General features: G+C 41.2%; 2 protein-coding genes across 2 annotated transcripts; both read right to left on the bottom strand.

The window, feature by feature from the left end:
* Positions 1-31,198: 31,198 nt before the first annotated feature.
* LOC131659261 (uncharacterized) lies at positions 31,199-32,457 on the bottom strand. Its single transcript, XM_058928471.1, has 2 exons — positions 31,822-32,457; positions 31,199-31,741 (listed from the first exon to the last, which is right to left on the bottom strand). The coding sequence occupies exons 1-2, from the start codon at positions 32,455-32,457 to the stop codon at positions 31,199-31,201; spliced, it is 1,179 nt and encodes a 392-aa protein (XP_058784454.1).
* A 1,523-nt stretch (positions 32,458-33,980) lies between these two features.
* LOC131659260 (uncharacterized) lies at positions 33,981-35,339 on the bottom strand. Its single transcript, XM_058928470.1, has one exon. It carries the CDS (start codon positions 35,337-35,339, stop codon positions 33,981-33,983), a length of 1,359 nt encoding a protein of 452 aa, XP_058784453.1.
* Between the last annotated feature and the right edge of the window lie 36,750 nt (positions 35,340-72,089).

Below are 72,089 nucleotides of genomic sequence, written 5' to 3'. Positions count from 1 at the left end.
GTACTTGGGAGGACTTAGCTGTTGCTTTCTACATGCAATACCAATATAATTATGATCTCGCACCGACTCGTACACAACTGCAGAGCATGTCCATGGGTCCGAGAGAAAGTTTCAAGGAGTATGCTCAAAAATGGAGAGACTTGGCTGGCAGAGTTCAACCTCTTCTTGTTGATAGGGAGTTGATAGATATGTTCATGGGTATGTTGACTGGTCCATTTTACAGTTATTTGCTAGGAAGTTCATCACCTGGCTTTACTGACTTGATATTGACTGGGGAACATGTTGAAAGTGGCATCCGAAGTGGGAAGATTCAGGTGGCTACTTCTTCTGGTGTTACGAAGAAGCCCTATAGTGGGAGGACTGAAGCTAATGTTGTGCACGGCCAAAAGGGTCGCAACAAAAATGATAGTAGCCAATCTGTTGGGGCTGTCCTGATTTCTACACCAACAACTCAACAAAATCAACAACAAGGATACCAGCGCAGACGAGACGCGCCCAGAAGAAACTTCACAAAGATCAATATGTCATTAAATCAGGCATGGCAACACCTGCTGAAGGCAAAATTACTTGCACCAATAGCTCCGCCAAACATCAATACATCTTCTCCTCGCTATAATCCTAACGCAAGGTGTGCGTACCATTCTGACTGTGTGGGGCATGACACCAACAACTGTTGGACACTGAAACACAAGATCCAGGATATGATTGACATAGGAGAAATTGAGTTAGATCCTCCAGAAACTCCCAATGTTATTACTGCTCCTATGCGAAAACATGACAAAGCAGTCAATGCTGTCGACCAGGATTCTTATGTTACTAACGTGATGAGCTTGACTACTCCTCTCCCTGTTATCAAGAAGAAGTTGTTGCAAGCCAGTTTATTTCTGGGTTGTGTTGAAGACTGTTACTACTGCTTGTCTCAGTCAAATGGTTGTGCAATGTTAAAGAATGGCATTCAACGCTTGATGGATAATCGAACGATCTTGTTTGAAAGAATGCCTTCTATGGAAAATTTGTGTGAAGATCTAGCTCATAATTTGAAATTCGAAGACGTGTCCGTGATCTCTAAGACCCCTGTGAGAATTCCTACTAAAGGCCCCGTAAGAATCACTGCTGAGCCTAAGGTAGCTCCCTTGATCATTACCAAGCCTGGTCCAATCCCGTACTCCTCTGACAAGGCTGTCCCCTGGAGCTATGGCAATGATGTGTACATCCATGGTGTGAAACAAGAAGCCCTGGATGATGAGCCCGTTAAAATTCCCAATCCCGACGTTGACAATATCGTGGGGACTAGTAAGGTTACAAGAAGCGGAAGGATTTTCTCCCCGGAAATCTCTCCATATGCCAATACCTAGACCCAAATTCTAGTTTCTGATTCAACTGCTGATGTGCGAGGAAAGGGACCATTGTTGGAACCAGTTCAGACACCAGTTGAAGCTACTACTGAAGAAGTCTCATAAAAAGAAATGGATTAAATCCTGAAGATCATCCAGAAAAGTGATTATGACGTGATTGAATAGTTGGGGCACACTTCCTCCAAGATATCCATGCTATCATTGTTAACTTGTTCTGAGGCTCATGCTAAGGCTCTGATGAAGTTTCTGAAAGTTGCGCACGTGCCACAAGATATTTCTGTTAATCAATTTGAGAATTGTGTTGCAAGCTTGACAACCAACAACTACCTGGGGTTTTCCGATGTTGATCAGACTCCCGCTGGGAAAAGTCACAATAAAGCCTCGCACATCTCCATTGAGTGTAAGGGCACTACTCTGTCTCATGTGCGGGTGGATAACGGTTCCTCGTTGAATGTGTTGCCTAAAATGGTGCTTGATAGACTTGATTCTGAAGGGATAGTGCTAAAACCCAGTGATGTGGTGGTAAAGGCTTTCGATGGGTCGAAGAGTACAGTCTATGGAGAGGTTGAGCTCCCTATCAGAGTAGGTTCTCAGACTTTCAACTCTTTGTTCTATGTGATGGATATTCATCCCGCTTATTCCTGCTTGCTTGGACGCCCGTGGATACATAGGGCATGCGCTATGACATCTACTTTGCATCAGAAGCTGAAGTACCCTGCAAATGGCAAGATCGTCACTGTACATGGGGAAGAAGAATATGTGGTTAGCTGTGTGAATGAGTACAAGTATGTCGAAGTGAACGGCGAATTCATTGAGACTCCTTGCCAGACTTTTGAACTGGTTCCTCAAGTTGTCTCTGCTGCCAAGCACACCTCTACTGTTCCAAAAGTTACCCGAATCCCTCCGACAATGGCTTCTCTGAAGGATGCTAAGGCTATGGTTGAAGAAGGTGGTTGTACTGTTTGGGGCCAACTCATTGACGTCCCCTATAAGTTTGACAAGCTTGGGTTAGGCTGTACTATTGGAACTCAGAAAAGTAATCATCACACCCGTCTTGGAGGATTAATGTCTCACTTCATCAGCAAGGGAGTCAATGCTTTAGAAGTTGGTGAGAGCAACTGCAATCTGGACAAGTGGATCTTTCCTACACCTGACAATGGGCTGAACAACAGGAAGACTGAAGATGTTATCTCTATCTCCTTCAACCAGGAGTAATTGCAATTTTTCCTGTTTTTATTGTTTTTTCTTTTCCAAGTTTTGGTTATGTAATTCAAACAATAAACTTTAAAGCCTTGTGCCTTGCCCGGGGCACAGTGATCCATTTGTTAGGGCTTGTCATTTCATAATCATATTTTCATTCAAATAACTCATTGGACGTTTCACATTCAAATTTTGCGCTCTATGATTTTGTCCTATTATATTAGTAAATAGCTATGTGTTCTTACACACACCCACATAACACATTGCAGATACACATCCACTCTGGATCCCATTGATAACGACTCAGCTATTGCCAAATATCAATTTGATAATCCGATCTACCAAGCTGAGGATGAAGGCGAGGAAGATTGTGAAGTGCCTAGAGAACTTGCCAGACTGTTAGAGCAAGAAGAGAAGACTATACAGTCGCACGAAGAGCCAATTGAAGTTGTGAATCTTGGTACTGACGAAGAAAGGAAAGAAGTCAAGGTAGGCGCTGGATTGGAAGACAATGTCAAACAGAGACTGATCCAGATGCTACGCGACTATGTTGAGATTTTCGCTTGGTCTTACGAAGATATGCCCGGTCTTGATACTGATATTGTGGTGCACCGCCTACCAATCAAGGAAGATAGTTCTCCGATCAAGCAGAAAATACGAAGAAGTAGACCTGATATGGCCAAGAAGATTAAAGACAAAGTTGAGAAACAGTTTAATGCTGGGTTTCTGAAGGTAGTGAGTTATCCACCATGGATCGCCAACATTGTGCCAGTGCCTAAGAAAGACGGGAAAGTCAGGATGTGTGTCGACTATAGAGATATGAATCGAGCAAGCCCAAAAGATGATTTTCCTCTGCCTCATACTTATACACTGGTTGATAATACTGCACAATGCAAAATGTTTTCCTTCGTGGACGGTTTCTCTGGTTACAATCAGATCAAGATGGCACCAGTAGACATGGAGAAGACAACCTTCACAACACCTTGGGGGACCTTTTGTTACAAAGTTATGCCTTTTGGATTGAAGAATGTAGGGGAAACATATCAGCGTGCAATGGTGGCCTTATTCCATGATATGATTCACCAAGAAATAGAAGTCTATGTGGATGATATGATTGCAAAATCTGACACAGAAGAGGAGCATCTCGTCCATTTGCAAAAGCTCTTTGACAGATTAAAGAAGTATAAGTTGAGATTGAATCCGAACAAGTGCACTTTTGGGGCAAGATTCGGTAAACTCCTAGGGTTCGTCGTTAGTAGTAAAGGTATTGAAGTTGACCCGGCCAAGGTTAAAGCTATTCAGGAGATGCCTGTACCACGTACTGAGAAGGAAGTCAGAGGTTTCTTGGGACGTTTGAATTATATTGCAAGTTTTATTTCTCACCTGACAACCACTTGTGTGCCAATCTTTAAACTGATGAGGAAAGATCAAGTGGTAAGATGGAACGACGAGTGTCAGTTAGCTTTTGACAAAATCAAGGAGTACCTCCAAGAGCCTCCAATTGTGATGCCACCAGATGATGGAAGACCTCTGATAATGTACCTAACAGTGTTAGAGAATTCAATGGCGTGTGTACTGGGGCAACATGACGAGTCTGGTCGAAAAGAGCATGCAATATACTACCTTAGCAAAAAGTTTACCGACTGTGAAACAAGATAATCACTGCTCGAGAAAACTTGTTGCGCTTTGGCATGGGCTGCTCGCCGAATGAGACAGTATATGTTGAACCATACTACTTTATTGATTTCTAAAATGGATCCTATCATGTATGTATTTGAGAAGCCTGCTCTCTCGGGACGAATAGAAAGATGGAAAATGATATTGACAGAGTACGACATCCAGTATACCACACAGAAGGTAGTCAAGGGAAGTGTACTAGCTGATCATTTGGCTCATCAAGCGGTAAACAACTATCAGTCCATGAATTTTGAGTTTCCAGATGAAGATATTATGCTTGTTAATGATTATGAAGAGCATGGTCCGGATGAAGGACCTGAACCAGGATCCCGATGGACTATGGTTTTTTACGGAGCTTCGAACGCACTTGGCAATGGTATTGGTGTTGTGATTATCTCTCCCGAAGGTGGTCACACGCCGTTCACTGTTGTTGAACCCCAAAATTTGCCCACCTATTTATTCCTAACTGGCTTAGACTTCACATTTCATCTGCATATTTCCATTAGGACATTAACATGACTTTGCATTCATTCATTGAATAAAGCACCCTAAAGCATGGGATCAGGGATCATGAAGCAGACTGGGGTTTCACTTAGGTTGGGGAAAGGTAAATTATTTCCTCAAGGATAGTATCTGACACTTAATAAGACCGGGATTAGTTCAGATCATCTGGAAGGTACTTAATTGGTTGGATTCTAGTCACATGGGATGTCTTGACCTGGGGTTTATTTCCCTAGGCACTTGGTGATCTCATTATGATTAAGAATGTCTAGTGGTTCAATTGGTTAACGTATGATTGGTCAGATGATTTATTATTTGACCTATGGTTTATTTCCATGGTCATTTGAATCGAGGTTCTTTAATTAGGGTTTTGAGCTTGCGCGCACTTCATCAAGTCTCTTGCCACAATAGTTATACAATAGTTCAAGATTTTGATTCATTCGGGTAAATTTCTTCTACTACGAGTGTTGGTTTGACGTTGAAGGTGAGAGAATAAGTAGATTGAGGTTCTTAATGTGTTTACTTGGAGAAGGGATATTGTCGTACAATTGAGTCTCTTGACTTAAGCATTGAAGGTCTTTATCTCAAGCACAAGTGTGAGCATAATTAGAAAATTAATCTGGTTTAAGGCATGATCAATTTCAAAATTGTTTGTGGTTTGTCATACAAATTAACATGGATTGATGGATTAAAATCAAGGCTTCATTAGTTGGTGGATGGATTCGAGACATTGGTCCAAATGATTCCATTATTTGTAATTAGTTCAAGGTGCGTAAAAGTACAAAAAGCACACGTCGTTCAAGGCATGATTTGAAGATATGGTTTGAATATTCATTCACCATCTAGAGACATCTCACTACAAAGTATCAAGAACACTCAAAATTCATTCAATAATTATTCAAGACTTATTCAAAGCCATGTTCAAAATACAAAATCCAAAACCATTCCAATCCAAAATTATTCGTTCAAAAATTACACAAAAAATATCCATTACAAAAACCAAGAGTCCATACACATATTACAAAAATTATCCTTACAATATTCATCAAAATCCATTACAAAAAAAAAATCAGAATTTTGAAGTGCATTGAAAATTACAAAAAAGGAGAGAGAGGCTACATTTGACTTTTGGTCAACTGTTGACTGAAACCTTAATTCTGAATCACCACCTTTCTAGGCCTATTTCCTCCAATTCTCCAAACTCTGCATTGTACAAAAAAAGACTTTCATGAATCCCATCCAATGACTTCTTCAATTACCCCTCCACAAATCTTGCTCCGATCCTGTTTCTGTATCCCAATGCCTTCCCACTTCTTTTCATTCCAAATGCCGCCATCTTTGTCTCAAAATTCTAAGCCATCAATATTCATGTGTCTCATTGAAAGGCTAATCCAGCAAGTAGACCAAAGAAAACCGACCTGTAATCAATTCAGTCGCAACAAAATTCAGTCACGACATGGAAAAATCCCTAGCAACCTACTGCAAGTCTCAGCCATATATATTAAAAGTCAAATAACATCAGTCCAAAACCTTAACTCCAATTCTGCTAATGAAATTCGGCCGTGCATCAGTTCAAAAAGGAAGTGCAACCAATACCAAACAGCAGCCCTGCATAAACCTCTCAAACCAACCTATAACTAGCATTTTTTCTGACCAATACATAACAATCAACTTACAGCCTTTCAGCCAACCTGTTTCACTAACAGAAAATCAAAGAAATCTAACCGGCAAAACTTTCAGCTAACAGTTCTGCATAACAAGTTCCTAACAGAAAATAACTAACCTCAACCAATTCATAACTACCAAAACAGAACTAACTAACTGATCAACCTCACTTCTCTCCATCAGATTTCAAACTAACAGTAACAGAATTTCCTAACTACCTATCAACAACCTAGTACTAACTATAACCAACTCCTAACTGAAATCCAGCTCAGCATCATACTCCTAACAGAATTCTCAACAGAAAATTTGATCTAACAGCTCATAACAGAAAGAAGGAGGGATTAAAAGAGAAAAATCAGAGTAAACACTGACCTGAGAGACTCTATATAACAAAAGCACTGCTCTATGATTCAGTTTCTTCAGACTCTCGATCCATCATTCATCAAACACATACCATCCTTTTCATTTTCTCTCTTCACCACTTCCCCCATCACCTTCATTCATCTTTGCAATTCTACCATCTTCTTCAATCACCATTCATCAATCAAAATCTTGAGAACCGAATCTCTTGATCTTTCTCTTCAAGACACCATCAATCTTCATCTCTCTCGACTCTTCAATTCTCTGCAACAAGAGAGAAGAGAACAGAAAATCACCATTCTTCATCGATTCTCCATCAAAAACACAAGAGAAAATCTTCATCTGGAATCAACCGAATCACCTTCAATCTTCATTCTTCTTCCTCAACAACAGCGCAACATCATCATCATGTTCATCAGCTTCAATCATCTACCACAACATCACAACAACGACATCAATCCGTAGTAGAAGAAGAAGAAGTGTGAATCAGAAAACAAGATTAAAAGATTAAGGCATATGCTTACTTGAGTTTCTTGTTATTGACAACAATCTGTATCGCATCATCTTCATCCTCACACACGTTCATCATCATCCTCACACACGTTCATCATCATCCTCACGTATCAACAATCTTCTCCGCGTAGCCGTCTGGTTACCGAATCAATATCATCACGTTCGAATCATCAATATCATCATCGCAACTGCAAGCAACAACAACTATCACCACCTCATCGCGATTTCGAAATGAAGAAAGAAGAAGAGAAATGGATTTGTCGTTGAAGGCACGTCGGAGGAACTCCGACCGATGAGATCGAGAAAGAGATCGGAAGAGAGAGAAGATAGCAGGAGAGAGAGTAAGAGGAGGGAGGAGGCCGTTCCGATTTTGGTTCACGGTGAAGATAGACGGAAGTTCGCCGGAGAGGTGAGTGTGGAGGCCGCCGTTCCATTCGCGAAAGAGGAAGAAAGAAGCTGAGGATTCGCGATGGAAGCTCAAAGGTCACACGATAAAACCCTAAATTCCTCTTTCTATTTTCCATTTTTATTTTATTTAATTAATAAAATTATTGATAAAAAATCTGAATGCATGATGGATCAATCCTTCTGGGCCATACGAATTGCTGGTGTATACCCCCTGTGGCCCATAATGTCCGTTTTTGGTAATTCTGAAGAATGAACAACAAAAAATCTGATTGGGCCTCCTAATTGGGCTTCCTGCGCCCTCTGGCTGACAGCACCACCATTCTGATTCCACACCCCCTAACTCACACTTAATTGATAGATTTTAGGTCTTCTTACTTAGTTTTTATACTAGACTTTTAGATAATAAGAAGCATATAAAAATCATGATTTTCTCATTAGATTTTGAGGTAATAACAATAGTTAGAATCATAATTCTTGTTTGATTTTTAGGTAATAAAAATGACATAGAAAACAATAAAATTGTTAGTTTTAGGTAATAAATTTTTAACATAGTTAGGCTTGAATTAGATTTCCCTTATTAACAAAAATGCCATCAAAATAGTAGTTTTTAGGTTATTTTTTGCACTAGTACTTGAATGCTTCTCTTATGCTTTTTATATCATTTTCATGCTATTTTTGTATAATTGTTGTGTGATTTTGTTACTTAGCTTTTGGCCATATTTTTGGCTTATTATTTTGATATCATTTTAATGCTCCTTTTAGAATTTAGTCACCATGTTAACATTAGAATTAGACTTAGAATGACACTTAGATTAGAGAATAGGTTAGTCTCCTTTGTTCATTTCTTTTCTTTTTCAACTCTAAAATACTTAATAAAAAACCTGACAAAGATCATACTGTGACTTTTCTGATGTGTAGTGAGAAAGAAATGATTGGGGCGTAGGCCCCGATGTACGTTCTTTCTCACATAGTAGAAAAGAAATGATTGGGGTGTAGGCCCCGATGTACGTTCTTTTCTACTAAACGGAAAAGAAATGATTGGAATGTAGATTTCGATGTATTTCTTATCCGTTATTTAGAGAATCGATTGTGGTGTAGACCTCAATGTGCATTCTCTAAAATAGTCAATAACAAAACTCTTTTTTGGTATGATCCAAGTCGCAAAGTAAATCTCCCTTAAAAAATACTCAACCAGAAAACATTCAAAATGATTAATAAAGGCTTTGACTTAAAACAGAGTAAGGAAGCGATGCGAAGCCCTGTAGAGGGTCTTCGTCATCGTGGAATTACAATAAAAGACACAAACCAAACTCTTGCTTTTCTTTTGCCTTGTTAGGCACCTAAGAACAAGTTAAGTCCTTTCCAAAAATAGGCGTATAAGTCTCCAAAGGTCGAGCATCGTGGATCGTGACCTTAACCTCTGTTCAACTAAAAAACACAAAACAAATGGAAACTATGGAGCCGAACTACGGTCGCTCTGATTCCTTGTAAGGGATACGTAGGCATTGGGTCGCGGGGCCTAAGCGAGCACACTTGTAAATAATTCCTTCTTTTCCCCGTATTTCTTTTGCATGCATTTGCATTTAGGTTTAGACATAGATACACCCTTTAGATAGAAACAAACGTAGGTGGATACCATCGAGTACGATGGGCGTGAGGGGTTCTAACACCTTCCCCTTGCGTAACCGACTCCCGTGCCCTGTTCTCTGGTCGTATGACCTTGTTCTTGTTTCGAGTTAGGTTTCTGATATTCCTTTCCCTCGATGGGATAAATATATTAGTGGCGACTCTGATTCCATTTTTCGCGGTAGCGACAACTGTGAGACTATGTTTTGACTGCCAACAATATGGCCGAATATGAAGCGTGCATCATGGGTCTCAAAGCCGCGGTCGACTTGAGAATCAAATTTCTAGAAGTGTAAGGGGACTCAGCCTTAGTAATCAGTCAGATCAAAGGAGAATGGGACACGAAACATCCCAATCTCATCCTTTACAAGGAGCATGTGTTGACTTTGATCCCTTATTTTGAAGAGATTACTTTTGAGCATATCCCGCGAGAAGGGAACCAGTTGGCAGACACGCTGGCTACCATGTCATCCATGTTCAAAGTCAGGTGGGACAATGAGGCGCCCATGATCACTATTGAAAGATTGGATGAGCCGGCACATTGTTGTGAGATTGTTACAGAGGAAGTAGACGAGAAACCTTGGTTCTACGAAGTAAAAAAGATACCTCGAAGCTCAGGAATATCCTGAAGGGGCATCCATCAATGATAGGAAATTTCTAAGAAGGTTCTCTGCCAAGTTCTTCCTGAGTAATGGAATCTTATACAAGCGTAATTACGACTCGACTCTGCTTCGTTATGTGAACAAGAAGGAAGCAGAAGAAATAATGGAAGACATGCATGACGGTATTTTTGGAACTCATTCCAGTGGATATACCATAGCTAAAAAGATCTTGAGAGCAGGCTATTACTGGTCCACCATGGAGACTGGCTGCCACCATCATTCTAGGACTTGCCATAAGTGTCAGATCTACGCTGATAAAGTGCACGTACCTCCAATTCCACTAAATATCTTGACTGCTCCTTGGCCTTTTGCAATGTGGGGCATTGGTATGATCGGAGAAATCAAACCTACTGCCTCCAATGGGCATCGTTTTATCCTTGTGGCTATTGATTACTTTACGAAGTGGGTGGAAGCGGCCTCATTTACTTCAGTTACCAAGAATGTTGTGGCTCGATTCATCAAGCAAAATCTCATTTGTCGGTATGGCATCCCCGAAAGGATTATCATAGATAATGGTACTAATTTGAACAACAAGATGATCACTGAGCTCTACATGTAGTTCAAGATCAAACACCATAATTCTTCCCCGTATCGACCAAAGATGAATAGGGCAGTGGAAGCCGCTAACAAAAACATAAAGAAGATTGTACAAAAGATGACAGTGACGTACAAAGACTGGCACGAGATGTTACCATTTGCTCTTTGTCGCTACCGCGAAAATTAATAGAGTCGCCACTAACATATTTATCCTGAAAGGAAGGGAATGCCAGCAAACCACAAAACAAAACAACGGTCTCACGACCAGAGAAAAAGGGTAAGGGAGTCGGTTACGCGAGGGGAAGGTGTTAGCACCCCTCGCGCCCATCGTACTCGATGGTATCCACGCCTGTGTCTAAAACTATGGGTGTGTAAACAAATCTACGCTAATCTGGACTAAAATGCATGAAAAATGTAGGGAAAAGAAAGAGTTATACTCACGCGGGCCCTACCCCGCTTCCTACGTATCCGTTTTGCGAAATCAGAGGTACCGTAGCTCGGCTAACTAATTTCTGTTTGTTTTGTATTTTTTAGGTGAACGAGTTACATTCACACTCCGCTGCTCGACCTTTGGAGACTTATGCTGGGAATGGAGCGGAAATAACAAGCTCTTAAGAAAAGAAAATCAAAGAGTGTGGTTTGTGTTTTAAAGAATGCATGAGGAAAACCTAAGCTAAGGGAGGAAAGCTTGCTACCTAATGTTATCATACAAAGGGTACCAGTCTAAACTAAACTATCAACCTACGGGGGCAAACGAATGCAAACAAGTATATCACACAAACGAGCTCCGCTCGTAAAGCAAACAAACCAACGGTACTGACCGAGTGGTAGAAAAGCGGTCCCGCCATAGCCAAGGGGAGCAGCTCAACCCAAGTTAACCAAGCATTAGACCTCGCGAAAATGATCGGGCCATAGACAAGAGGAGCGAATCCCTCTCAGCAACCAAGCCGTCACAGATCGTAAAGGAAAACGGTGCGTGCGTATACCGAGCATCAACGTCGAGCGACGTGAGCTATAAGAAAAGGCGGGGGTCCGGCTACATGAACCCTTTTCCTGACATACTCGATAACAAGATCTTGTGCAGGTTCGGAAGCAAGCAACGCGAAGCGTGCGCATAATGAACAGACTCGATGAGACTAGGCGGGGGTTGATTACTAACCCTTCCCGCGTGCCTTCCATGAGGACTTAACAGAGTGCCATATAGGACTTATTACACCGTGACTCCCTGCCGCAAAGCACAAATATAAACACACCAACAAAAACAGAGCCTCTTTCGAGGACTTGGCCAGATGCATGTCTAAGTCCTACTTCTCATGTTATAGGATGATGCAAGAGAGCGATAAAGTGCGATAAAAATAGAATGAAACGGAATCAATACCAAACGGATGATGATCTGTAAACTAAAGTGAAGAGAGCAAGTAAACTAGGATCCCGCGAGCGAGCTAGCAAAGTAAAAGCAAATAGTCAGCACACCGATTAGCCATGAAAGCACACAAACATCGACACGCGCGTCGAGCATATTCGCAATACACCTGCAAGAGGAACAAACAAACCAAGCAAGCAGATATAAAGCAAAAGGATCGTGTCTCCAGGATGAGAGCACGACACAGGTGAATAGAATCGTGTCCCGCAAGTGAAGCGGAAAACTCATAGAATCAGCATCGATCGGTCGCCGTCCAAAAGCCTCACACATTAGCACACACGTTAGAGATAACAAGACATCGCAATCGGAATTGCGTTATTGTACTACAAGCTAAAATAGAAAATGGATAACGATATAAGATGCGGAAATATGAAACAAGTATCCAAAACAGAATGGTAATGACACGCATAAGAGCATATGAAAACATGTCGAAACACAGATAAAAAACGAACGACAATTACACAAGAGTAAACACGCACAACAAACATACCGGAAGCGATCCGAAATACACTCATGAAAGACATAAAAACAGCAAGATAAAATCAATCTAACAGAAAGTATACTTTACAAGTGTTTCAACGACATAAAGAACACACAAAACGGAGTTGCGAGTCAAAAGATGCGAATTTTTGAAGTTAGGGACAAACCACACAGCCGTAACCGGTTACGGCCTGGAGCGTAACCGGTTACGCTGCAAACAGAAGCAAAACAAGGCAAAAACACGGGTTCGCAACCGGTTACGGCCAGGAGCGTAACCGGTTACGCTGAGCACAAAAAAAATGTAACAAGGCAAACACGGGTTCGTAACCGGTTACGGCCAGGAGCGTAACCGGTTACGCTGAGCACAAAGTAAAAAAAAACAGTACAGTCAACATCCCAAGCAATTCAAACATGCATCCATCAAGAAACATGATCAAGCACGAGTTAGACTCAATTTGCACAGCGTTATGAGCATCAAACAACCACAATTAGGCATCAATCCACATAGATTTCAAGTCAATATCATTGATTATCAAGCAACAAATTCATGCAAGCATTAGATCAAACACATAGTACACCAAACTTGTATCCACATGCAATTGCAAACAAAGTAACAATGAATCTAACATTTAATCATCATCAACACCAATTAAGCATCATCAACCACTAGATCTAGCATTCAAATCATGTTAATATCAACAATCAAGCAAATAATTCAAGGTTCAAGGCTTATCGGATGAAGATCTTTAACCGACGCACGAACACGAACACGATACGAACGTGAGCACGACACGAACGCGACACGAACGCGAAAGTGAAATCCAAGGAGGAGGAGGGAGAGGCGCGCGAGATGCAAGGAGAAGAGGGAGAATTCGAACTTGAAATCTTGATCTTCAATCCATGTCGATCTTGATTCTTGAAGGAAATTGATGAATATTGATGAAAGTTTTATGTAATTTGTGGTTTTGATCTTTGAAAATTGAGAAAGAAATGAGAGAAAGTGTTTGTGAGAAAATGACTTATATAGTGAAGGTAGCGAAATGTCTAAAACGCCCTTAATTCTCTTATTTTTGCTCGTTTTCAAGGAAATACGAATCGATGCGAAACCTCGGAGCGAGACCAACGTCCACTCGAAGATGACGAAAATTGTAGATCATAGCCGCGAGAATCGTCTCAATCGGATAAACATCGAAGAAATTACACGCGTTTGAATGACGAGAATCGTCGATTCACCTGACGTGATTGTACAGAATTTTGCGCGTGCCGCTCAAAGAAGTCAATAAAACTCCATCTTCGGCTCAGAATTTGAACAAGCATGTGTGACGAAGAATTGAAGCTAACAAAATTTTCGAAAGAATGCCGCCAGAATGGGCTTCATACGATAAAAATCGAAGAAGTTATGAATTTTTGAACTCGGCACGACATACTCGAAATCACACTTTTTACCGAAACAACATGACGATTCTCAAAATGCTGAGCATTTTCGGTGCATAATCAGCCGATGATCCGAACATATGAAATCTTGGTAATGATGGCACGGAGCTCCAGTTAAATTTTCAAGGGAATCCGACTAGCGGATTAGGAGATATGGATTTTCCGAGGCACGAAACCCTTCATTCAGCACTATTTTTCACCGCGAATTCTCAAGTAATTTGCAAATCTGACAACCTTCCTCACAGAATGGACTTCCGAGCCGAACACTAAAGTTGTAGATATCGTCGAAACAGTCAGGTTAACGTGGGAATTCGGTTCATATCACTTTCAGAATAAGACTTGTGAATTTTCTCGTATTTCCACTGTTTAAACCATTTTTCACGTCACATTTCTTAAAAAACCATAAGAACTCTTTATTATTTTTCTTCACTTTTCGAACGACGAAATAAACGTCGTCAATAACTTATAGCCCAAATAAAGAGGGCAAATTTTGGGGTGCAACAGCTGCACCTATTCAAACTTCTTGAACCTGACGAGTGAGAAACGAAAGTTTCGAACCGTTGAGGTGGAAGGAGATTGAATACCAGAATGAACTCAAAAATTTGCGCTCTTGACCAATAGAAGATTCCGTCCTGCAATAAGAAGGAATGTACCACCCCGCAAGCAGGGAGAAAAAACTTCAATTGACCTGGATAATAAATAAGCTCCAACTTGTAAAAAAGGAGGAACGGGCACCCACAGGCAGGGGAAACACTTCAAATGATCTGGTTATCAAGAGAAGGAACATCTCGACTGATTTGAGAATCAGACATAGCAGATGTCTCCGAACTTGCATCGGGATAGATGTCTTAAGTCGATCTGGGAATCGAGGGAGATACATCGGTTGAATCCGACATCAACAGGTAATAGGTATCTCTGATCTGGGAATCATGATCTGGGAATCTGGGCAGACATCTCTTCTGATGCAATTAAATCATCAGGTAGATATTCCTACTAATTTGGGAATTAGCGGCTAGCTCCTTCGTAAGACCACGGGGATCCGGAGGCGGCTCCTTCAACTGAACTGGAAATCAGGATAAGAACAATATCTCTTCCGAACTGTGTACGCCGGGGAAAGAATGCCTTTGAACTGTTCTAGACATGATGCTAGAAAATAAGTAGGACAATCTTCATCTGAAAGACAAAGTCGGTCAGGCAAACATCTCCATCTGATCTGATGATATCAGTGGCTTGCTCCTTCGTAAGACCACAAGGATCCGGAGGCGGTTCCTTCAACTAATCTGAATCTGAATATTAGGATAGGAACAGATGTTTCTTCCAAACTGTGTACGCCGGGTAAAGAAAGCGTCTTCAACTGACGGTTATGCATCAGGACTGGGCAGGCAAGTTTCTTCTTCTGAACGAACTAAATCGTCAGGGTGTAGATATTTCCAACTGATATGATGTATCAGAGGGCTTGCTCCTTCGGAAGATCGACAGAGATCCGGAGGCGGTTCCTTCAATTGAGCTGGATATCAGGATAGGAACAAATATCTTCCACCGATCTGGGAGCATCGGGAATAGGAATGTCTTTGAACTGATCTGAGATATGCCAGAAAATAAGTAGAACAATCCTCTTCTGAATGACAAAGTCAACCAGGCAAACATCTCCATCTGATCTAGATATCAGTGGCTGGCTCCTTAGGAAGATCTTGGGAGATCCGGAGGCGGTCCCTTCAACTGATTTGAATATCAAGAATAAGGACAGATATCTCATCCGAACTGTGTGCGCCGAGAACGGAATGTCTTCAATGGATGAATTGACAATCCTCTTCTGATCTCAATATCAGGATAACGCCCGTAATGACTAGGCGAATATTGCTCTATGGGGAGCACCTGAATCTGGATAACTTTCCTGCAGAAAGAAAACAGATATGATATGATTTATACATGATGCATGTATGAATGTTTATGGAATAACGTTTCCAAGAAGGAAGGCGCTACATGCTTTAGAGAATGCAATGCAAATGATGCATGATTCGGACGCTGCTTAGAGAGACAGCGGAGTAGCACTGAATTGCTGAAGAAATCCTGAAGAGAGTATGGAACTCTGCGGGGAGAACAGTGACCAGAAGTCACAAACTGCAAGCTGACAAAGATGGATCAGAAATTTGCTTGAGACGATCAAATCTGGATGCGAGCTCTGTTTGGGGAATAAATCCCGCTTAAGGATATGAACATCCACATTAACTGCTTGGGGAAGACCCTGGCAACTTCATTGGAGAAGCAAATTCTCGACACCCTGGGGATGTGAAGATAAGGGCAAGTCATGAAGACAACTCTGATGGAGAGTGATCGACCTGTTTATGTAGTACGCATTCCGCTGGGGAAATCCTTGAAGGACATTGATTCTGCTGAGTATGCATGTGAATCTCTACTGAGGAAAGACTCGGTGGGGAAGATGAATAATTCTGCATAACGATCCGCTGAGGAGATAAGAAATCCGCTGGGGATAAGGAACTCGACATAAGAACCTCTTGTTAAGATCACTCCACTAGGGAATAAGGTGACTCTCTTGGGGAAAACGGTCCACCTGTTGGAGAGAGAATCGCTCTACTGGGGAAAGAGAGGCATTCGGGCAAGGAACCTCATTAAGAGCTTGCTGGGGAATCAGATACCATACACTCATGACTCAACCGGGGAGAAAATTCCGCATGGGAATAAGGCTTCTGCAGCAGGGAGAATGCATTGGGACATGCTTTGCTGAGGATATGAGAATCTTGGAACACAGAAAATCTCATATGGATGTACTCAGCTGGGGAATGAAGATCTCCCATTAGGATGCACTCAGCTGGGGAATGAGGATATCTCATTTAGCTAGATCCGCCACTGTGCCGATGCAACACACCTGAAAAGATGTACCTGCGAGATAAACACATGAAAATTCCCCAGGATTTAGCATGGCATCTTGGTTGCTCAAAACTTCGAAGTAAATTCGAAGGCTTTATCATTTCTAATCATGTGTTGTAAAAGCAATGCAGTTTTCATATGCAAAGTTTAACACAAACTCGGGACGTTTTATGCAAACAGAACAGTAAAAGAAAACAACTTGTTAAGATAGAAAGATCTTTATTAAATGCAAACGGAGCGCTCGTAACAGAGCGAACACATTTTAGAAGCAGAAGTAGTTCCTAGTAAGAAGTAACCACACATTTTTTGAATACAAGAGAAATGGCAACGTGAAATGGACATCCATTGGTTTCGATCCCGCTATCAATTTTATAACCTTGACGTTGTCATCTCCTTGCTTTGGAAGACCGTACTCATTAGGATTGATCACTGCCCGATCCAACAACTGATTGATATAACGTCACGGAACTTGTGGACCCGACGGGGCTTGGCAAGTGCTTTAGGGATTGGAGATGCCAGGTGCAAACTCAAGAACACGGAGTCTTGCTTATCCCTCGGTTGGGAGCCCTAAACACGACGATTAGAATTGGAGAATGCTTTAGGGATTTGAGCTGCCAGGTGCAAACTCAAGAACACGGAGTCTTGCTTATCCCTCGGTCGGGAGCCCTAAGCATGTATGAAGAGTGATTGCCAAGGTGGCATGCGAGATGTAGTCGTTCGCTTTTGTCCCTTTTTTGCCTAAGCCGCCCTTTCGGGTTTTCAACTTAGCGGGTATATTTGTTTCTTTTTCATTCTTTTGCCTGATTCATTTTCTTTTCTTTTCTTCTTTTTTTCCTTTCTTTTTTCCTTTTTTTTTCATCAGGTCTATGCGAAGTATTTTTTGACTACATCTGCGTTCACAGGGTGCGGAAAGTTCTCGTCGTCCCTTGTTGCAAGCATCATGACACCGCCAGAGAATACTTTCTGCACAACAAAGGGACCTTCATACGTCGGAGTCCACTTGCCTCGCGGATCACCTTGAGGAAGGATGATTCTTTTGAGTACCAGGTCGCCTGGTTTGTAACTTTGGGGTCGTACCCGCTTGTCAAAAGCCTTTCTCATCTTCTTTTGGTACACCTGACCATGTCCAATAGCCGCTAGGCGCTTCTCATCAATGAGGTTCAACTGATCCATCCGATTCTGTACCCCTTCCGACTCGTCGAGCTCGACGTCTTTCATAACCCTTAGGGAAGGAATATCGACTTCAACTGGAAGTACTGCTTCCATACCATAAACAAGTGAGAAAGGAGTTGCCCCAGTCGATGTACGCACAGAGGTGCGATAACCATGCAAGGCAAAAGGCAGCATCTCGTGCCAATCTCGGTAGGTCACTACCATCTTCTGCACAATATTCTTAATGTTCTTGTTGGTCGCTTCAACAGCGCCATTCATCTTTGGACGATACGATTCTCAAAATGACGATTCTCAAAATTCTGCACAATCTTCAACAGCGCCTTCCTTCCGTCTTACCGAAACAACATGACGATTCTCAAAATGCTGAGCATTTTTGGTGCATAATCAGCCGATGATCTGAACATATGAAATCTTGGTAACGATGGCACGGAGCTCCAGTTAAATTTTCAAGGGAATCCGACTAGCGGATTAGGAGATATGGATTTTCCGAGGCACGAAACCCTTCATTCAGCACTATTTTTCACCGCGAATTCTCAAGTAATTTGAAAATCTGACAACCTTCCTCGCAGAATGGACTTCCGAGCCGAACATTAAAGTTGTAGATATCGTTGAAACAGTCAGTTCAACGCGGGAATTCGGTTCATATCACTTTCAGAATAAGACTTGTGAATTTTCTCGTATTTCCACTATTTAAACCATTTTTCACATCACATTTCTTAAAAAACCATAAGAACTCTTTATTATTTTTCTTCACTTTTCGAACGACGAAATAAACGTCGTCAATAACTTATAGCTCAAATAAAGAGGGCAAATTTTGGGGTGCAACAGCTGCCCCTATTCAAACTTCTTGAACCTGACGAGTGAGAAATGAAAGTTTCGAACCGTTGAGGTGGAAGGAGATTGAATACCAGAATGAACTCAAAAATTTGTTCTCTTGACCAATAGAAGATTCCGTCTTGCAATAAGAAGGAATGTACCACCCCGCAAGCAGGGAGAAAAAACTTCAATTGACCTGGATAATAAATAAGCTCCAACTTGTAAAAAAGGAGGAACGGGCACCCACAGGCAGGGGAAACACTTCAAATGATCTGGTTATCAAGAGAAGGAACATCTCGACTGATTTGAGAATCAGACATAGCAGATGTCTCCGAACTTGCATCGGGATAGATGTCTTAAGTCGATCTGGGAATCGAGGGAGATACATCGGTTGAATCCGACATCAACAGGTAATAGGTATCTCTGATCTGGGAATCATGATCTGGGAATCTGGGCAGACATCTCTTCTGATGCAATTAAATCATCAGGTAGATATTCCTACTAATTTGGGAATTAGCGGCTAGCTCCTTCGTAAGACCACGGGGATCCGGAGGCGGCTCCTTCAACTGAACTGGAAATCAGGATAAGAACAATATCTCTTCCGAACTGTGTACGCCGGGGAAAGAATGCCTTTGAACTGTTCTAGACATGATGCTAGAAAATAAGTAGGACAATCTTCATCTGAAAGACAAAGTCGGTCAGGCAAACATCTCCATCTGATCTGATGATATCAGTGGCTTGCTCCTTCGTAAGACCACAGGGATCCGGAGGCGGTTCCTTCAACTAATCTGAATCTGAATATTAGGATAGGAACAGATGTTTCTTCCGAACTGTGTACGCCGGGTAAAGAAAGCGTCTTCAACTGACGGTTAGGCATCAGGACTGGGCAGGCAAGTTTCTTCTTCTGAACGAACTAAATCGTCAGGGTGTAGATATTTCCAACTGATATGATGTATCAGAGGGCTTGCTCCTTCGGAAGATCGACAGAGATCCGGAGGCGGTTCCTTCAATTGAGCTGGATATCAGGATAGGAACAAATATCTTCCACCGATCTGGGAGCATCGGGAATAGGAATGTCTTTGAACTGATCTGAGATATGCCAGAAAATAAGTAGAACAATCCTCTTCTGAATGACAAAGTCAACCAGGCAAACATCTCCATCTGATCTAGATATCAGTGGCTGGCTCCTTAGGAAGATCTTGGGAGATCCGGAGGCGGTCCCTTCAACTGATTTGAATAACAAGAATAAGGACAGATATCTCATCCGAACTGTGTGCGCCGAGAACGGAATTTCTTCAATGGATGAATTGACAATCCTCTTCTGATCTCAATATCAGGATAACGCCCGTAATGACTAGGCGAATATTGCTCTATGGGGAGCACCTGAATCTGGATAACTTTCCTGCAGAAAGAAAACAGATATGATATGATTTATACATGATGCATGTATGAATGTTTATGGAATAACGTTTCCAAGAAGGAAGGCGCTACATGCTTTAGAGAATGCAATGCAAATGATGCATGATTCGGACGCTGCTTAGAGAGACAGCGGAGTAGCACTGAATTGCTGAAGAAATCCTGAAGAGAGTATGGAACTCTGCGGGGAGAACAGTGACCAGAAGTCACAAACTGCAAGCTGACAAAGATGGATCAGAAATTTGCTTGAGACGATCAAATCTGGATGCGAGCTCTGTTTGGGGAATAAATCCCGCTTAAGGATATGAACATCCACATTAACTGCTTGGGGAAGACCCTGGCAACTTCATTGGAGAAGCAAATTCTCGACACCCTGGGGATGTGAAGATAAGGGCAAGTCATGAAGACAACTCTGATGGAGAGTGATCGACCTGTTTATGTAGTACGCATTCCGCTGGGGAAATCCTTGAAGGACATTGATTCTGCTGAGTATGCATGTGAATCTCTACTGAGGAAAGACTCGGTGGGGAAGATGAATAATTCTGCATAACAATCCGCTGAGGAGATAAGAAATCCGCTGGGGATAAGGAACTCGACATAAGAACCTCTTGTTAAGATCACTCCACTAGGGAATAAGGTGACTCTCTTGGGGAAAATGGTCCACCTGTTGGAGAGAGAATCGCTCTACTGGGGAAAGAGAGGCATTCGGGCAAGGAACCTCATTAAGAGCTTGCTGGGGAATCAGATACCATACACTCATGACTCAACCGGGGAGAAAATTCCGCAGGGGAGTAAGGCTTCTGGAGCAGGGAGAATGCATTGGGACATGCTTTGCTGAGGATATGAGAATCTTGGAACACAGAAAATCTCATATGGATGTACTCAGCTGGGGAATGAAGATCTCCCATTAGGATGCACTCAGCTGGGGAATGAGGATATCTCATTTAGCTAGATCCGCCACCGTGCCGATGCAACACACCTGAAAAGATGTACCTGCGAGATAAACACATGAAAATGCCCCAGGATATAGCATGGCATCTTGGTTGCTCAAAACTTCGAAGTAAATTCGAAGGCTTTATCATTTCTAATCATGTGTTGTAAAAGCAATGCAGTTTTCATATGCAAAGTTTAACACAAACTCGGGACGTTTTATGCAAACAGAACAGTAAAAGAAAACAACTTTTTAAGATAGAAAGATCTTTATTAAATGCAAACGGAGCGCTCGTAACAGAGCGAACACATTTTAGAAGCAGAAGTAGTTCCTAGTAAGAAGTAACCACACATTTTTTGAATACAAGAGAAATGGCAACGTGAAATGGACATCCATTGGTTTCGATCCCGCTATCACTTTTATAACCTTGACGTTGTCATCTCCTTGCTTTGGAAGACCGTACTCATTAGGATTGATCACTGCCCAATCCAACAACTGATTGATATAACGTCACGGAACTTGTGGACCCGACGGGGCTTGGCAAGTGCTTTAGGGATTGGAGATGCCAGGTGCAAACTCAAGAACACGGAGTCTTGCTTATCCCTCGGTTGGGAGCCCTAAACACGACGATTAGAATTGGAGAATGCTTTAGGGATTTGAGCTGCCAGGTGCAAACTCAAGAACACGGAGTCTTGCTTATCCCTCGGTCGGGAGCCCTAAGCATGTATGAAGAGTGATTGCCAAGGTGGCATGCGAGATGTAGTCGTTCGCTTTTGTCCCTTTTTTGCCTAAGCCGCCCTTTCGGGTTTTCAACTTAGCGGGTATATTTGTTTCTTTTTCATTCTTTTGCCTGATTCATTTTCTTTTCTTTTTCTTTTCTTCTTTTTTTCCTTTCTTTTTTCCTTTTTTTTTCATCAGGTCTATGCGAAGTAATTTTTGACTACATCTGCGTTCACAGGGTGCGGAAAGTTCTCGCCGTCCCTTGTTGCAAGCATCATGGCACCGCCAGAGAATACTTTCTGCACAACAAAGGGACCTTCATACGTCGGAGTCCACTTGCCTCGCGGATCACCTTGAGGAAGGATGATTCTTTTGAGTACCAGGTCGCCTGGTTTGTAACTTTGGGGTCGTACCCGCTTGTCAAAAGCCTTTCTCATCTTCTTTTGGTACACCTGACCATGTCCAATAGCCGCTAGGCGCTTCTCATCAATGAGGTTCAACTGATCCATCCGATTCTGTACCCCTTCCGACTCGTCGAGCTCGACGTCTTTCATAACCCTTAGGGAAGGAATATCGACTTCAACTGGAAGTACTGCTTCCATACCATAAACAAGTGAGAAAGGAGTTGCCCCAGTCGATGTACGCACAGAGGTGCGATAACCATGCAAGGCAAAAGGCAGCATCTCGTGCCAATCTCGGTAGGTCACTACAATCTTCTGCACAATCTTCTTAATGTTCTTGTTGGTCGCTTCAACAGCGCCATTCATCTTTGGACGATACGATTCTCAAAATGACGATTCTCAAAATTCTGCACAATCTTCAACAGCGCCTTCCTTCCGTCTTACCGAAACAACATGACGATTCTCAAAATGCTGAGCATTTTCGGTGCATAATCAGCCGATGATCTGAACATATGAAATCTTGGTAATGATGGCACGGAGCTCCAGTTAAATTTTCAAGGGAATCCGACTAGCGGATTAGGAGATATGGATTTTCCGAGGCACGAAACCCTTCATTCAGCACTATTTTTCACCGCGAATTCTCAAGTAATTTGAAAATCTGACAACCTTCCTCGCAGAATGGACTTCCGAGCCGAACATTAAAGTTGTAGATATCGTTGAAACAGTCAGGTCAACGCGGGAATTCGGTTCATATCACTTTCAGAATAAGACTTGTGAATTTTCTCGTATTTCCACTATTTAAACCATTTTTCACATCACATTTCTTAAAAAACCATAAGAACTCTTTATTATTTTTCTTCACTTTTCGAACGACGAAATAAACGTCGTCAATAACTTATAGCTCAAATAAAGAGGGCAAATTTTGGGGTGCAACAGCTGCCCCTATTCAAACTTCTTGAACCTGACGAGTGAGAAACGAAAGTTTCTAACCGTTGAGGTGGAAGGAGATTGAATACCAGAATGAACTTCAAAATTTGCGCTCTTGACCAATAGAAGATTCCGTCTTGCAATAAGAAGGAATGTACCACCCCGCAAGCAGGGAGAAAAGACTTCAATTGACCTGGATAATAAATAAGCTCCAACTTGTAAAAAGGAGGAACGGGCACCCACAGGCAGGGGAAACACTTCAAATGATCTGGTTATCAAGAGAAGGAACATCTCGACTGATCTGAGAATCAGACGTAGCAGATGTCTCCGAACTTGCATCGGGATAGATGTCTTAAGTCGATCTGGGAATCGAGGGAGATACATTGGTTGAATCGGACATCAACTGGTAATAGGTATCTCTGATCTGGGAATCATGATCTGGGAATCTGGGCAGACATCTCTTCTGATGCAATTAAATCATCAGGCAGATATTCCTACTAATCTGGGAATTAGCGGCTAGCTCCTTCGTAAGACCACGAGGATCCGGAGGCGGCTTCCTTCAACTGAACTGGAAATCAGGATAGGAACAATATCTCTTCCGAACTGTGTACGCCGGGGAAAGAATGCCTTTGAACTATTCTATACATGATGCTAGAAAATAAGTAGGACAATCTTCATCTGAAAGACAAAGTCGATCAGGCAAACATCTCCATCTGATCTGATGATATCAGTGGCTTGCTCCTTCGTAAGACCACAGGGATCCGGAGGCGGTTCCTTCAACTAATCTGAATCTGAATATTAGGATAGGAACAGATGTTTCTTCCGAAATGTGTACGCGGGGTAAAGAAAGCGTCTTCAACTGACGGTTAGGCATCAGGACTGGGCAGGCGAGTTTCTTCTTCTGAACGAACTAAATCGTCAGGGAGTAGATATTTCCAAATGATATGATGTATTAGAGGGCTTGCTCCTTCGGAAGATCAACAGAGATCCGGAGGCGGTTCCTTCAACTGAGCTGGATATCAGGATAGGAACAAATATCTTCCACCGATCTGGGGGCATCGGGAATAGGAATGTCTTTGAACTGATCTGAGCTATGCCAGAGAATAAATAGAACAATCCTCTTCTGAATGACAAAGTCAACCAGGCAAACATCTCCATCTGATCTAGATATCAGTGGCTTGCTCCTTAGGAAGATCTTGGGAGATCCGGAGGCGGTCCCTTCAAGTGATTTGAATATCAAGAATAAGGACAGATATCTCATCCGAACTGTGTGCGCCGGGAACGGAATGTCTTCAATGGATGAATTGACAATCCTCTTCTGATCTCAATATCAGGATAACGCCCGTAATGACTAGGCGAATATTGCTCTATGGGGAGCACCTGAATCTGGATAACTTTCCTGCAGAAAGAAAACAGATATGATATGATTTATACATGATGCATGTATGAATGTTTATGGAATAACGTTTCCAAGAAGGAAGGCGCTACATGCTTTAGAGAATGCAATGCAAATGATGCATGATTCGGACGCTGCTTAGAGAGACAGCGGAGTAGCACTGAATTGCTGAAGAAATCCTGAAGAGAGTATGGAACTCTGCGGGGAGAACAGTGACCAGAAGTCACAAACTGCAAGCTGACAAAGATGGATCAGAAATTTGCTTGAGACAATCAAATCTGGATGCGAGCTCTGTTTGGGGAATAAATCCCGCTTAAGGATATGAACATCCACATTAACTGCTTGGGGAAGACCCTGGCAACTTCATTGGAGAAGCAAATTCTCGACACCCTGGGGATGTGAAGATAAGGGCAAGTCATGAAGACAACTCTGATGGAGAGTGATCGACCTGTTTATGTAGTACGCATTCCGCTGGGGAAATCCTTGAAGGACACTGATTCTGCTGAGTATGCATGTGAATCTCTACTGAGGAAAGACTCAGTGGGGAAGATGAATAATTCTGCATAACGATCCGCTGAGGAGATAAGAAATCCGCTCGGGATAAGGAACTCGGCATAAGAACCTCTTGTTAAGATCACTCCACTGGGGAATAAGGTGACTTTCTTGGGGAAAACGGGTCCACCTGTTGGAGAGAGAAGCGCTCTACTGGGGAAAGAGAGGCATTCGGGCAAGGAACCTCATTAAGAGCTTGCTGGGGAATCAGATACCATACACTCATGACTCAACCGGGGAGAAAATTCCGCAGGGGAATAAGGCTTCTGGAGCAGGGAGAATGCATTGGGACATGCTTTGCTGAGGATATGAGAATCTTGGAACACAGAAAATCTCATATGGATGTACTCAGCTGGGGAATGAAGATCTCCCATTAGGATGCACTCAGCTGGGGAATGAGGATATCTCATTTAGCTAGATCCGCCACCGTGCCGATGCAACACACCTGAAAAGATGTACCTGCGAGATAAACACATGAAAATTCCCCAGGATATAGCATGGCATCTTCGTTGCTCAAAACTTCGAAGTAAATTCGAAGGCTTTATCATTTCTAATCATGTGTTGTAAAAGCAATGCAATTTTCATATGCAAAGTTTAACACAAACTCGGGACGTTTTATGCAAACAGAACAGTAAAAGAAAACAACTTTTTAAGATAGAAAGATCTTTATTAAATGCAAACGGAGCGCTCGTAACAGAGCGAACACATTTTAGAAGCAGAAGTAGTTCCTAGTAAGAAGTAACCACACATTTTTTGAATACAAGAGAAATGGCAACGTGAAATGGACATTCATTGGTTTCGATCCCGCTATCACTTTTATAACCTTGACGTTCTCATCTCCTTGCATTGGAAGACCGTACTCATTAGGATTGATCACTGCCCGATCCAACAACTGATTGATATAACGTCACGGAACTTGTGGACCCGACGGGGCTTGGCAAGTGCTTTAGGGATTGGAGATGCCAGGTGCAAACTCAAGAACACGGAGTCTTGCTTATCCCTCGGTTGGGAGCCCTAAACACGACGATTAGAATTGGAGAATGCTTTAGGGATTTGAGCTGCCAGGTGCAAACTCAAGAACACGGAGTCTTGCTTATCCCTCGGTCGGGAGCCCTAAGCATGTATGAAGAGTGATTGCCAAGGTGGCATGCGAGATGTAGTCGTTCGCTTTTGTCCCTTTTTTGCCTAAGCCGCCCTTTCGGGTTTTCAACTTAGCGGGTATATTTGTTTCTTTTTCATTCTTTTGCCTGATTCATTTTCTTTTCTTTTTTTTTCTTCTTTTTTTCCTTTCTTTTTTCGTTTTTTTTTCATCAGGTATATGCGAAGTATTTTTTGACTACATCTGAGTTCACAGGGTGCGGAAAGTTCTTGTTGTCCCTTGTTGCAAGCATCATGGCACCGCCAGAGAATACTTTCTGCACAACAAAGGGACCTTCATACGTCGGATTCCACTTGCCTCGCGGATCACCTTGAGGAAGGATGATTCTTTTGAGTACCAGGTCGCCTGGTTTGTAACTTTGGGGTCGTACCCGCTTGTCAAAAGCCTTTCTCATCTTCTTTTGGTACACCTGACCATGTCCAATAGCCGCTAGGCGCTTCTCATCAATGAGGTTCAACTGATCCATCCGATTTTGTACCCATTCCGACTCGTCGAGCTCGACGTCTTTCATAACCCTTAGGGAAGGAATCTTGACTTCAACTGGAAGTACTACTTCCATACCATAAACAAGTGAGAAAGGAGTTGCCCCAGTCGATGTACGCACAGAGGTGCGATAACCATGCAAGGCAAAAGGCAGCATCTCATGCCAATATCGGTAGGTCACTACCATCTTCTGCACAATCTTCTTAATGTTCTTGTTGGCCGCTTCAGCAGCGCCATTCATCTTTGGACGATACGGAGAAGAATTGTGGTGCTTGATCTTGAAGGACTCACAAAGCTCCTTCATCATCTTGTTATTGAGATTCGATCCATTATCAGTAATGATCTTCTCAGGAATCCCATAACGACATATTATGTTGTGCTTGATAAAGCGAGTAATCACTTGCTTGGTAACATTCGCATAAGATGCGGCTTCAACCCATTTGGTGAAGTAATCGATGGCAACCAATATGAAACGATGTCCATTAGAAGCGGTAGGCTTAATCTATCCAATCATGTCAATGCCCCACATTGCAAAAGGCCACGGAGAAGTCAGGACATTCAGAGGCACAGGTGGCACGTGCACTTTGTCAGCATAGATCGGGCATTTGTGACAAATTCTGACATGGTTATGACAATCAGTTTCCATAGTGGGCCAATAGTAACCAGCCCTCAAGATTTTCTTAGCCATCGTATGCCCACTAGAATGGGTACCAAACTCGCCTTCATGCATTTCTTCGATGATTTTTTAAGCTTCTTCTTTCACAACACATCGGAGTAACACACCGTCATGATGCCTCTTGTACAATACCCCACCATTGAGGTAGAACTTAGCTGCGAACCTTCTCAGAAACTTCTTATCAGTCACCGACGCTTCGGGAGGATACTCTTGAGTTTCGAGGAACTTTTTAATATCATGATACCAGGGATTTCCATCCAATTCAACATCAGCCTCTAAGCAGAATGCTGGTTCGTCCAATCTGTTGATGGTGATATTAGGTGCTTCATTGGCCCACTTCACTTTGAACATGGAAGCCAAGGTAGCGAGAGCATCAGCAAGATTGTTCTCTTCTCTTGAAATATGCTCGAATGTGATCTCATCAAAGTACGGGATAAGTCTCATCACATGCTCCCTGTATGGAATCAAATTCTGATGGCGAGTTTCCCAATCTCCATTGATCTGGCTAATGACAAGATTGGAATCCCCATAAACTTTCAAGTACTTGATTCGCAAATCGATCGCAGCTTCGATACCATAGATGCAAGCTTCATACTTAACCATGTTATTAGTGCAATCAAAACAGATTCTGGCTGTAAACGGAATATGAAAGCCTGATGGAGAAGTAATTACAGCTCCAACGCCATTCCCGAGTGCATTAGAGGCACCATCGAACACGAGCGTCCATCACGATCCTGGTTCGGGTCCTTCCTCTGGTCCGGGAATGTTACAATCTCTGATGTACAGGACATCCTCATCGGGGAATTCAAACTTCATTGGTTTGTAATCATCGACAGGCTGGTGCGCAAGATAATCCGCCAACACACTACCTTTGATGGCTTTCTGGGTAGTATACTGGATATCATATTCAGTCAAGATCATTTGCCACCGGGCTACTCTTCCGGAGAGAGCGGGCTTCTCAAAGACGTACTTGATAGGATCTATCTTGGAAATCAATAAGGTGGTGTGAACCAACATGTACTGCCTCAGCCGGCGAGCAACCCACACCAAAGCACAGCAAGTTTTCTCGAGCAGTGAGTATCAGGATTCACAGTCGGTAAACTTTTTACTAAGGTAGTATATTGCATGCTCTTTTCGGCCAGACTCGTCATGTTGACCCAGCACACATCCCATTGAATTTTCAAGAACTGTGAGGTACATAATCAAAGGCCTTCCTGGAACTGGAGGCATTAGTATCGGAGGTTCCTGCAGATACTCTTTCACTTTTTCGAATGCTTTTTGACAATCATTATTCCACCTGGCCGTCTGATCCTTTCTTAGCAATTTGAATATTGGTTCACAAGTGGTCGTAAGATGAGAAATGAATCTAGCAATGTAGTTCAACCTCCCTAAGAAACCACGAACCTCTTTTTCTGTTCTCGGTTCAGGCATCTCTTGTATAGCTTTTATTTTGGCAGGATCGACCTCAATACCTTTTCCACTAACAACAAAGCCCAACAACTTTCCGGATCGCACTCCGAAAGTGCATTTATTTGGATTTAACCTCAGTATGAACTCCCGAAGCCTTTCAAACAACTTCTGCAAGTGAACCAAATGCTCTTCTTCAGTGTGAGACTTTGCAATCATGTCATCAACATACACTTCGATCTCTTTGTGAATCATGTCGTGAAAAAGAGTCACCATGGCACGCTGATACGTTGCCCCTGCGTTTTTCAACCCAAATGGCATGACTTTATAGCAGAAAGTTCCCCACAGTGTGATAAACGTTGTTTTCTCCATGTCTTCTGGTGCCATCTTGATCTGATTGTACCCAGAGAAACCATCCATGAAGGAAAACACTTTGAAAGGAGCAGTATTATCTACCAACACATCAATATGAGGAAGAGGAAAATCATCTTTCGAACTCGCCCTATTCAGGTCTCTGTAGTCCACACACATCTTGACCTTTCCGTCTTTCTTAGGCACAGGAACAACTTGCAGAAAGCCAGCATCAAACTGTTTCTCAACCTCTTTCTTAATCTTCTCAGACATGTCTGGGCGAGTCCTTCGAAGCTTCTGCTTGACAGGAGGACTATCTTCCTTGAGAGGTAAACGGTGTACCACAATATCTGTATCAAGACCTGGCATATCCTCAAAGGACCAAGCAAAGATGTCCGCATACTCTTTCAACATATCATTAAGCCTCTGTTTCACACTATCCTCAAGCGCAGCCCCTATCTTGACTTCTCTGACTTGCTCTTTAGTGCCAACATTTACCATCTCAATTGCCTCCTGATGCGGCTGAATCGCTTTCTCTTCTTGCTTCAATAATCTGGCCAACTCATCGGGAAAATCACAATCTTCATAAGCTTCCTCCTCTGCTTGGTAGATCAGATGGTCAAAATCATAACAAGCAATAGTGGAACTGTTACCAATGGAATCCGTGGTGGTGGAACATCTACATGATTGATGTTTTTATTTTAGTTTTATCTTTATTAAGCTATGTGCAAGTGTGTGCGAAAACATTGCCATTTAAAGGAAAAAGTTCAAAAGAAAGACAAAGAGCAAAATATTTGAATGCAAAAACGTCCTTTTATTTCATGATTAAACTTTGAAAATGCAAACTGCATGGCCCTACAAATGATTCACTACGCCTTGGGCAGAGCGTAGGAATCATGACATGATAAGAAAAGTAAAAACAAGGAATTTACTCCTGAGCTTGTGTAACTTGAATGACATCTTCGATTGTCCAATTGCGAGGTATCTCTCCGGGAACGCTTGGACGAATCCAGCTATCAAAATCACAATCATTATCCACTTCTTCATCATTGACAATGGCGCGCACCTGGCCATCTTGAATGACACCCCCACTCACAAACTTGATCGGGCGATGGATATTAAGCACTGGCGATGCATTCTGCTTTCCGAGATTGAAACCAAGTCCATTCTTGTCAAATTTGGGACGCACATCGATCACTTGCCCCCAGCCTTCTATCTTTCCAGTCTCAACGGCAACCTGAGGAGGATATCTCATAAGGAGGAGTTCTCACGGCATTTACAGCTTCAAACGCTTGGAACGGCGTCTCATGTATTTCACCTTCGATCTCTACATATCGGAAAGAAGAAAAGTGACTCACGATGTAATCTTCTTCACCACAAACCGTCACCACTTTACCATCAACCGGATACTTCAACTTCTGATGAAGAGTGGATGTCACAGCGCCAGCCTTGTGAATCCAGGGTCATCCCAATAGACAACAGTAAGCAGGTTGAATATCCATCACATAAAAGGTTGTGGTGAAGACCTGAGGACCAACTTATATTGGTAAATTTACCTCTCCGAACACAGACCTTCTTGATCCATCAAAAGCGCGCACCACCAAATCACTAGGCCTCAATTCAACCCCAGCATAGTCAATTCTCATTAGAGCCGATTTGGGGAGCACGTTCAGAGAAGAGCCAGTATCAACCAGAACACGAGACAAAGTCGTCCCCTTACATTCCATCGAAATATGCAAGGCCTTGTTATGGTTTCTCCCTTCTGAAGGAAGATCACGATCAGTGAACCCCAAGCCATTCCCAACGGAAATATTGTTGGCCACCGCCTCTAACTGATTCACAGATATTTCATGCGGGACGTAAGCACCATTCAGAATTCTTAAGAGAGCGTCTCTATGACCTTCTGAACACATCAATAACTGCAGGATAGAAATCTTTGACTGGGTCTGACCCAATTGCTTAACAACTTTGTAATCAGACTTCCTGATGATTCTTAACAATTCTTCCACCTCCTTGGAAGATACAGCATTATCAGGTGCCCCATTCTGAGTCGGAGGATTCTAGACATCAGTCACTACTTGTTTGCCTTTGGCCTTAGCCAAAGCATCCTCATTACTTTGAACAAGCTGAGGGGAGAACACCCTACCACTGCGAGTGATTCTACCAGTACCGGCAACATTATCAGTGTTTGCAACTACGGCTTCCACAAACTTCTCTTTCGATGGCTCACCCTTCTCCTTCGTGCCATAGTAATATACGTCTGAACCATAATGCCAAGGGACGGCCTTCTCACTCTCATATGGAATAGGCCCTGGCACGGTAATCATCAACGCCGCTGGTTGTTCCTCATACGGGATACTGACAGGTATCTGAATAGGAACTTGGATACATATTGGAGCAACTGGCTCATAAGGAATTGAGATCAAAGACACTTCACCAGCCTTACTCTTTGCACCTCTCAACCTTCGATAGAATTGAAGAGGACCCTCATTAATCAGCTTTTGTACCATACTTCTCAAATCAGCACAACCTTCGGGTTGACTCTTGCAATTCTCACAATCCACACCACAGCCCGGGAAGATACCGCTATTAACCAGATGTTGCTTCACAGACACAAAAGGAAAGGTCAAACAGCCCACATCAGATACAACACTTATCTCTTCACTCTCAATGACATTCACACCGAACCTCCGTGAGTAGGCATCGGATTATTGACAATATTGGGTGTAGGAGTGAACTGGATTATCTTTTGATCCAACAAGTCTTGTACTTTGTTTTTCAACGCAATACACCTTTCTGTATCATGTCCAGCTGCACCGAAGTGGAAAGCACATCTTGCATTTGCATTGTAATTCGGAGATTGTGTGTCCGGAGCATTCGGAGCATCTCTCAAAGTAATCTTCTCAATCTTGAGCAAATGTTGCAACACCTGAGCATAGGTCATGGGAATCGGATCAATCTTTCTATGAGGCCTAGTCCTGGGAGGATAACGATCATTGTTGGAACGTTGTCCTTGCTCTTGTTGTTGCGGAACTGGAATCATGACAGCGTTGACTTGCGAATTGTTTCTCCCTGAACCCCTTCTTCCATATATGGCATCCGCATTTCCTTCCTTCCTTCTGGCATAACCCTCAGCTTGTTTCTTACCACCAGCTGAATTAGAAAAAGCTCCCAACTGAATTTTCCCTATCTTTAAACCCATCTCGACACGTTCGCCATATCTCACCATTTTAGAAAAGTTGGCTGAAGCACTGCAAGCCAAGTAGTAGTGTCCGGACAAAGTACTGGTGAACATGTCGATCATCTCATGTTCAGTCATCGGTGGTTGAACCCTTGCCGCTAATTCACGCCATTTCTGAGCGTATTCTTTGAAAGATTCTTTAGACCCTTGAACCAAACTCTACAACTGAGTCCTGTTGGGCGCCATATCAACATTGTATTGATAGTGCTTAATGAAAGCCTCCACAAGATCTCTCCAAGAATGAATATGAGTGCGCTCTAGTTGAACATACCACTCCAAGAAAGCCCCAGCAAGACTATCCTGGAAGAAGTGCATTAGAAAACCCTCATCCTCAGAGTATACAGACATCTTCCGATAATATGCCTTAACATGAGTCATAGGACAGGTCGTCCCATTGTATTTGTCAAAAGATGGAACTTTGAATTTCGGTGGAATCCTCACGCCAGGAACCAACCCCAGGTCATTGATATCCATGCCTAACACCCATTTACCTTCAACAGCTCTGAGACGTTCCTCAATCAGACGATACCTTTCAACCTCATCATGCACACCCTAAGCACTATGCCTTGATACCTGATCAAAGTTCTCAACATTGAAATCCAAATTACCTCGGTTCTGATTATCTCTCCTTCCCAACAAACGAGATGGAGGTGGAGGTGGAAACCCGTGATGTTGATTGAAAGGATTATAGTGTCCTCCCACGTGATCAAACTCATTCGGATCATGGTGATCATCAATCCTGCCAGACACATCATCAAACAGCCCTTGACGTCCTCCATTCTCATTCCTTCTGGAGTTCTCGACGAGAACTCGCAAGTCATCCTGCCCCTTAGTCACATTAGTCAATGCTTCCATGAACTGTGCCATCTGCGCATTCATCTGCTCCGTCAGTTAAGCTCTCATCTCTGCCATTTGTTCCTGAATCTGTTCCATCTGCCTTCTCTGATTGCTCCTAGTCGGATACGGGTGATTAGCCGTCTTAGAATTCCTTCTGATAACAAAACAGCGAGACATGAGATATAAGCTCTGCAAAACCTGCAAATGTATGACATGTATGATATATGAATGATATGCATGAAATGTTTGTCAATTTTCAAGTATCCAAGAGTTCATCCCACTTTCAGATAGGACATAGCAACCCTGATACCGAATATTTTTGAATAACAATCCACACACGAGAATACTTCACCAAACTGAGCATACTTCATTCAAACATAACTGCAGATTTGAATTCATACAAACAAAACACATAATCGTGTCACAATGTGCTCACAAGGCATACAAAAGAAATCAAGAATATCAAAATACGACCCCATCCAACAATCCTGGATATGGGCGACAAATATCAAAATAAACAGCAAATCAACTCCATGGACCAATCAAATCCACTCCACAGCGGCACTAGGATCGTCTGATAACAGAATGGGCTCCTCCATATCCTCTCCGTTGGGCTCGGAGTCTTCTTAATTCTTCTTCAAGTCGAGCTGACTTGGTTTTCTCTTCTGCTAGCAATTTATCTGAATCCCGCTTCTGCCTCTTGAGACTACTCTCTGATCTTTGTAACTGTAGACACTCTTGTTGCTTGCGATGCAAATCTTCCTTTAGCAACTCATAAGGGCGCCTCTGGACACCTGCCTTGAACTTGCGCCTTCGACTTGCTTGAGCTGGTGCATCAACCTTATCTTTGCATCTCTTTCTTCAAAGAATTTCAAGTTGGTCTCTTGTTCCCTTTCGTGCAACCTGTAGTTAGTAACCAAAGCATTCTTGTAAAGTTCTGTTGGCACAGAGTCAGATAGAATCAAAGGAGGTTGCTTTTGAAGTGGTGCAATCGTATCATATGGAAGCAACAAGTTTCCAACCCACTTTTCAATCCACTTAACATACGGTGTCAGAGCAAGCGATTCTTTCTTCCCTAAATAAGCTCTATAATGCTTACGGATCTTCTTCCAAGCCACAATTATCCTCTTCAACTTTTCTGGATCCGACCCTTTCTCAAAATAGACCGTCTCCGCTACCAAGTGATCAGCCGGCTTGTCTTTCAAGGTATACCCCAATTGACGCAAGGATACCACGGGATTGTAATTGATGCAACCTCTAGTACCAACCAAAGGAACATTATCAAACTCACCGCATCCAACAATTACCTCAGAAATGTTGATCCGGTATTTTTGCCACTGAATATCATAAGAAGTAAGTGACATAATCTTATGGGTCCACTTGAGCGTCTCCCTTGTCTTCACAAAAGGTCCTTTGCTGGGTAACAAAGAGAGGAACCAGATGAACAACAACTGCAGGCAACAAGTGATGGCACCACCACCTTTCTCATATCGGGAATGAACGGCATAATAAGTATCGGCCAACAATGTAGGAATAGGATTCTTTCCCATGAAGATGTGTACCGCGGCCGAGTCTATAAAATTGGGAACATTCGGGAACATCACAATCCCATAAATGGCCACAGCAAGCAATGCATTGTACACGTTCCAATTCTTTTTCTCAAATTCCTCTTTAGCTTTTCTGACCAAGAACTTCAAAGAGAACCCCGAGACACCTCCATTCGACTTCCAATCATCAGATACTTCTTTTATGCTCAAATAAAGAGCAGCAGCGATCGACTTGAAATTTACTTCCTTAGGAACGTCGATGAATGGCACTTCGTCTTTTATCTTGAGATTAAGAATGATAGAGTACTCTTCCAATGTCGGAGCCAACTGGTAATCCTGGAACGTAAAACACCTCATTTCAGGATCATAAAATTGCATCAAAGTTTGCAAAGCAGGTGTCTCAACCACGGTTTCCAACAAAGTCAAAATATTCCCATAGCTGTCCGTGAAACTCTTCAAATAGAAAGCGGTCATTAACGAACCCAAACCCTTTAATGCGATCAATGGCTCTCGGAAGAAGCTGTAGGTGTGCGTATGTCTCTTTGCTTCCTTGACAGTATCAACTGGAATGTCCATCTTCAACTTGAGTGAACTCTTCAATGTCCCTGAAAAATATGACATGCAAATGCTTGTTATACATATATATTTTTTTTGCGTCTCTTTTGGAAATAAATATGCTATGATGCAAAGTGGTGGGACTTATTGCCGCCCACCGGGCATTCTGGACTGCCGGTAACACACATAGTACAAAGCCAAAGGTTCGGCCCCAAATGGTATACCACACGGAACACGGAATATCAATCAACGGAACCAGAGCCCATAGTCAATAACACACTGGAATAGAACACAGATTACCACTCGAACAAGAAACATAGTAACCCACGAACAGGAACCAATAGCACACTCGAACAAGATCAGCGGTAACCCACGAACGAGAACAGCGGTAACCCACAAACGAGAACAGCGGTCACCAACAATGTACCTGTTATATGATCATTGATTCCCGCCCCACTCACGGGTAAAATCTAGGCCAAGGTAAGGTCATGAAACGCAGTATACGGTTCGCCCGAAGGTAAGCATCATCACAGCGCGGATGCGGGTGACGATAATACCTCCGTTTGAAACCCTTACTCTGCCCGTGGTCACATAATCCATCCCGAGACGTACACCTCGAGACAAACCATGCTCCCACTCTATCCTAGGGTTCCTATGGTTCACACATAGCCTGGGTATTGGGCTTTTTACCTCTTGTAACACCCACCCAACAGACAGAGATCCAGCCAGTCCAGAATATGATGCAGAAAAGTAAAAGCGCACATAGAATAAAATGCAAACAGGTAAATATGCAAAGCAATAAAACACCCAAAGATAAACACACAAGCGTTAGGATCGGCTCGCTGAGTCCGGATCCGCAATAGGTCGAGACGTCCCCAGCAGAGTCGCCAGCTGTCACTACCGCGAAAATTAATAGAGTCGCCACTAACATATTTATCCTGAAAGGAAGGGAATGCCAGCAAACCACAAAACAAAACAACGGTCTCACGACCAGAGAAAAAGGGTAAGGGAGTCGGTTACACGAGGGGAAGGTGTTAGCACCCCTCGCGCCCATCGTACTTGATGGTATCCACGCCTGTGTCTAAAACTATGGGTGTGTAAACAAATCTACGCTAATCTGGACTAAAATGCATGAAAATTGTAAGGAAAAGAAAGAGTTATACTCGCACGGGCCCTACCCCGCTGCCTACGTATCCGTTTTGCGGAATCAGAGGTACCGTAGCTCGGCTAACTAATTTCTGTTTGTTTTGTGTTTTTTAGATGAACGAGTTACATTCACACTCCGCTGCTCGACCTTTGGAGACTTATGCTGGGAATGGAGCGGAAATAACAAGCTCTTAAGAAAAAGAAAATCAAAGAGTGTGGTTTGTGTTTTAAAGAATGCATGAGGAAAACCTAAGCTAAGGGGGGAAAGCTTGCTACCTAATGTTATCATACAATGGGTACCAGTCTAAACTAAACTATCAACCTACGGGGGCAAACGAATGCAAACAAGTATATCACACAAACGAGCTCCGCTCGTAAAGCAAACAAACCAACGGTACTGACCGAGTGGTAGAAAAGCGGTCCCACCATAGCCAAGGGGAGCAGCTCAACCCAAGTCAACCAAGCATTAGACCTCGCGAAAATGATCGGGCCATAGACAAGAGGAGCGAATCCCTCTCAGCAACCAAGCCGTCACGGATCGTAAACGAAAACGGTGTGTGCGTACGCCGAGCGTCAACATCGAGCGACGTGAGCTATAAGAAAAGGCGGGGGTCCGGCTACATGAACTCTTTTCCTGACATACTCGATAACAAGATCTTGTGCAAGTTCGGAAGCAAGCAACGCGAAGCGTGCGCATAATGAACAGACTCGATGAGACTAGGCGGGGGTTGATTACTAACCCTTCTCGCGTGCCTTCCATGAGGACTTAACGGAGTGCCATATAGGACTTATTACACCGTGACTCCCTGCCGCAAAGCACAAATATAAACACACCAACAAAAACAAAGCCTCTTTCGAGGACTTGGCCAGATGCATGTCTAAGTCCTACTTCTCATGTTATAGGATGATGCGAGAGAGCGATAAAGTGCGAGAAAAATAGAATGAAACAGAATCAATACCAAACGGATGATGATCGGTAAACTAAAGCGAAGAGAGCAAGTAAACTAGGATCCCACGAGCGAGCTAGAAAAGCAAAAGCAAATAGTCAGCACACCGATTAGCCATGAAAGCACACAAACATCGACACACGCGTCGAGCATATTCGCAATACACCTGCAAGAGGAACAAACAAACCAAGCAAGCAGATATAAAGCAAAAGGATTGTGTCTCCAGGATGAGAGCACGACACAGGTGAATAGAATCGTGTCCCGCAAGTGAAGCGGAAAACTCATAGAATGAGCATCAATCGGTGGCCGTCCAAAAGCCTCACACACTAGCACACACGTTAGAGATAACAAGACATCGCAATCGGAATTGCGTTATTGTACTACAAGCTAAAATAGAAAATGGATAACGATATAAGATGCGGAAATATGAAACAAGTATCCAAAACAGAATGGTAATGACACGCATAAGAGCATATGAAAACATGTCGAAACACAAATAAAAAACGAACGACAATTACACAAGAGTAAACACGCACAACAAACATACCGGAAGTGATCCGAAATACACTCATGAAAGACATAAAAACAGCAAGATAAAATCAATCTAACAGAAAGTATACTTTACAAGTTTTTCAACGACATAAAGAACACACAAAACAGAGTTGCGAGTCAAAAGATGCAAATTTTTGAAGTTAGGGACAAACCACACAGCCGTAACCGGTTACGGCCTGAAGCGTAACCGGTTACGCTGCAAACAGAAGCAAAACAAGGCAAAAACACAGGTTCGTAACCGGTTACGGCTAGGAGCGTAACCGGTTACGCTGAGCACAAAAACAACGTAACAAGGCAAACACGGGTTCGTAACCGGTTACGGCCAGGAGCGTAACCGGTTACGCTGAGCACAGAGTAAAAAAAAACAGTACAATCAACATTCCAAGCAATTCAAACATGCATCCATCAAGAAACATGATCAAGCACGAGTTAGACTCAATTTGCACAGCGTTATGAGCATCAAACAACATAGATTTCAAGTCAATATCATTGATTATCAAGCAACAAATTCATGCAAGCATTAGATCAAACACATAGTGCACCAAACTTGTATCCACATGCAATTGCAAACAAAGTAACAATGAATCTAACATTTAATCATCATCAACATCAATTAAGCATCATCAACCACTAGATCTAGCATTCAAATCATGTTAACATCAGCAATCAAGCAAATAATTCAAGGTTTAAGGCTTACCGGATGAAGATCTTTAACCGACGCGCGAACACAAACACGATACGAACGTGAGCACGACACGAACGCGACACGAACGCGAAAGTGAAATCCAAGGAGGAGGAGGGAGAGGCGCGCGAGATGCAAGGAGAAGAGGGAGAATTCGAACTTGAAATCTTGATCTTCAATCCATGTCGATCTTGATTCTTGAAGGAAATTGATGAATATTGATGAAAGTTTTATGTAATTTATGGTTTTGATCTTTGAAAGTTGAGAGAGAAATGAGAGAAAGTGTTTGTGAGAAATTTGGTGAATTCAAGTTATGAGAATTGAAGTTATGAGTTGTGAAGAGAAAATGACTTATATAGTGAAGGTAGCGAAATGTCTAAAACGCCCTTAATTCTCTTATTTTTGCTCGTTTTCAAGGAAATGTGAATCGATGCGAAACCTCGGAGCGAGACCAACGTCCACTCGAAGATGACAAAAATTGTAGATCATAACCGTGAGAATCGTCTCAATCGGATAAGCGATGAAGAAATTACGCGCGTTTCAATGACGAGAATCGTCGATTCATCTGGCGTGACTGTACAGAATTTTGCGCGTGCCGCTCAAAGTAGTCAATAAAACTCCATCTTCGGCTCAGAATTTGAACAAGCATGTGTGACGAAGAATTGAAGCTAACGAAATTTCCGAAAGAATGCCGCCAGAATGGGCTTCATACGATAAAAATCGAAGAAGTTATGAATTTTTGAACTCGGCGCGACATACTCGAAATCACACTTTTTAACGAAACAACATGACGATTCTCAAAATGCTGAGCATTTTCGGTGCATAATCTGTAACACCCCAATTCTACCCAGGCATATAGGTACAATTATCAGAGTATAAAAATTAAATTCATAAAAACAATTAGGGCGTTACACTTAAGTAACCACATAACCAAACATAACATACTCGCAAAAGATGCGTAACACAAATAATCAAAGAGGACGGATACATATAAACACCTGAATGTATTCATACTTATATAAATGCATCGGTAAACAAAATATCCACAACATTCTTCCAAAATACATCGCATGAGAAGGTATCCACAATACATAATACGAATGCATCTAAAGGATCAAATATACATCAAAAGGATCCTATAAGCATTATCTACAAAATAAGTGTTCGATCCCCCCCTAGGTGTTACGTATCACGAGCGGACGACACCAAAACGGACAACTACAAAGTGAGCACCTACACTTGCGGATCACCTGCACATTACCCACGAGTAGGTAACATTAAGGCAGAAGGGTGAGAATACAATTCATAATGAAAGCATGATCAATATAGTAATTCCAACATTATCATTAAGAATCATATAACAAGATAATCCAATAAGTCAACCACAATCAATATATAAATAATGCGGTACATGGATGATAACATAAATTATAAAGACCGAAGATGATGAATGAGACTCGACTATGCGTATGCATGTGGTACCAAATCCGGAGTAAAACTCCTCCTTGTCATTATGACAAATACACCTTGCCGAGCATTATGCTGGGACTTCTTTCCCTAAGGAAAATACACCTTTGTCGAGCAGTAAGCTACGACTAACCGTCATCGAGCATCTAGCCCCCACTGATGACCTCTTGCCACTCGGGCAAATACACCTTTTTACCGAGCATTAAGCTCCCACTGGTAATAATTGCCAATTCAGGCCACCTGTTAATAGCATTCCGCCATTAACGTAATGAAATGTCATGCTGTGCATACAAACGACTCAATTACATAACAACAACAACAACAATATAACTCGGTCACATATCTACATCACACCGGTTATATTATTCTATACGGATACATCATCAAAATTGCCACTCAGGCGTTCATATTCACACAGCACACGTATACCGTCAAAACATACTTGATTAGCAAATATCATTTCACAAAATACATTTATGAAAAATCATTCAACCACCAACACACTCCTCTTTATCATAAAGCATACTCAAGGGTTCTCATAATACTTCAAACGGCGCGTAGAAACGACCTACGGTTCAAAAGATACAACAAAACAAAGTTTGGAAAAACAAAATTCCACACAGTCCGCTTGAGCTCCGCTCAGCGGACCCAGACAGAGAATTCACCAAACGAAAATACAGAACCTCCGCTCAGCGGACCCAGACAGAGATTCCTGCAAAAGAACCTCCGCTCAGCGGACCCCCTCCGCTCAGCGGACCTGCGTAAACCCAGAAAAACCAGTTCTGCAACAGACCGTCTCAGCCCCCTCTAAACCATTCAAAACCCATTTAAACCTTCATCCCAACACCAATACAACACAAACATGCTATATATACACCTAATCCATGATTATCATATGGTTGGATCATCACATATCATCTTTGACCTAAATTTCTTCATAAGCAAGAAAACATGGAGAAATGAAAAACAAACATGATCCATGGGAATATCTATCATCATAGTACACATACACACCACAAAATCAAGTTTATATCTTCAAAACTCACAAAACACACAATTTGCCATTGTTGAACAAGCTTGGAAGAGAGTAAGAACAAGAACAAAACACACAAAACTACAAGAACCATACAATCAAGATAAACTATATTCATCCCCCTTACCTTGGTTGGATTTTTGGCTCTAGCTTGGTTTGGATTCTACAACTCTCTTCTTCTCTTTGTTTTTCTCTTCTTTCTCTTCTCTTCCCCAAGTTCTCTTTCTTTCTTACTATCTCAAAATATCTCTTTTTCTCTCTTTATCAAAATATCTCTTTCTATTTCTCTACTTCTCATTTTCCCCCACTCAACTTTCATAAATTCTAATTTTGGCCCAAATGTCACTAAATATCAATTCTAACCAATTAACACCCAAAACATAATAATTACACACATGGAAAGTAATAAGTAAAATATTAACATAATTAATATTTACCGACTGACTCGATTCGAAAACGGTAAAATTAGGAAAATGTAGCAAACATCACAATTAATCAGAAAAACACATTTATGGGCGTTACAACCCTCCCCCACTTAAAAGATTTTCGTCCTCGAAAATAAGATTACCTGCTACAAACAACTCAGGATAGGAATCTCGCATCTTGCTCTCCAACTCCCAGGTCAAACTCTCACCTGCCGCACTTAACCATACGACTTTCACCAAGGCGATCTCCTTGCCTCGCAGAGTCTTAGTCTCACGATCTTCAATACGCACTGGTATCGTCTCAACCGTCAGGTTCTCACGCACTTGCACATCATCCATCTGAATCACATGGGACGGATCCGCAATGTATCTCCTCAACTGAGACACATGGAATACATCGTGCAGATTAGAAAGACTTGGCGGTAACGCCACCCGATACGCAACTTTGCCAACTCGCTCCGATATCTGATAAGGACCAATAAAACGCGGAGTAAGCTTCCTCGATTTCAAAGCCCGTCCAACACCAGTCATAGGTGTAACTCTTAAGAATACATGATCACCGGCTTGGAATTCCAAATCTTTCCTTCGCTTGTCATGATAACTCTTTTGCCTACTCTGTGAACTTCTCATTTTCTCACGAATAAATTTCACCTTCTCTGTAGTCTCTCTTACTATTTCAGGTCCGAGTACCACACTCTCGCCCGATTCAAACCAACACAGTGGAGTTCTACACTTACGACCATATAGCGCTTCAAAAGGTGCCATTCCGATACTAGAATGAAAACTGTTATTGTAAGTGAATTCTATCAACGGAAGATAAGTATCCCACGAACCTCCCTTCTCTAGAACACAAGCCCTCAACAAGTCTTCTAACGATTGAATAGTCCTTTCGGTCTGACCGTCTGTCTGAGGATGATAAGCCGAACTCAACCTCAACTTAGAACCTAGAGCCTCTTGCAAACCTTTCCAAAAATCTGATGTGAACCTTGGATCTCTATCCGACACAATACTCAACGGTATACCATGTAGTTTCACAATCACCTTGATATAAATCTCAGCCAACTTCGCAACTGGAAAAGTGATGTTAATAGGAATAAAGTGAGCAGACTTTGTCAACCTATCAACAATCACCCAAACCGCATCGAAACCTCTCACAGTATTTGGTAAACTCGTCACAAAGTCCATAGAAATACTATCCCATTTCCACTCTGGAATATCCAACGGTTGCAACAACCCCGCAGGACGCTGATGCTCCACTTTTGACTTCTGACATACCAAACACGCATACACAAACTGAGCCACATCCCTTTTCAAACCAGACCACCAAAAGATCTTCTTCAAATCCTGATACATCTTATTGGCTCCCGGATGAATACTCAAACTGCTCCTGTGACCTTCTTCTAAAATCATCTTTTTCAGCTCGGAATCATCAGGTACACAAATTCTACCACGGAATCTCAAAACACCCTGACCATCCACTCTGAAGTCGCCATTATCACTTTGATTTGCCACCATAAATAAATCAACAAGTTTCACATCCATTTTCTGTCTCTCACTAACAGTTGACAGAAAATCATTCGTCACTTTCAACATACCCAACTTCACACTATCTGGTGTCAATTCACATACCAAACTAAGGTCACGAAATTGCTCCAAAAGTTCCCACTCCTCCGCCATCATAGCGGACATATGCAAAGATTTCCGACTCAAAGCATCGGCAACCACATTAGCTTTACCAGGATGGTAATTCAAGCTAAAGTCATAGTCCTTCAAGAATTCCAACCACCTACGTTGTCTCATGTTCAACTCTTTCTGATCAAATAAGTATTTCAAACTCTTATGATCACTAAAGACCTCGAACCTTGCACCGTAGAGATAATGCCTCCAAATCTTTAATGCAAAAACCACTGCAGCTAACTCTAAATCATGGGTGGGATAATTCTTCTCATGAATCCTTAACTGTCTCGAAGCGTAAGCCACCACCTTACCTTCCTGCATCAAAACACCACCTAACCCCATATGCGATGCATCACAATACACCACAAACGGTTCCTCAGGATCAGGTAAAACCAAAACCGGAGCTGAAGTCAACCTTCTCTTCAACTCTTCAAAATTCCTTTCACAAACTATGTCCAAAATAAACGCCTTACCCTTGCAAGTAAGCTGAGTTAACGGAAGTGCCAACTTCGAAAAGCCATCGATGAATCTTCGATAATAACCTGCCAAACCTAAAAAGCTTCTGATCTCAGTAACCGATCTCGGAACCTCCCATTGTAGCACTGCATCTACTTTGGATGGATCCACTGCAATCCCGCTACCTGAAATCACATGACCAAGAAAACTCACCGCTGATAACCAGAACTCGCACTTGGATAACTTAGCATACAACTGCTTCTCCTTCAAAACCTGTAGCACAACACGCAAATGCTCCTCATGCTCTTCCGGAGACTTAGAATAAATCAAGATGTCATCTATGAAGACTACCACAAACTTATCCAACTGATCATGGAATATGCGATTCATATACTCCATAAACACACCAGGTGCATTAGAAACTCCGAACGGCATCACCAAAAACTCATAATGCCCGTACCGAGTCCTAAACGCAGTCTTCTGAATATCTTCTTCCTTCACCCGAATCTGATGGTAACCAGATCTTAAATCAATCTTGCTAAACACACTGGCTCCCACCAACTGATCCATCAAGTCGTCAATTCTAGGAAGCGGATACTTATTCTTAATCGTCACCTTGTTCAACTGGCGATAATCAATACACAACCTCATGCTTCCATCCTTCTTCTTTACCAACAACACTGGAGCTCCCCATGGTGAAACACTAGGCCTCACAAAATGTTTTGCTAGCAACTCTTCCAATTGTTTCTTTAATTCCACTAACTCTGATGCCGACATTCTATACGGCGCCATAGAAACAGGCCTCGTACCAGGAACTAGATCTATGGAAAACTCCACCTCTCTCTTTGGCGGCACATCAGAAAAGTCTTCAGGAAACACTTCGGGAAATTCTCGCACTACTGGAAAATCCCCAACTACAGCTCGACTCTCCACAGTCAACGATGCAAACACACCAAACAATTGTGCCCCATCTTCTAACAGTCGATTCAACTCCTTGGTAGATAAGACATCAAATTCCACATCCTTCTCAAGAAATGGAAACCTCACCAACTTATGATAACAATCGATATGGACACGATTATTCATCAACCAATCCATTCCCAGAACCACGTCTAACTCGCTCATTGGCAAACAAATCAAATCAACAGTAAAGTCCTTACCGAAGATTGATACCGGACAATTCTTACAAACTAGAGAAGTAATCACCGACCCCATTGCTGGTAAATCGATAACCATCTCACCACCCAAATCGGATAGAACAAGACCTAATCTTTTAACACAATCATCGGCTATAAAACAATGCGAAGCACCCGTATCAATAATAGCAATTAAAGGAATGCCATTAATAAAACAAGTACCTCGGATCAGTCGATCACCCTTGTCCGTCTGAGTTCCAGCCAAAGCAAACACTTTCCCACCAGCTTGAACTTTCTTCTTCTGACATTGACCGCTCATGTGTCCCTCTTCACCACAATTAAAACACACAACTCCTTTGGATGCACAGTCGGATGACACATGTCCTACCCTTCCACACTTGAAACATTTCTTTGCGTCACTAAAGCAGACATTACTTTTGTGGCCAGGTTTACCACACTTAAAACACACAATCTTAGCAGGAGCATCTCCCCCACTAAACCTTGGTCCATAATTCATCTTTTGCTTACCCTTCCCTCCATCATACGGCGTCCCACGATTCTGCGGACCTTTGTTCCTCTTTTCATTAATCACCTTATGATGAGCATTATCATCCTCATCATAAATCCTACAGCTGTCCACCAAATCTGGAAACACCCGAATCTTCTGATACCCCATCGCCTTCTTGATATCAGAACGTAACCCATTCTGGAACTTAATGCACTTAGAAAATTCTGCTCCCTCACCAACAAAGTGCGGGTAGAATTTCACAAGTTCATTAAACTTGGCCGCATATTCAGACACGGACATGCTGCCTTGAACCAAAGCCAAAAACTCAGTCTCTTTCTTCCCACGGACATCCTCCGGGTAATACTTCCTCAAAAACTCCCTCTTGAACACCGTCCAGGAAATCTCTTCACCGGTTGCTTCTAACCTTGCCAAAGTCTCCAGCCACCAATCATCAGCCTCCACAGCTAACTGATGAGTGCCATACCTGACTTTCTGCTCTTGCGTGCAATCCATCACACGAAAGATCCTCTCCATCTCCTTCATCCAAGTCAAGGCTCCCTCGGGGTCATGCGTTCCCTTAAACACAGGAGGATTCTCCCTCTGGAAAGTCGCTAAACTCCGAGACCTTGCATGCTCATCCGTATGCATAGCTTTAGCCATAGCTTGCAATGCAGCAGCAATAGCAGCGTCATTACGTCCAGCCATCTCTAAACTTCACAATAACACCAAGAGAAGTAAGCCCAAAGAATAACACGCATAAGAGCATATGAAAACATGTCGAAACACAAATAAAAAACGAACGACAATTACACAAGAGTAAACACGCACAACAAACATACCGGAAGTGATCCGAAATACACTCATGAAAGACATAAAAACAGCAAGATAAAATCAATCTAACAGAAAGTATACTTTACAAGTTTTTCAACGACATAAAGAACACACAAAACAGAGTTGCGAGTCAAAAGATGCAAATTTTTGAAGTTAGGGACAAACCACACAGCCGTAACCGGTTACGGCCTGAAGCGTAACCGGTTACGCTGCAAACAGAAGCAAAACAAGGCAAAAACACGGGTTCGTAACCGGTTACGGCTAGGAGCGTAACCGGTTACGCTGAGCACAAAAACAACGTAACAAGGCAAACACGGGTTCGTAACCGGTTACGGCCAGGAGCGTAACCGGTTACGCTGAGCACAGAGTAAAAAAAAACAGTACAATCAACATTCCAAGCAATTCAAACATGCATCCATCAAGAAACATGATCAAGCACGAGTTAGACTCAATTTGCACAGCGTTATGAGCATCAAACAACATAAATTTCAAGTCAATATCATTGATTATCAAGCAACAAATTCATGCAAGCATTAGATCAAACACATAGTGCACCAAACTTGTATCCACATGCAATTGCAAACAAAGTAACAATGAATCTAACATTTAATCATCATCAACATCAATTAAGCATCATCAACCACTAGATCTAGCATTCAAATCATGTTAACATCAGCAATCAAGCAAATAATTCAAGGTTTAAGGCTTACCGGATGAAGATCTTTAACCGACGCGCGAACACAAACACGATACGAACGTGAGCACGACACGAACGCGACACGAACGCGAAAGTGAAATCCAAGGAGGAGGAGGGAGAGGCGCGCGAGATGCAAGGAGAAGAGGGAGAATTCGAACTTGAAATCTTGATCTTCAATCCATGTCGATCTTGATTCTTGAAGGAAATTGATGAATATTGATGAAAGTTTTATGTAATTTATGGTTTTGATCTTTGAAAGTTGAGAGAGAAATGAGAGAAAGTGTTTGTGAGAAATTTGGTGAATTCAAGTTATGAGAATTGAAGTTATGAGTTGTGAAGAGAAAATGACTTATATAGTGAAGGTAGCGAAATGTCTAAAACGCCCTTAATTCTCTTATTTTTGCTCGTTTTCAAGGAAATGTGAATCGATGCGAAACCTCGGAGCGAGACCAACGTCCACTCGAAGATGACAAAAATTGTAGATCATAACCGTGAGAATCGTCTCAATCGGATAAGCGATGAAGAAATTACGCGCGTTTCAATGACGAGAATCGTCGATTCATCTGGCGTGACTGTACAGAATTTTGCGCGTGCCGCTCAAAGTAGTCAATAAAACTCCATCTTCGGCTCAGAATTTGAACAAGCATGTGTGACGAAGAATTGAAGCTAACGAAATTTCCGAAAGAATGCCGCCAGAATGGGCTTCATACGATAAAAATCGAAGAAGTTATGAATTTTTGAACTCGGCGCGACATACTCGAAATCACACTTTTTAACGAAACAACATGACGATTCTCAAAATGCTGAGCATTTTCGGTGCATAATCTGTAACACCCCAATTCTACCCAGGCATATAGGTACAATTATCAGAGTATAAAAATTAAATTCATAAAAACAATTAGGGCGTTACACTTAAGTAACCACATAACCAAACATAACATACTCGCAAAAGATGCGTAACACAAATAATCAAAGAGGACGGATACATATAAACACCTGAATGTATTCATACTTATATAAATGCATCGGTAAACAAAATATCCACAACATTCTTCCAAAATACATCGCATGAGAAGGTATCCACAATACATAATACGAATGCATCTAAAGGATCAAATATACATCAAAAGGATCCTATAAGCATTATCTACAAAATAAGTGTTCGATCCCCCCCTAGGTGTTACGTATCACGAGCGGACGACACCAAAACGGACAACTACAAAGTGAGCACCTACACTTGCGGATCACCTGCACATTACCCACGAGTAGGTAACATTAAGGCAGAAGGGTGAGAATACAATTCATAATGAAAGCATGATCAATATAGTAATTCCAACATTATCATTAAGAATCATATAACAAGATAATCCAATAAGTCAACCACAATCAATATATAAATAATGCGGTACATGGATGATAACATAAATTATAAAGACCGAAGATGATGAATGAGACTCGACTATGCGTATGCATGTGGTACCAAATCCGGAGTAAAACTCCTCCTTGTCATTATGACAAATACACCTTGTCGAGCATTATGCTGGGACTTCTTTCCCTAAGGAAAATACACCTTTGTCGAGCAGTAAGCTACGACTAACCGTCATCGAGCATCTAGCCCCCACTGATGACCTCTTGCCACTCGGGCAAATACACCTTTTTACCGAGCATTAAGCTCCCACTGGTAATAATTGCCAATTCAGGCCACCTGTTAATAGCATTCCGCCATTAACGTAATAAAATGTCATGCTGTGCATACAAACGAATCAATTACATAACAACAACAACAACAATATAACTCGGTCACATATCTACATCACACCGGTTATATTATTCTATACGGATACATCATCAAAATTGCCACTCAGGCGTTCATATTCACACAGCACACGTATACCGTCAAAACATACTTGATTAGCAAATATCATTTCACAAAATACATTTATGAAAAATCATTCAACCACCAACACACTCCTCTTTATCATAAAGCATACTCAAGGGTTCTCATAATACTTCAAACGGCGCGTAGAAACGACCTACGGTTCAAAAGATACAACAAAACAAAGTTTGGAAAAACAAAATTCCACACAGTCCGCTTGAGCTCCGCTCAGCGGACCCAGACAGAGAATTCACCAAACGAAAATACAGAACCTCCGCTCAGCGGACCCAGACAGAGATTCCTGCAAAAGAACCTCCGCTCAGCGGACCCCCTCCGCTCAGCGGACCTGCGTAAACCCAGAAAAACCAGTTCTGCAACAGACCGTCTCAGCCCCCTCTAAACCATTCAAAACCCATTTAAACCTTCATCCCAACACCAATACAACACAAACATGCTATATATACACCTAATCCATGATTATCATATGGTTGGATCATCACATATCATCTTTGACCTAAATTTCTTCATAAGCAAGAAAACATGGAGAAATGAAAAACAAACATGATCCATGGGAATATCTATCATCATAGTACACATACACACCACAAAATCAAGTTTATATCTTCAAAACTCACAAAACACACAATTTGCCATTGTTGAACAAGCTTGGAAGAGAGTAAGAACAAGAACAAAACACACAAAACTACAAGAACCATACAATCAAGATAAACTATATTCATCCCCCTTACCTTGGTTGGATTCTTGGCTCTAGCTTGGTTTGGATTCTACAACTCTCTTCTTCTCTTTGTTTTTCTCTTCTTTCTCTTCTCTTCCCCAAGTTCTCTTTCTTTCTTACTATCTCAAAATATCTCTTTTTCTCTCTTTATCAAAATATCTCTTTCTATTTCTCTACTTCTCATTTTCCCCCACTCAACTTTCATAAATTCTAATTTTGGCCCAAATGTCACTAAATATCAATTCTAACCAATTAACACCCAAAACATAATAATTACACACATGGAAAGTAATAAGTAAAATATTAACATAATTAATATTTACCGACTGACTCGATTCGAAAACGGTAAAATTAGGAAAATGTAGCAAACATCACAATTAATCAGAAAAACACATTTATGGGCGTTACATAATCAGCCGATGATCCGAACATATGAAATCTTGGTAATGATGGCACGGAGCTCCAGCTAAATTTTCAAGCGAATCCGACTAGCGGATTAGGAGATATGGATTTTCCGAGGCACGAAACCCTTCATTCAGCACTATTTTTCACCGCGAATTCTCAAGTAATTTGCAAATCTGACAACCTTCCTCGCATAATGGACTTCCGAGCCGAACACTAAAGTTGTAGATATCGTCGAAACAGTCAGGTCATCGCGGGAATTCGGTTCATATCACTTTCAGAATAAGACTTGTGAATTTTATCGTATTTCCACTGTTTAAACCATTTTTCACGTCACATTTCTTAAAAAACCATAAGAACTCTTTATTATTTTTCTTCACTTTTCGAACGACGAAATAAACGTCGTCAATAACTTATAGCTCAAATAAAGAGGGCAAATTTTGGGGTGCAACACTCTTCATGGTTATCGCACTTCTGCACGTACCTCAACTGGGGCAACCCCTTTCTCACTGGTTTATGGTATGGAGGCGGTCTTACCTATCGAAGTTCAGATTCCTTCCCTGAGAATTATGAAAGATGTAGACTTGAGCGAAGACGAGTGGATCCAGACTCGACTGGACCAGATAAACTTGATTGATGAGAAAAGGCTTGCGGCTGTTTATCATGGGCATTTATATCAGAAGCGTATGATCAAAGCGTTCAACAAGAAAGTTAAGCACCAAGCGTACCATACCGGTGACTTAGTAATAAAGCGTATCATCCTTCCGCAAGGTGATCCCAGGGGCAAATGGACTCCTACATACGAAGGACCATTTGTAATTAAGAAGATATTTTACGGCGGAGCCATGATGCTTACCACAATGAATGGTGAAGATTTCTCGCACCCTGTGAATGCGAACATAGTCAAAAAATACTACACATAAAATATACCCACTAGGTTGATATACCTAGGCAAAAATAATGGCATCCCGGCGAACCAAAATGGTTCGGGCAAAAATTAGGGATATATATACAAAAAATGTGCACCCGGCAAGTTGAAAACCTGAAAAGGCGGCTTGGGCAAAAAAGGGTATCCCGGTAGGCTGAAAACCTGAAAAGGCGGTCTAGGCAAAAGTTAGGGATTAAAGCGTACGAATATGTCCCATTGGATCATCACTCATCAACTCCCAGTTAGCTTTGTTACCAAGGTCAAGTTCAAAAGGCACTAATCAGTGCAATCGTTTCTTCCAACAAGCAAGGGATGAGATACTCAAAGGCATAATGGCAATAGCTGGGTCGAAGCCCAATGAGATCGTTTCCACATAGCTATTTTATTTATTTTTCACTTTGTACTTCCTTTTAAAAAAATTACGATAATTCCCTCTTACTAGGAATTTTGTCTCCTTCTACTAATTCGTCGGTTTAAGGCCTTTCCTCAAATTAATGCAAGTTATTTCAAGTTTACTTTTTTATTTTCTCTGTTTTGAATACGCAAGCGTCCAATGATAATTTTGAATGAACATATGCATTTTGAATATGAATAAGTGTTTACCAAAAGATTCTCATATTCACAAGAAACAGGAAAAGCAATCAAATAACATCCAAGTCATCCAGATGTCCTCCCAGAGCCAACAGTAGGGAAGTATCCCCACAGAGCAATCCCCAAGAAAGTTTCCAAACAAACTATTCCCCAATATGGAGGTATTTTCCAGCAAGGTTATCCAAAATAACTATCCCTAGTAAACGAAATCCCGTATCTCGAGGCCTGGTCAGATAGTGCATTAGAAGTTTGTTCATCTCTTTTATCCCTAGTCAGGGCACATCAATGGCAGATCATGCGAGTTACTGGCATCCCCAAGCGGAAATCAAAAAATTCCCAGTTGGATATCCTCGAACAAAAGTCAGGGATCCTCAATATAACCATGATTGTTAACAAACAAGGATTTATTTTCACTATAAAAAGCTACTATACAGGGCTATCAATAAGCATCTACATACACATATCCATACATCATGCATCTACAAGCATACCTCCATGCATCATTTACTGTATCATGGTGAACGCAAACATAACACGCGAAGATTCTCATTTATTTTGAGAACTTCATACCACAATACAATACATGCATCATGACATTGCATAAAACTGACTTTGTCTTTTAGGTCAACCAACCGGTCAGGAAAATATCATCAACAAATCAATCACTATCAAATGTACAGTCTGGAAGCTTGAACCCCAGATTCCTGAAAAAATCCACTCCGGAAGCTTGAACCCCGGATATTCCAAAAATCTCTACGACAGATACGTTTCGGAAGCCTGAACCCCGGATATTCTAAAATCTACGCCAGATATGTTTCGGAAGCCTGAACCCCGAATGGTCTGAATTCTACGCCAGATATGTTTCGAAAGCCTGAACCCCGAATGATCTAAATTCTATGATAGGTATGTTTCGGAAGCCTAAACCCCGAATGATCTGAATTCTACGACAGATATGTTTCGGAAGCCTGAACCCTGAATGATCTGAATTTTACGATAGATATGTTTCGGAAGCCTGAACCCCGAATGATCTGAATTCTATGAAAGATATGTTCCAGAAGCCTGAACCCCGAATGATCTAAATTCTACGACAGATATGTTTCAGAAGCCTGAACCCCGAATGATCTGAATTCTACGACAGATATGTTCCGGAAACCTGAACCCCGGATGATCTGAATTCTACGACAGATATGTTTCGGAAGCCTGAACCCCGTATGATCTGAATTCTATGCCAGATATGTTTCGAAAGCTTGAACCCTGGATATTATAAAATCTACGCCAGATATGTTTCGGAAGCCTGAACCCAGAATAATCTGAAATCTACGACAGATATGTTTCGAAAGCCTGAACCCCGAAGATCTGAATTCTACGACAGATATGTTTCGGAACCCTGAACCCCGAATGATCTGAATTCTACGACAGATATGTTTCGGAAGCCTGAACCCCGAATGATCTAAATTCTACGACAGATATGTTCTGGAAGCCTGAACCTCGGATGATCTGAATTCTACGACAGATATGTTTCGGAAGCTCGAACCCCGAATATCCTTGAATCTCTATGCCGGATATGCGTTTGGAAGCTTGAACCCCAAACATTATGAAGATTTATCATATACGCACCCTGGGAAGCATGACCCCCCAGGTTGCTGACAAGCATCTCAGTTAGATGGCATCTTTAAGCCCATCTCAGACAATTCTCTGTGAACACCTGAATGGCATCTCTAAGCCCATCTCAGACAATTTTCTACCAACATCCGGATGGCATATTTAAGCCCATCTCCTACAAAAATCCCTGTCTCGGCAAGGGCAAATTTATGGGTATTCTAGTGTTCAATCCTCTTCCACCTTCAGATTCCGATAGGCACCCAGGCCAATCTACATCCTCAGGTTTAAAAAGATTGAACAGGGGCATCTGTCATACCCCAAAATTTGCCCACTATAGTTCAAGACAATTGGTCTCCTCATACTCAAAAATCCTCAATTGCCCAAGAGTATTCAAGGTTTTCACCAGATAAAAGCGTCTCCTGAGTGACATGGCCCAAAATTATGGTTGTGATTCTTTTCAAGGAAACTGAACTTCTAAGGCTTCAAATGGACTTCATGGTATCCTATAGGACCCAGGGTATCCTCATACCAAAATTCAAAGCTTTGAATCACAAGATTGCTCATTCAATAGCTCAAATGATCAACAGTCGACTAGTTTAAACCTAAAAGTCAACTATGGTCAAATCATAGCCAAAACTCCTGATTTTTTATCAACATCAACCTCTTGAAATACTAATCATCATTTGATCAAGTGTTGATCATGATTCATCAAGGAAAGCTCAAAAATCAACAAAAGTCCAAGTTACTAAATTAGGGTTTTAAGGAGAAAGTCAACTGAACTTTGACTGATCATATCTCCCACATGGTTCATCAGAAATTTCCAAACCAAAGCTCATTCTCAAGGAAATTAAATTCCCTACAACTTTTATGTTGGGCCCAAGGTCAGGAAATGCTTCAGCATAAGAGATATGAGCAAAAACATTACAGGTCCCTTTAAAGGTTCACAAAAAGCTGTTTTTTTCCAGGGCCAATAACTTCAAGATAAAATCTCCAAATGCAAAAACTCTTCCAAAGTGGCTTGTAGAGGACATCTTGCTCTTTCCAAAAAGTCCTAGAACACCTTCATAGGATAAAAATTGAATGAGTTATGATTGGTGCAAGTTGGGCGAAATTTGAGAAATCCATAATGCCTTAATTGACAAATTTCATATTTTTTAGTAATGGGCCATAACTTTTGAATCACCCACGAAATTTTAAGCTTATAGAGGGCCCAAGATCTAAATTTTATTTATTTTATGATATTATTTCATTTATCCTTGATTTTATTCACATTAAATCAAAATAAATCAAATAAAATCAAAATAGAATAAAATAAAATCATACAAATCTTGCCATTCATTGAATCTAGACCCAATTCACTCAACAAAGCCAAATTACACGTAAGTAAAAGTGTGGAAAATAGATTGGAGCTTGAATTGGAAAGTTTTCATATATTCTTCAAATCAAATATTTCTTTCATTCAAAGCTTGATTTTATTCCACTTCTTTCAACCCTAATTCGTCCCATATAAGTAACTAAGCATTCCAGCCTCCAAGACCACGAAACCCTAGCCTCTCAAGCATAGCTCAAAACTCCAAAAAATCTCAAGAAAACACTACTTTTCATTTTCAGGTTTACAGACCCATTCAACACCAACTAATCATCCAATCATCTTTCTGAGGTAATTTGCGGTGAGTGTGGACGGATGCATGACATCCATACTGCATATATGCTCATATATCATTGTTCATATTTTGACATATTGCTTGATTTTCGTTTTACATATGTTTTAATGTTATAACGCAATTTGACAATTTGAATGAGTTCTGGGCGTGATTTAGAAAAGACTTGAACCCTTAAAACAGAGCTTCCACGTAAGAATGCAAAGGCGCCATGGTTAGGGCACCAAGTTTGAGTGTCTTCATATTCCATGTTTCGTGCCTTTTCAGATCAAAACGACTGCATATTTGAACTCAGGGGAAGTTTTTTAGTCGATTTGGGCCGGTAGTTTGTTCGCTTTGTCGTTTGTTTGCGTTTTTTAAATTTGCAGGTTTAGAAGTGATGAACTCGCAGGAGAATCCGTAGGAAAAAGCATGGCTAATTCCGCAGGAAAATCCGCAGGAACAAAGGAAGAAGATGATGAACAGTGTTGCTAACTTCTTGACTCGCGTGCGTGGCAAAAGAACGAAAGGTGATTGGTTTTCGCGTGTGAACATGGGACCCATTCTTGACTTCCCTTTGAATTCCACCAACTAACGCGTTTTTTAATATTTAATGTTTGATCTCTAATAATTGAACAACTTGAATGCGAAGCCCAGCTGGTTATCGTTGCATGCTTGTGAACATGAGGACCTGGGTTCGATCCCAGCGTCCTCCAATTTTTTTTCATTTGTTTGTTTTCCACAGATCATGTGTTGCGCCTCTATGAGCGACCATCATGGGGTCTCACGCATCAGCCATCAGATCCACACCCAAGCCAGATCTGACGTCCCTGGAAGCGCAACCCATGATGCACCCTCAGGACCCTATCACACTGGATCAAGCGCCCTTTTGCTTAAATTTTTTAATTATTATTTTATGATTGTTCTTTTATTATGTCTAACCACTAATTAACCACAATTTAACTTAGGATTAGATTTTTTTTTACTAAGTAAATTAATTTGTTTTTAGATAATTTAGTCAATTTAGGTTTAATTAGTTAATTAAATAAAATTAGGGGATTCCATTTAGGTCTTAATAATTTTAAATATAAATTTTTATTTAGAATTTAATTAATTTAATAGATTTAGTTTAGTTAATTTATTAAATAACTTAGTAATTAGTTTTAAATTTAGGATTTCATCAAGTAGTCTTAGTTTAATTTTAATTTGCTAATTAACCATCATTTCACTTTCTTCCGATTTCTTCTCTCATCTCGAAATCCCGTGTATGGCGCATGTTTTGTTTATTTTATTGCTTTTTAGATATTAGAATGTATATAGGTCAAAATGTAAATATTTAAATGAGTCTCTTTACTTTCCCGCACTTTTAATTTCCGCATTTTATTATATATATTGTGTTAGATGTATGCTTAAATTAGGGCGTGTATGGTAAGACTGAATCAAACGTTAGCTCACTAAAAATACAAGATAAGTTATAATCGAATCCAATACACTTACACTCACTCACCCTTAGGGTACGCCCCTCTTGGTTGCCTTCGATTATAAGGTCGTGTCCCTCGAACATGGAGGTACCTACTAGCAAAAGTCCCAACGATTAAGAAATCATCGTAAAGATCATAAGTCCCTCGATGACCCTCAAAATTGCCTACGAAAATATATGATCTAGTCCCTCGAATGGTTGCCTACGAAACGATGATTGTCCCTTCGATTATTGCTAAAGGTACCTCTACCTGTTGCTTTCAACGACCTCGATGACCCTTCGATTGTCCCAAACATCCAATCAATAGGACTACCTACCCTAAATGGTAAGGATAGCCCTACCCCTTTCTTGGAAGGATAAAAAGCATAGAAAAAGACTAATTTAGGGTAGTGCTCTTAATATGCCTAGCTCGATTAAAAAACTTTTTTTCAATACTTTTTCGAAGACTAAGGCTACGCATTTACGCTAAAGTCCTTAAGTCCCTTTTCAATTTAAATCAAACAAAACAAACATGAGCTAAGTAAATTAAGAGCCCGTAGACAACTACGGATGAAAAGGGTGCTTACACCTTCCCTTTTCATAATCTACCCCCCGAGCCCATTTTCTTAAGAAAGGGTCTTTTCTGTTCTTTTTACCCTTCCAAGATGTAGGACAAAATAAAAGTCGGTGGCGACTCTTGCTCACCGCAACATTGGTTGCTTACAAAGATAAAAGTCAGTTCACCGAGTTACAGTAACACATGAACTGGATATCCCACATCATTATATTTTACCGGTTTTCCTCTCGTGGGAGAAAATTCCCCACAAGAAGTTGGTGCCAGATCCTGCCCACAAAGGAAGAAAAAGCATGATTAGGACCAGTAAAGATACTCCTTAAAACATCAGAGATAGTTTGGCTATAAGGATCGTCAGAAAGAGCCCCAGTGTTCTCACACTTCATGACTCTGGAAATGAGTTTCGCAGAGATGATAATGCGGGAACCAGAGACTTCAGAGCAGATGGTGGTCTTTCCTTCTGGGTCCATTTGAATAGATGCATGCATCCAGATATATGCAAGCATGTTAGGGTACACTGGACCATCCAAGATGGTAAGGTAGTGTCCCAAGTTTTGAGTGGCGAACATTTCTTGAAGATCAATGCCATGTTTATGAAATTCTTCAGGTGAAGGGTTAAATTCTTTGTGGATAGCAGAAATGATGTTGTTGAAAGTTAGAGACATTGTTGATGCAAAAGGGAAATGAAGGAGTAGGTGAAAGAGTTATTGGAAAGATGTGGGACAATAACGAAGAATAGAAGATTTTATATAGAAGTAACTTGCATTGGAGATTGATTACGTTTGGAGTTATCAGTGGGCCGCGTGTTGGTTCCCTGTGGGAAAATGTGTAGTCCGCCGTTTACTAACCTTGGAAGTTGAAGCGCAATCATGCTAAAACTGACATGCGCACGTCTTAATAAGACGTTTTGGAAAAGATAAGTCATAATTAACTGACAATTATGACCTCTAGAGTAATCGAATGTCAAATCAAAACGTAGTGGTTGCGAAGGATATCTACATTGTGTGTACATGCTATCGAGGCAATTATGATGGCTAAAAAGGTGAAAATATAATAAATAGAAGATTGGCCAGAGAAATATCATTTGTAATACTGCATAATTAAAATAGTCGAGAAAGGGAGATGTCCATTAAGGAATCGCCCTAAAAACCCTAAGAATGTTAGTCATATATTCTAACCTAATTGTTTTTGGGACTACAAAAGCTTCAGTTGAAGCGCCTTCAACGGCAATATTTTCAGCAAGGAGTGGTTTACCCTCTTTGTCTATCTTGTTTTTACTAACTAAAGGCATGGTCTTATAGTAAACAGGAAAGAATTTATTTTGAAGTTGATTATCACGACCAGGTAAAGGGCCCATGAAAGCATGAGTTTTCCAGAAAGCAGAAAATGGATAATTACTTGAGAGGCGTAAATGGCACGAGTTTCTTCTAGATTTGGCTCTGGAATGTATTGCTGATTTCCCACTTGTGAAGGACGTTGAAGTTGATGGACAGGTTGAAAAGCGTCTATTGTTTCCGTCGTTGGGTTTTGAGCAGTGGAGGACGCCATGGATGAGTTGCTTCAGAGATAGAGATGGAATGAAAAAGGTTTTGTTTTTGCGTTTGGAGATGTTAAGGAACGATGGTGAATGAAAAAGAAAGTATTCTAAACGTTGAAACCCTTTTATTTAAAAGGTTTAGTAAAAAAAATTCAATTCTCTATTTTTATTTTTATTTTAATTAATGGAGTTAATGAGACACGCGTCAGCAGTTGATTTATTCATCTGACGGTCGAATAGTTATTAGCTTTACTCCTAGTATCTAGGAGCAATAATTATGAATAGTGTTAAGACATCTTTGAAAGAAAGGTCATAAATGATTGTGACGTTACTCAGAATCATGGAACTCAAAAGGTTGCGAGAAGATCGAAATCTCATAATGTCAAGAAATGCCTATTTCTAATGGTTTTCCGAAACAGGCATTTATTGGGGGCAATTTGTTAGCTGGAGATTTCGAATAATGTGTATATTCTTCTAAGGTTTAAGCTTCGGAGAAAGAATGGCTTTGAATGGCTATTTTCGAGATAATTATGTATGTTGAAGGATTCCTAAATCGAAGCTGGATCGAGATAGGCAGTCTTTGAAGCCTTAAGTAGTCTTCAAAATACAAAGATTGTTAAGACTTAAGGTATTTCGATACATTCTCACGAAGGACACATTGTCACGAATCGAATAAGGTTCGAGAGGGAAGGTTTGAAATTCAAAAAGTTCCGTTTGAATCAAGGAGGACAGGTGGAGTCCCAGGGATTCGAAGCGCATGCATATGGGCAACGTGGCGTTTCGTTAGTATAGAACCATTAGGGTCGAATTAGTATAAATAAGGGTCTTAGTGGTAGGATCCAGGGTGTTCATTTTGTACAAATTACTCACAAATCACTCAAGTATCAGGCGTTAGAGAAAGAGTTTTTCGCTGAGAAATGTACGTGTAACACCAACACCTTATATATGTTTATCTTCTTATTATCATATCGAAGTCCTTTCAATTTTCTTTACTTTTTCGTTGAGTCTTTTCATATTTGTAGTTTAATTTCCTTTATATTTTCGTCGAAGTCATTTATGATTATTATCTACCAAGTTGTATTTCATTGCATTTTCGTTTAAGTTTTATTTTGTATTTATTCGTAGATTTACATCATCACATTGTAACCAAAACCAAAAAGTGTGAACCAAATCATCATAAAAGAAAACTTTTCGACACATGTCCTAGGATCAATCTAGTCGATCCTGCGAGTAACCAAAGTACATTGATAGTTTGGAGGACTAGCGGTTGTTTACCGGAAATCACCGTAAACACTTGAAGATGGAGCCAAAGTAGTGAGGCAGCCCCATAATCCTATGGCCCTTAATATTGTGAAAGATGAGTTCACTTTCACGTGCTCATTCGACACTTTTACTTTTAGAAGAATTTTCTTTGATCTTAAAATAAAATACTATTTACGGTGATTTCCGGTAAACAACCGCTAGTCCTCCAAACTATAAAATATACTTTGGTTACTCGCAGGATCGACTAGATTGATCCTAGGACATAGTCAAACAATTGTCTTTCGATATGATTTGGTTCATATTTGTTTGTTCTGACTTCAAGAAAACTTGTTTGTGATATGATCTTATGACTATTCACTTGAAACAACACTTGTTATACATGTTAATATGACTTTCGACAAAGAAAACATAAATAAAAGCGTGTAGATTGCAGAAATGTAAAGTGCAAGAATATAACGTGCTAGAATGTTAAATGCAGAAACGTAAAGTTGCTTCGAAATGAAAGTTAAACGAAGAAAATAAAGGAATTGAAAAGATACTTGAATAAAGAAAGATACAAATGTATTTAAAATGGTGTTGGTGTCATACGTACATTTCTCAGCGAACTCGTTCTCTAAACACTTGATACTTGAGTAGTTTGTGAGTGATTTGTACAAAATGAACACACAGAATCCTAACATTAAGACCCTTATTTATACTAATTTCGACCCTAACGGTCCTACACTAATCTGATGCCACATTGCTCACAAGAATCCCTGGGATGCCATCTGTCCTTGTTCGGTTACATAGACTACTTCGAAATTCAAATCCTCCCGCCTGAATCCTCTTTCGACGTGTGGCAACGTGATCAGAACCGAGAATGTCACGAAAACACGTTAAGCTTCAGTACCCTTCGTATTTCGCAAAACGTTTATGTCTTAAAGATAATTCACTTCGAATTAGCTCCGATTCTGACCATCTTCACCCCAACTCAAACAACATCCTCAAAAACATGGCCATCAGTAGCCATTTTTAATCTCAAAAATGGTCATCAGTAACCATCTTTCTTCGAATTCTAATCCTTCAAAGAATATTTCCTCTAAACGAAATCTTCAGCCAACAAATTGCCCCCAATAAATGCCTGTTTCGAAAACAAGAGAAATAGGCGTTTCTTGTTATGACGAGATTTCGTTTTACTCACTTTTTAGAGTTCCAAGACAACTGACTAACGTCATAATCATTTATGACTCCACTTTCAAAACGTCTTGTCATTTTCAAAGATGTCTTCTCAGAACTTACATTCCCACGTTCTTTCATTACTTCATGATCATTACTCCTATATATTAGGAGTAAGGCTAACAACTGTTCGACCGCCGTTGGATTAAATCAACGCCTGCCGCGTGTCTTTTGACTTTTACCCAAAAGATTTGAAAGGGTTTCCGTTAAACCTTTAAATACTTGAACTTCTACCCTCATATAACTTTCACTTCTATTCTCCTGCGTTCATCACAGAAAAGAAAATCCTCTTTGGTCTCATTTAACCCATTTCTTAAATCAAATTTACTCATGGCGTCTTCTTCAAATGCTCTTCAACCTATTCAAACACTTTAAAATCCTACACAGATAGGGAATCAAGAACACATTCCAGACCCAAATGCTGCAGAGGCGCGCGCTATCTACGCTTCTCAGGTAATCATTCCTTTTGAACTTTCTGGAAAAACTCACGCTTTTATGGGTCCTTTACCGGGAGGAAATAACCCCTCTTTGAGTAAATTGTTTCCTGCTTATTATAAAACTAGACCTTTAGTTAGCAAGAATAAGATAGATGAAGATGGTCATCCAATCTTAGCTGATCCTAACAACGCGGAAGAAACCTCGACTGAAACTTCTTCGGTCTTAGAGAAAATTAGGTTAAACTATGTAACCAATTTCGTGAAAGTCTTTAGGTCAATCCCTTTAGCAAAAGATCCTGAATTGTATTACGCTTGGCTAGCTAAAGTGGAAAAGCAAAAGGCTTCATTTTGGAAAGAATTAGGGATTTATGACCTAATTCAGTTATCTAAAACAGGTTTAGAGTATAACCAAACCATGCTAGTAGCATCAGTACATTTCTGGGATGTTTCTCACAATAGTTTCCACCTTCCTTGCGGAATGATCACTCCTACTCTTTTCAATATAGCTGCCATTACCGGGCTTTGACCAACTAGGGAACTCTTCGACCCCAACTTCATGGATACTGATACCATCCAGTTCAATGAGGGAACAGTCACCTACACTGCTTTCATTCAAAGGTACCATGTTCAAACGACTACGGAAGTCACTGATGAAGAACACATTGCATTTCTAACACTCTGGCTTTCGAGATATGTCTTTTGTTCTAGGTCTATCCAAGTAGCAAAGAGATATCTCTGTATGGCTAACCAGAAAAAAGCTAAACTTAAGCCAGTTAATTTTAGGATTTCTCTACGAGAACCTTGGTGAAGCAACAGATCTCGTCAAAAACTATAAGACAGGATCCCTTCTTTTTGCTGGTCCTTTCTGGTTGTTGCAATTATGGCTTAATGCCACTTTTGAGGCTCACCTCCCATACAAAAGTGTTGTGGATGAAGAAGATACAACTATAAAGAACCGAACAGTGGAAGGAACCAGATTAGCTTACCTAACTCCAAAAGAAGAAATGGGAAAACTTCTTGAAACCTTCTTAGCGTATGTGATGATGTTCGCTAAACGTTACCAGTTTAGCCCGTCCATGGCTCCTTTTGTAAAAAGGAAGGTAGGTCCTGAATGGTTTACTTGAGAATTTCCAGTAACTTCTTCCGACCAACAAGCCGAATCCATGGTCATTTGGGAGGCTTTCCTTACTCCTAAGCTATTATACCACCGACTTCGATCTTCAAAAAGTCACTGCTGTCTTCTTTGTTATCAACCAAATTTGGTTTCGAGACTATTTGGGTTGGTTCAACTCAAACCAAAATGCTTGTATGACAAAAGGAATCACATGTGCCTACACACTCTGCATTTAGCTGAAGATGAATACGAGTCAAAAATCTCCAAATATGTTGGCATCACCACTCTGTCTCCCGTCCCTTTCGAACCTACTTTTTATTCTACCATAGATTTTCATCAATGGTGGACAGATTACTATACTACGCAAATCTTCGATGCTGAGAGCCTTACTCAAGAACTAACTGAAGCTTTTGCTGATGTGCAGGCGAACTTCCATAAAGGTACTTCGACTCATATTAAAGAAATCCAAGCATTTAAAAAATTCTTTGAAACTATCTACAGGCCTGATGATCTTAGTCGGACCGTTCGTGAGGCTGCGGTCATTTTACGTGAAAAGTTTTCTGCTAAACTTGATAAGTTGAAATTGAACTACATTATGAAGTGGCTTTTGAACTTAATCCTCCAAAATTTCCTCCACTACCTAGTGCTGATTTTGGTGTGGCTTTAAGCCCCCCTTTTCCAGACTGGTTTGTGTGTGGGAATGCCATTAAAATCCTTCAGGAACAATCTAAAAAACACGCTGAACGAGTGGTCCCGACTAAGCATACCCTGGATACTTTCGAAGGGCATCTTCATATAGGTCTTGAGCACGTTCGCGTCTTGACTCCAATACCTGAAGGTTGGGGTTTAGACAATCCTTCGACTAACTTTTCCTTCTTCATTGAAATATTGATTCCTATTTTGTTCACAGCCGTTACTCGAAAGAAAAGTATCAAGGAGGCCCCTGCACAGAAGGGTTCTGGAGCTTCGAGGAGCACCAAGACAAGTGGGAGTGATTCTGTCACCACTGGCAAGAAACCCACGGTACATATACACCTTATTTTCAAATTTGTGCAATTTTTCTGAATATTACTCACTTGGTTTAATATGCATCTTCAGAGCTCGAAGCCTCCAGCACCTTCGAAGCGAAAAATTCCTCAGACAGTTGCTTCAGATGACGAAGATAAATCTCCTCCTCGTACTAGACAAGCAACGAAGAAAAGACAGAAAACTGCCACCCCTTTAACCAAAGAAAAGGGATCTGGGACTTTGAAGCTTACTTCATCGAGTGATAAGGTATCTTCTGATGAATCACCCTTAAAGGCTACTAGTACTATCCCTATTGTAGAGAGCCACAACTCAAGCCCAGACAATGTTCCAACCAAGGTATTTGGATTTCATAACATAATCATCTTTTCAAATTTTAATTTTAATGATTAAGTTCACATCTTACCTTATAAATGTAGGATGATATGGGCACAGCTACTTCTGATCTCAAAACCTTAAGTCTCAACATTGATCTTGACAATCTTCAAGGTAAGCGTCTGCTTTTTCTAATGACAGATGAATTTCTTGCAACCTTTCCATTTTGATCAATTCTAACCGTTCAACACAGGTGTTCCTCGACACAAATCTCCCGTGCTTTCTCTGATTATCAAAGACGCTCAGCCCCTTGCAACCATCATTCCAACTGTGCCTGCTGAAGAAAGCCATTCAAATGATGATTCTCCACCTACTCGCCAAGATGAAAATATGGGGGAAAATCCTCAATGTTCAGATAGTGATAATGTAGTCGGATAACCAACTAGTAGCGAAGATACTATTTCTGAACATGATGATGCGGAGGAAACTTCCAATTTGCCTACACCTGGTCCTCATGAAACTTCGACTTTCGGGACTATAGTTACTCCTGTGGCTACTTCAAAGCAGGCCCCAACAATGCTTACTCCTTCAGAACTGGAGCAACTCAATAAAACTGATCCCGTAAGCTTCCTCAAGACCATGATGAGTGTTGATAACGTTTCGCCCATCGGGCTTGAAGCTTCTTCTAATGTCCTGGCAGAGAGCGGTGACAAGGATGATATTCCTAATCTCCTTCGTCAAATAAGGGAGAAGTTCTTTGAAACCAACCTCATTGAAGTTCTAAGCAAGGATTCCACCAGCTGTTATAGCTTAAACAATCTTTTGAAGAAAGTGGATTTACTTCTGGTCTCAGAGGAAGTTTCACAAGTGATTGTTTCGCTGAGTCCTCTGATCGATCAACTTCAATCTAATATTCTTCGAAAACGAAATGTTGACGAACAACTCACAACAAATGTGACTTCTCATAGTTCTTCATGGAAAGCTGTTAATGATGCAGCAACAAAGGCTGACGCCCTTAAGCTTGAACGTTCGAAGAACCAGAAAGAATATGAAGCTTGTGAAGCGAATATCGAATCCTGGAAACAAGAAATTAAACTCCTCGAAGAGAAGATAAATAATGCCCAGTCTCGTCAGGAAGCAATCCAACAAACCCATCAGGAAGAATTAACTGAAGTGGCGCAGTTAGGGATTCGACACTTCGAGACGGCACAGAAGCTAGTGCCAGAAATAGAGGAACTGAAAAGACAACAGGAATTAATCGAACGTCGTATGTCTTTATGGGAATCTCAATATTCGAAGATGAAAGATAACCTTCCTAGGGACTTTAATTAATTACTTTGAACCTTGTACTATCCTTCTGCGTTTCGTACTTAGTTTTTTATTTTGTAATCAAACTTCCCCAGGAATGTATATGCAGTTTTGTCTTTCCATTTTCCATACATCAGACTCTATAATTGTCACGAGTAGCGTTTTGTCAATTCCTAAAAATTGTCAAAATTTATTTTTATTATCATAATGACTTTAATAATGTACCCACGTGACATGATTACTCTTCGCAGCCTCTCAAGCCTAGACTTTGACGTTTCCACTTCCCTAGCCGTAACCATCATTAAATGATGACATCACTTTTTCAAAACATCTATTTAAGACGTGCGTGTATCAGTTTTTAAAATGATTACACTCCAACTTCCAAGGTGGGAAACGGCGGAGGTCGTAACTTCTCTTGGGGATACCAAACGCAGTCCAATCAACACTTAAAAGATAAACCGTTATTTTATGGCCAACGTATTCTATATAAGGCTTAGAATTCTACTCATTCTTTCATTCTCTCACCAAACTCTTATCAAAGTTTCCTTTCTTCCCCTTATACTCTTTCAAATACAGAATTTGATAAAACCTCTTGTACTCTCTTCCTCAAAATGGCGCAACCTTTGACTTACGTTACCATCAGGTCATGCATCAAAAAGGAATTCAAACTCTCTGAGGAGGAGTTCGATGAGAACCACATCAATATTGGCGCACTCTTTGCCAACCGATAACTCCAGTTTTACCAGGAAATCCTGGAGGGGTCCGTTTATCCTAACATGCTGGCAGATTTCTGGATGTTTGCGTCCCTCCACATAGATCCAGAAGGGAGAACCACCATTGTGTCTCAGGTTCGAAGGGCTCATATTACCATTACTCCCTCAACCATCTCTGAACTGCTGAGGTGTGATAATTTTGGGGAAGCGTTTGATGATAACACCATTAACATGACTGCCTCTGATGTCTTGAGGGCCCTCATGGCTAATGATCCCTTTAGCGCTAAGATCATTAAGATTTGGCACCAACTTTTAGTGGGCAACTTTCGTCCACGAAACCATGATCAAGACAGCATTATGATGGAAGATCTGGAGTTCATACTATGTGCTCTCCGGGGAAGGAAAATCAACTTTCCATTGCTGATCTTCAAGCAACTTGTCGAAGTTGTTGCTATGGCCGCCTCTCGTCAAGGCGTAGTGACATGTCTTCCTTATGGAAGGTTGTTGTCCTACATGTTTCTCAAAAAAGGTATAGTGAGAAGAATGCGTAAGTCAGGATCTCTAGATCTCTTCGAAGCAGAAAGCTTGCCCCTGCTATCCTTGGAAGGTATAGAACAAAGGATCAACTATAGGGTGTGTTGTTTGAGGCTTTGATGGAGGTGTTATAGGTCTTAGTTTTATTGTCCAAAATTTTTGAATGCTCCTTTTGATAGCCTCTAGTATGCTTCTATTTCTGTAGCCTTTGTTGTTCGTGGAAACACAATTTTCCAAAATGAATGTACTCTTCTAATCTTAATGAAATATATTTTGACATTGCTTTGTCTTCTTACTTTATTTACCACATATCTTGCTTGGACACGAAGCCATTTTGGTGCTTGTTCAACCATTTTGGTCTACGTAGCATACTTTGAATATCTACGTTTTTGCAATTTTTACTTCGTGCATGCTTGGTTTGTATCTTTTCAGATACTTCCTGTTCACTCTTAAGATCCTGCGATCTTCTGCCAACTCTTCTATCTCATAAGCGTTATTTGAGAATACTTTAAAAATTCGAAAGGGTCCTTCCCAGTGTGGGGACCATTTGCCTAAAACCTGATTCTTTTGATCTATAGGTAAAATAACTTTCCAAACTAAGTCATTATTAATAAATGTTTAACCTTTCACCTTTTTATTATATGCTCTGGACACCCTTTCTTTTTGTCTTTTTATCATTTCCAACGCTCGAAGTCTGTCTTCGTCCAAATCCACCAATTCGTTCATCATCAATTCCCAATATATGTTTGGAGGAATTTCTGCCTGTCTTTGGATCCAGACTGATTGCAAGTATATCTCAACTGGGAGCACTGCATCGTGTCCGAACGTCAATTGGAAAGGTGTAGTGTTTGTAGCTTCTTTTGGCGACGTTCGACAGGCCCAGAGTGCTTGGTCTAGAGTTTGTGCCAACTCTTAGGTTTTTTCCCTACGTGTTTCTTTATGAGACTAATTATTATCTTATTTGCTGCTTCAACTTGTCCATTTGCCTGAGCGTAGTGAGGTGTAGAAGTAAACAACTTGAACCCCATTTCTTTGGCGAAATCTTGCATCTTTCGCCCAGTAAACACTGATCCTTGATCTGTGGTTATACTTTCTGGGATTACGAATCTGTATATAATGTGTCTTTGAATAAACTCAATCACAGCCTCCTGATCCACATTTGCAAGTGGTATCGCTTCGACCCATTTTGTGAAGTAGTCTATTCCTACCAGGATATATCTCTGACCTTTAGAAGACTTGGGGTGAATTTCCCCAATTAAGTCTAGGTCCCAACCTCTAAAAGGCCATGGTTTTATTATTGAATTTAATTCATTTGCAGGAACATGTTGAATACCTGCATGTTCTTGACATTCTTGACATCCTTTTGCAAATTCTATGCAATCTTTTAACATAGAGGGCCAATACATTCCATATCGAAACAAAAGCCATTTCATTTTGTGCCCCGCTTGGTGTGCACCACATGCTCCGCTATGTACATTTGAGAGAGCCAAATATGCTTTCGCTTCACCCAGACACTTTAGCAAAACTCCTTCAGGAGTTTTCTTAAACAATTTGTTTCCCATCAGGAAGTATGATAAGGCTCGATACTTTACCTTTCTATCCGTGTCTGTCGAAGGATCTTTTAAATAGTTCACAATTGGACTCCTCCAATCTGTGTCTGCTAAAGAGTCTATATTTAAAACTTCAAATCCTCTTTGTTAGCGAAACCTAATTGTGAGTTCTCCAGATCACTTGGGGAAAGCTTGGTGGCCATTGCTTTGCCTCTTACTTCGATCAATTCCTCTAGTTTTTCTTTTGATACCCTGTATCCTGAGGCTAGTTGTGCCAAATCATTCGCTTCTTGATTATTTAACCTTGAGACGTGATTTAACTCCACATATTCGAATATATAATACTTGAGTTTGATACAAGAGAAATATAAACAAAGGCAGAGTTTTTCTATTGCGCTATACCTAGTCTCTGCATCATTGAGTACTCTACTTAAGTAATAAATGGCTCTTTCGATGCCATTGTCGTCTTCTTGAGCTAACATGCTACCTATTGTATTATCTGACGCTGAAATATATAGGCGCATGTGCTTCTTCCCATTTGGGGGAGATAATATTGGTGGATGCATCAAGTATTGCTTGATTTTTTCAAAAGCTTCTTGATGTTCAGCATGCCATTCAAACCTTCCTTGCTTGAGTCGAAGTAAGGGGGGAAAATCTTGCGTGCGTTCACTCAAGTTAGAGATAAACATAATCGTGTCTTCTCAAGAAATTTATCTTTCCTAGTAAAGACTGTAGTTCTTTCTTCGTGGATGGAGGCTTTGTTTCCATAATAGCCTTTGTTTTATTCTGATTAATTTCTATTCCCTTTTTGTGGACTACGAAGCCCAGGAAATCTCCAGCCTGCACAAAGAAAGCACATTTAAGGGGATTCATCTTTAAGCCATGTTTTCTCATTCTTTCGAATGATTGGCTCAGATGGTCAAGATGACTGTAATCTGAAACAGATTTTACAACAATGTCATCTATGTATACTTGCATGAAAGTTTCTATAAAATCATGGAATATAGAATTCATTGCTCTTTGATAAGTTGCCCCAGCATTTTTAGACCAAAAGGCATTACAACCCATTCGTAGGTGCCTATTGCCCCTGGGCAACGAAAAGCTGTTTTGGACACATCTTCTTCTGCAATGAAGATCTGGTTATATCTTAAATATCCATCCAACATACTTAGATATTCGAAGCCTGCGGCTGAATCTACTAGCATTTCTGCCACAGGCATGGGATATTCATCCTTAGGCGTTGCTGCATTCAGATCACGAAAATCTATGCATACTCTTAATGAACCATTCTTTTTAATAACCGGTACAATATTAGCAATCCATTCAACATACCTTGTAGTTCTGATGAACTTGCATCGTAGAAGTCTCTCGACCTCTGCTTTGATCTTCGAATGAATCTTCGGTGCGAACCTCCTAGGAGTTTGCTTGATGGGCTTTTTTCCTTCCTTTATGGGCAGCTTTAATTCGACCAAATCTCGCCCTAAACCAGGCATCTCATCATAATCCCATGCGAAGCAATCTTTGTTTTCTTTTAATAACGCGATGACTCTTGATTTCAAAACTGGCTCTAATTTTGCACTGACGTATGTTACCCTCTTTTGATCTCCGTCTCCAAGATTTACTTCTTCGAGTGGATCTTGGGCTAACATTTTTATATTTGACGCCATTGGGTCTTTCTCGAAACCCAAGGGTTCTTCATCGTAGATTGCGTCCAGCCTTTGACTCAACTCTTCACCTGAGATCTTTTCGGCTTGAACTGTGTCTTCAGGGAATTGAGGGATCGAATGTCCCCAGAACCCGTCGTTTCTGCCTCTCTTTGAACTGTATCGATATTCATGTTTGATAATTCGGCTTCGAGAGCCGTCTTTCTTTTGTTCTCGGCTATGCAAGCCGAAATCCTTTCGAAGAAAGATGATTCAGACATCATCAACGTCGTCATTCCAGCCTGTTGGCCGTATCGTTGGCAAATGGTCTATTGGTGCGGTATCTTCTAGGCCGTCCATTATTTCTCTATTCCATTGGAATCCATTTGGGTGTAAAGACAAATAGTATAAAGCATTCTTGTTCGGAGTGTTTATATCTTCAGCAGCATGGCATGGTCCTATGTTCGCCAAGTTCCTGTCGAAACTGGTTTTATTGACTTGATTAACTTCGGCCATGTAGTAACCATGATCTCCTTCAATGTTTTCTACTATGCCATCTTCCCTCCAAATGGTTAATCTTTGATGCATTGTCGAAGGCACTGCAGCAACTCCATGGATCCACTCTCTTCCTAGCAAAAGATTGTAATTCTCCTTTGCTGGTATCACCATGAACATCGTTGGCCTTGTGACCGAACCCACAGTTAAATTCACTTGAGTGACTCCTAAAGTTTACCCTATTTTGCCTTCATAGTTAGACAAGACCATGTTATGTGGCCTTATATCAGTATCTAACATACCAATTCTCTTCAACATGTATTGGGGCATTAGGTTCACCGCTGCCCCCCCCCCCCATCTACTAGGACTTTGTTAATGCCAACATTTTCAATCTTAGCCCTTATGTAGAGTGGTTTTAGATGGTTTCTCATACCTTCATCAGGCCTCTCGAAGAAGGCATTCTGCTCTTCGACTGCCCCGTTGTTTAGCACATAATAACACACAGGTCTGTGTCTTGCCATCTCTTCCGCATCAGCTTCCTCACAATCTTCAGCTTCTGTCTCTTGATTAAACTCATGAGGGAGTACTGACACAACATTGCAATTGAGGTTTATAGATGATACTCCGTCTGAGTCGAAATCATTTGTCATTCTATCGTCTTCTTTCCATGGGCTGGAATGCATCTTTTCTTCTTCTTTCTCATTTTCAGAATCGAATAACTTGCGTTCCACTGGAGGTTTACTTGTCCTTGCCCCCTGCGTTGGGATTTGGTTACTACTAGACTCTCCAATCTCCTTTGGTTTATATTCCCTTTGGGCCTTCTTCATCCTCTGGTGCCTTCTCCATTAGGATCTAAACATAGGATTTTTGCCTTTGTAATTCTCTAACCTGTACATCTCTCGATTTGAGGTCTGAAATTGCTTCCTATATGCCATTGCAGTTCTTCCCCCTTAGTCCCAACTTCGCCACTTGTTGGTCCTCGCACCAACTTGCATCCATCTATCCCTGGGTATGTCTGCGGGGATTTTGAATGTGACCCTTCGAGCTCTAGGGTGCGGGCTGTCAGGCCTCTTCGATGGGGTCCAGTTATCGAACACATACATGTTGGGACGAAGTCCCTGAGTTTCTCGACCCATGTAGAAATATACTCTTTCGAATGATCATGCTAGTAGTTCTTCATAAACTGCTCCACATCTGGGGCACAATACAACCTCAGTGTTTTCTTTGTGACATCTGACCAAGAATCCTACTAAGCTTTCTTCAGTCCTTGGGTATACTTTTAGCAATAGGTTTCCTCCTCTCCAGGGTTGTTCCATTCTTTCTCGTAGGGCCCTCTTAAAATTAGCTTGAACCCTTCGATTTAGCATAATTGAACACCTTGGGCACATCAGCATTTTTCCACCATTTTTCTCATGACAATTCCAGAGATAATCTTTCAGACTCTCCCCTCTTGGTGGGATTTCAATGTTTCCTTTCTCCCTTATCAGCCACTTTTCTAGTTCTTCTATTTCAGATAAAGGCCGCCTAACATTGACCATGTTAACAACTGCCGGAGGAGCTTCAAAAATCTGTATCTGCTGAAGTTTCGCCCTGAGGTCTTCAGTGGCCTCGCTAGTTTTCCCTTTCAGATCTTCAGTCATCTCTGCATCAAAGGATTCTTCAATATCAGTATTGAAGACTGTATTGTCATTTAGGCTTTCAGTAGCCTGCTTTCCAGTTGAAATTATCTCCGATTCAGCAACATCAATTTCAGATACTTCCACCATGTTGACGTTAAGTGGTTCACACAGGTTAGTGTCAGCAACACTCAAAGGGTCTGTGTCAACCTTCATATGATTCTTGGTTTTATCAGCGAATTTCAGACGTCCATCCTTGATAGCATTCTGAATTAGATCCCTGAAAAGAAAACATTGTGAAGTTTTATGGCCTAAAAAACCGTGATATTTGCAAAAGCCTCGCTTCTTCCGTTGTTCTAACGGAGGAATTTTGGAATTGGGAGGCACTATCATCTGGCCATCTTTTACTAAAAAATCAAATATTTCGTCACATCTAGTGACGTCAAATGTATAAGTTTTCTTAGGAAATCTATCGCTTTTATCATTCTCTACTAGATTTTTTCCATTAGAAGGGGTGAGCAATTTGCAAGAATAAGGCGGCGCTTCTTTTAATTCAGCTAGATCTATTTCGACCTCTTCCACGCTGTATGAATCTTCGAAAGATTCGCCGTCAACGTCTTCAGCTTCAATGTATGCTACC

The sequence above is a fragment of the Vicia villosa genome, linkage group LG3 (genome assembly GCF_029867415.1).
Source record: "Vicia villosa cultivar HV-30 ecotype Madison, WI linkage group LG3, Vvil1.0, whole genome shotgun sequence".
Lineage (NCBI taxonomy): Eukaryota > Viridiplantae > Streptophyta > Magnoliopsida > Fabales > Fabaceae > Vicia > Vicia villosa.
The sequence above is the reverse complement of the archived record's forward strand: the minus strand, read 5'-3'. Positions and strand labels throughout refer to the sequence as shown.

Bases quoted from the DNA above. Each gene is read 5' to 3' on its own strand.
- LOC131659261 (XM_058928471.1), bottom strand. From the start codon at position 32,457: ATGACTGAACATGAGATGATCGACATGTTCACCAGTACTTTGTCCGGA. The intron at 31,742-31,821 runs GTGTGAATGTCA...GTGTCTGTGAAG, and splicing joins TGCCTACTCACGGAGGTTCG to CAACATCTGGTTAATAGCGG.
- LOC131659260 (XM_058928470.1), bottom strand. From the start codon at position 35,339: ATGGACATTCCAGTTGATACTGTCAAGGAAGCAAAGAGACATACGCAC.